The 72,089-nt window shown below is 46.1% G+C and overlaps 1 pseudogene; it reads right to left on the bottom strand.

Annotated features, from left to right (window-relative positions):
* Positions 1–21,411: 21,411 nt before the first annotated feature.
* Positions 21,412–47,576, bottom strand: LOC142745316 (uncharacterized; annotated as a pseudogene).
* Between the last annotated feature and the right edge of the window lie 24,513 nt (positions 47,577–72,089).

Here is a 72,089-nt window from a genome sequence, read left to right as displayed (position 1 = left end):
AGCTCTAAAAAAGATGTAATAAAAAGTGATCAGGAAGATGTATGTACCATAAAATGGTACCAATAAAAGCTACAGCTCGTCCCACCAAAAATAAGCCCTCACAGCGCTAAATCGGCCAAAAAAAGAATGTGATGTCTTTTCTTTGTAAAAGTAGTAAAATATAAAAAAACCTATATAAATGTGGTATCACCGTAATCGTATTGAGACGCAGAATAAAACTAACGTCGTTTTTACCGCACGGTGAAAGACTTAAAAACAAAATCCCAAAAACAATGGAGGAATCACAGTTATTTCCAATTTCAGCCCGCAAATTATTTTTTTCCGGTTTCCCAGTACATTTTATGGTACTTTAAATGGTGTTTATAGAAACTACAACTCTTCCCTCAAAAAATAAGCCCTCACACCGCTCTATTGACCGAAAAATAAAAAAATTATGGCACTTGGAAGGCGGGGAGTGAAAAACAAAAATCAAAAAGCAAAAAAGGATCAGTCCTGAAAGGGTTAATTAATTTCTAATAAAAAACCATTTATGACCACATATGGGATATTGCCGTACTCGGGAGAAATTGCTTTACAAATGCTGGGTTGCTTTTCATCTTTTATCCCTTGTGAAAATTAAAAAATTCAACATTTTAGTGGACAAAAATGTTGATATTCATTTTCACGGCCTAATTCCACTAAATTCTACAAAAAACCTGTGTCAAAATGCTCACTGTACTCCTAGAAAAATTCCTTGAGGGCTGCAGTTTCCAAAATAGGGTCAGTTTTGGGGGGTTTCCAATATTTTGGTCCCTCCAGGGCATTGCAAACCCGACATGGCACTGAAAACCAATCCAGCAAAATCTGCACTCCAATATCCAAAAGGCGTTTCTTCTCTTCTGAGCCCTGCAGTGGAACCAAACAGCAGTTTATTGCCACATATGGGGTATTGCCATAATCGGGAACAATTGCTTTACAAATGTTGGGGTGCTTTTTCTCCTTTATTCTTATTCTATGTTTCCACAGGAAAAAAAGGTGATTTTCATCTTCACAGACTAATTCCACTAAATTCTGCAAAAAAAACTGTGGGGTCAAAATGCTAAAATAGTTGGATCGTGGGAATAGAGACCAGGGATAGATCAGTGAGCCTAAAAGAGACATGAGTACAATTAGTACAGACGTTATAAAAAGCTATGGATATCATAATCCCTATTTAACTCACGGGGTGAGAGGCATTGTAGCTTGTGGATCCAATAGGCCTCCCTCTTTTTGAGCATCTTAACTCTATCGCCACCTCTCCTGGATTTGGGTACATGTTTCAGGACTTGAAATCGAAGTTGTGAAGTGTTTTGGTTAGCTTCATGAAAGTTATATGGGATTGGTACAAATACATTTTTGCAATGAATGGTTGACTTGTGTTTACAGATACGGTCGCTCACAGTCTGGGTAGTCTCCCCTACGTATGAGAGTCCACATGGACATTTGATTAGGTAGACTACGGTATTCTCTTACGGTAAATGTCCTCCCTGGGTGTGGGTGATGAATCTTCTCAGCCCGAAATACGTTCGAGCATCGTGCGCACTGCAAGCATGGGAATGTGCCTTTTTTAGGTGTGCCTAGGAAATGTTGCCATGGTGTCCTGATCTTGGATCCTTCATCGATCTTAACTAGCTTGTCCCTAAGGTTCCTGGGTCTACGGTTACACGGGAGAATGGGTGACTGGAATTCCTTTATGGTGGGGTAGGCTTTGATGAGAATGTTCCAATGTCTCCTTATAATATTGTGTACCTTATTGGCCACAGGGTGATATGCGTGTACAAATAGTATCCTTTTTACCCATAGGGTGTTTATCCCCTGATCGGGGTTGTCGAATACTCTGAACCTCCGATGGGGGGTATTTTCGCTCTAGAGAATCACTTGGCCTTCTCATCGAGTCTGATGATTTGTGTCTGTCACGTTGGGTACGTGGACCAACTGGACCGAACCACCTTGACAGTATGGCAGCTGGCCAACAGGACTCAGGTCACAGACTATAGTTCGTACAGTGTACCTGTGGTAGCTCAGACTGTAGCAAGACCGGCTTGGCTGGGACTAGGCAGCAGGCAGGCACCAGGCATGGTGTAGCAGGACAGGCGTGGTATACAGCACAGCACAACTTCTTCTCAACACGGTACTTGACCAGGATAGCACGGGATACAGGTTACAGGTAGCAGGAACGGGAAACACTGGGAACTGGAAAACACTTAGGACACCATTTGCTTAGACAGACTAGGGTAACGACAACAAGGCTCAGGCAAGGCAGGAAGGGGCTGGACCCCTCTTATAGTCCAGGGCTCATGGGCTAATTTTGTACTTAATTTCAGGTGTGCGTGCTGCGGGCATCAGGAGGTGAGTGAGCCTGATGGCCCGCGGGCATGGGCATGACAGTGTTGTTGCCTTTTAACCTGTCTGAATTGTAAGTGACTTCTTAGTGGGGTGACAGCTGGTAAAATAGAGGAAACTATTATGATCTCTTCCTTTCCTATACAGATCTGTGGACAATGTGCCCCTAAGTGACTTACAGATTGTGATATCAAGAAAATTGATTGACTGGGATCATGATTCAATGTGAATTGTAATTCTGGGTAAACAGAGTTAAGATATTCATGAAATGTTAGGAGGGAATATCAGGGTCCCCCCATATGCAAAAGATATAATTGATATATATTTTCCAGATGATGGAATGTTTGGAAAAATGTGTATAAGGATAAATGTAGGTCTCCTCAAAGTCTGCCATGTAGCAATTAGCATAGGGGGGGGGGGGGCACATGCCATCCCATGGCGGTCCCTTGTTTTTGTAGGAAAAAGTCATCTTGAAACATAAAAAAGTTAGAGGTGAGTGCCAGATTAATTATGTCCATGTAAAAGGCGGTCCGTTCGGGCTGTAGGTAGGTCCTGGAGTATACAGAGAGTGCCACAGATATATTTGCACTAGATATTCCTTTCAGCTTTGCACCTGTGTGAACAATCTTCAGCCTTAATTTCTCTATAACCAAGAGGAGGCTAATTCTATCATATCCCAACCTATCAAACAAATTCCTACAGACCTGACTGTCAGAGGTGAAATTGGTCACCAAAGCTAGCAAATTAATGATGCAACCTATGTTGCCAAACCATTTTCCCAGACTGGATCAGATTCAGAACGATTGAAAAACCATTTAGGAGTGTTTCCTTGTTGACAATTTTCTAAACGGCCTTTTCAGGAAAATTGAGCTGAAAGAAGGGGATCACAAGTCAGTTGTGGCTCTAAATGCTCCTGGACGCTTCCAGCATTGAAATCCTTGTCAGCTGCTGGGGATCTGCAGTAAGTGTTCAATTTCCCTGCAGCGCCACCACAGGGGAAATTAAGAATTATACAGTGCCAATTCATATAAATGGGTTCTCTGTGTAATGCAGGATGGGACAGGTCCCTCAGAGAGAGCTTGTACAAGCTCTCCACCCTGGCCAAGAGATGTGGATCCTAAACAGAGGGCCTCCCTCTATTAACTTAGAATTCCCTAATAGGGTGTATGGAAATAGATTTTCTAAACTGGACAACACGTTAAAAGATTGATTTTATATTTGTAGTCTACATTCTTTATTGTTTGTTTTTGAATAAGGATAATTTCAGTGATCCCAGTTCATTTCCTGCCTGTTCTAAATCTGGATTTAAACAGTAAGACAAACAGAGAGTTATATAGTTAATTTGCTGGCTTGTTTCTAGTGTTTTATTTTAAAGAAATTATTTTTGGAAATGTTTCTAGAACTATTTCTATTGAATAGTGCATGTGTAAGAATCACATACAGTGGAGGAAATAAGTATTTGATCCCTTGCTGATTTTGTAAGTTTGCCCACTGTCAAAGTCATGAACAGTCTAGAATTTTTAGGCTAGGTTAATTTTACCAGTGAGAGATAGATTATATACAAAAAAAATAAGAAAATCACATAGTCAAAATTATATATATTTATTTGCATTGTGCACAGAGAAATAAGTATTTGATCCCCTACCAACCATTAAGAGTTCAGCCTCCTCCAGACCAGTTACACGCTCCAAATCAACTTGGTGCCTGCATTAAAGACAGCTGTCCTAAATGGTCACCTGTATAAAAGACTCCTGTCCACAGACTCAATTAATCAGTCTGACTCTAACCTCTACAACATGGGCAAGACCAAAGAGCTTTCTAAGGATGTCAGGGACAAGATCATAGACCTGCACAAGCCTGGAATGGGCTACAAAACCATAAGTAAGACGCTGGGTGAGAAGGAGACAACTGTTGGTGCAATAGTAAGAAAATGGAAGACATACAAAATGACTGTCAATCGACATCGATCTGGGGCTCCATGCAAAATCTCACCTCGTGGGGTATCCTTGATCCTGAGGAAGGTGAGAGCTCAGCCGAAAACTACACGGGGGGAACTTGTTAATGATCTCAAGGCAGCTGGGACCACAGTCACCAAGAAAACCATTGGTAACACATTACGCCGTAATGGATTAAAATCCTGCAGTGCCCGCAAGGTCCCCCTGCTCAAGAAGGCACATGTACAGGCCCGTCTGAAGTTTGCAAATGAACATCTGGATGATTCTGAGAGTGATTGGGAGAAGGTGCTGTGGTCAGATGAGACTAAAATTGAGCTCTTTGGCATAAACTCAACTCGCCGTTTTTGGAGGAAGAGAAATGCTGCCTATGACCCAAAGAACACCGTACCCACTGTCAAGCATGGAGGTGGAAACATTATGTTTTGGGGGTGTTTCTCTGCTAAGGGCACAGGACTACTTCACCGCATCAATGGGAGAATGGATGGAGCCATGTACAGTAAAATCCTGAGTGACAACCTCCTTCCCTCCACCAGGACATTAAAAATGGCTCGTGGCTGAGTCTTCCAGCACGACAATTACCCGAAACATACAGCCAAGCGAAAACTTATGGAGGGAGGTGAAGATCCGAGTTGCCAAGCGACAGCCTCGAAATCTTAATGATTTACAGATGATCTGCAAAGAGGAGTGGGCCAAAATTCCATCTAACATGTGTGCAAACCTCATCATCAACTACTAAAAATGTCTGACTGCTGTGCGTGCCAACAAGGGTTTTGCCACCAAGTATTAAGTCTTGTTTGCCAAAGGGATCAAATACTTATTTCTCTGTGCACAATGCAAATAAATATATATCATTTTGACTATGTGATTTTCTGTTTTTTTTTTTTTATATAATCTATCTCTCACTGGTAAAATTAACCTAGCCTAAAAATTCTAGACTGTTCATGTCTTTGACAGTGGGCAAACTTACAAAATCAGCAAGGGATCAAATACTTATTTCCTTCACTGTATGGCTTTTCCCATTTATCAGAGGGTAAAGTAATGCCACAGAGCACACAACCTACAGCATGCTTCCATTTAAAAGATAAAGAAGAAATGGAGACAGCACTACCAAATTTTCAAAGTGAAGATCCTTTTATTCCACGGTGCAACGTTTCAGCTCAATACGAGCCTTTCTCAAGCATAATAATGTGACATACAAAACGTATATATATGCAATACAGGGTCATCAAACCAATTACATACATATAATAAACTTGTGCAAGAATGCTACAACAGGTATACAAAATTTCAAAATTTCCTTACTACATGGAAACTAAGCACTGCGTAAGTGTACAACGCTATCAGCCGATCCAATGAGGGTAAGATGTTTTTAACTTTATTTTATACACCTGTTTTCTTACACTATCACATGTCATTATACACATGTAGCCCATCTGATTGATTGGCCTTATTACAGTGAATGCACGATTTATACTATGTATATGTAATGTTTTTATTTATTTTTCTATTTATTGTACTAGCACATTCACAGGGGATCCTATTGATATGAAAATTTTGTATACCTGTTGTAGCATTCTTGCACAAGTTTATTATATGTATGTAATTGGTTTGATGACCCTGTATTGCATATATATGCGTTTTGTATGTCACATTATTATGCTTGAGAAAGGCTCGTATTGAGCTGAAACGTTGCACCGTGGAATAAAAGGATCTTCACTTTGAAAATTTGGTAGTGCTGTCTCCATTTCTTCTTTATCTTGACTGAGGGGTTACTCGGACTGTGACCCAGGAGACGTGCACCCTCTTGAAATATTTATCCTGTGCTGCTGATCTATACACTTCCATTTAAAAGAATGCAGCGTACCCACAGGCACTTATACAATGCGTGAATTGGTATTCAGAAATTCTCTTTCGATAACATTGCACTTATGGCCAAGAAACCTTGAAAACAGGAAAAGAGTCGTAACTTTAATTAATGAACAAAATTTCATGCTGGAGGGAAATAGGATTTAACCCCTTAGTGACCAGCCTATATTAGGCCTTAATTGACCAAGCTATTTATATATTTTTTTTTTCATCATCGCATTCAAAGAACCATAAAACTTTTTTATTTTTCTGTCGACATAGCTGTATAAGGACTTGTTTTTTGCGGGACACGGTGTATTTTTTAACCCCTTCCCGTTGTAAACAACTTTCAGATTTTCATTTTAGTTTTTTCCTCCCCACCTTCCAAAAGCGATAACTTTTTCATTTTCCCATCGATATAGTCCTATGAGGGTTTTATTTTTGCGGGACGAGTTGTCGTTTTTCGTAACGCCATTTATTGTGCCATAAAATGTACTAGGAAACGGGGTATTTGTGGGGAAAAGAAATGAAAAAAACAGCGATTCCTCCATTGTTTTTTGCGCTTCGTTTTTACAGTATTCACTTTGCAATTAAAACAACATGTTAACTTTATTCTGCGTTGCCAAATTCCGAGAGCCATAACTTTTTTATTTTTCCGTCTATTAAGTGGTATGGGGGCTTATTTTTTGCGGGATAAGCTGTAGTTTTTAAAGATACCATTTTGGGGTACATGCAAGGTTTTGATCACTTTTATTCCTTGTTTTGTGGGAGATGAGGTGACCAAAAAATAGCGATTCTGGCGGTTTACATTTTTTTTTTTTACAGCGTACACCGTGCAGGTTAAATAATGATATATTGTAATAGTTCAGACTTTTACGGATGCGGCAATACCAATTTCTGATTATTATTAAATTTTTTTTTTTTTTTTACAATGCTCTAGGGGGAAAATAGGAAAAGGTTTTTTTTTTTGAACTTTTAATTTTTTATTAATTTTTTACATAAAAAAAAACACGTTATTTTACTAATTTTTACTTTTTTTCTTTAGTCCCCTAGGATACTTCAACCAGCGATCGTTGGATCGCTTGCACTATATACTGCAATACTAATGTATTGCAGTATATCGTCTTTATGACAGGCTTCTATTAAGCACTGCCAGAGGCAGCGCTTAATAGCAGCACAAAGATGGCAGACCTGGGGGCCTTCATTAGGCCCCCAGGCTGCCATAGCAACAATCGCCACCCCTCGATTTCATATCGGGGGGCGCGATGAGCTGCTAGAGGGGGTCGCCCCCACATTCTAATGATTTAAATGCCGCGGTCGCTATTGACCACGGCATTTAACGGGTTAAACGAGCGGGATTGCACCCCTCAAAGTATTCAAAACCACATTCAGAAAGTATTTGAACCCTTTAGGCGTTTCACAGGAATTAAGGCAAAGTAGAGGTCCTGGAGTATACAGAGAGTGCCACAGATATATTTGCACTATATAGTCCTTTGAGTTGTGCACCTGTGTCAACAATCTCCAGTGGGTGAAATTTACAAATGTCATTTTTTTTACCGAAATTCATTTGTAATAAAAAAATTCTGTAACACAGGTTTTACCAGAGAAACACAACTCAATATTTATTGCCAAGATTCTGCTGTTTTTAGAAATATCCAACATGTGGCCCTAGTGTCCTAATGGACTGAAGCACCGGCCTCAGAAGCAAAGGAGCACCTAGTGGATTTTGGGGCCTCCTTTTTTTAGGAATATATTTTAGGCACCATGTCAGGTTTAAAGAGGTCTTGTGGTAAAAAAAAAAGGAGAAAAAGCACCCCAACATTTGTAAAGCAATTGTTCCCGATTATGGCAATACCCCATATGTGGTAATAAACTGCTGTTTGGTCCCACTGCAAGGCTCAGAAGGGAAGGAGCGCCTTGGATTTTGGAGCGCAGATTTTGCTGGATTGGTTTTTAGTGCAATGTCGGGTTTGCAATGCCCCGGAGGGACCAAAACAGTGGAAACCCCCCAAAAGTAACCCTATTTTGGAAACTGCACCCCTTAAGGAATTTTTCTAGGTGTATAGTGAGCATTTTGACCCCAGAGGTTTTTTGGTAGAATTTAGTGGAATTAAGCCGTGAAAATGAATATCAACATATGTTGAATTTTTAAATTTTTACAAGGGATAAAAGAGGAAAAGCACCTCAACATTTGTAAAGCAATTTCTCCCGATTACGTCAATATGTGGTCATAAATGTTTTTTTATTAGAAATTAATTAACCCTTTCAGGACTGATCCTTTTTTTGCTTTTTCATTTTTGTTTTTCACTCCCCGCCTTCCAAGAGCCATCATTTTTTTTATTTTTCCATCAATCGAGCGGTGTGCGGGCTTAGTTTTTGCGGGAAGAGTTGTAGTTTCTATTAGCACCATTTAAAGTACCGTAAAATGTACTGGGAAACCGAAAAAAAAATATTTGCGGGCTGAAATTGGAAAAAACTGATTCCTCCATTGTTTTTGGCGTTTTGTTTTTAAGTCTTTCACCGTGCGGTAAAAACAACAACTTTAGTTTTATTCTGCTTCTCAATACGATTACGGTGATACCAAATTTATATCGTTTTTCTTATATTTTACTACTTTTACAAAGACTATATGTTAAAAAAAAATTATTGTTTTGTGTCATCACATTCTGACATTAATAACTTTTTTATTTTTTGGTCGATCTAGGGGTGTGAGGGCTTATTTTTGGCGGGACGAGCTGTAGCTTTTATTGGTACAATTTTATGGTACAAACCTCTTCCTGATCACTTTTTATTACATCTTTTTTAGAGCTAAGGTGATCAAAAAACTGCGATTTTGGAGTTTTAAATTCTTTATTTCTTACAGCGTTCACCTTGTGCAATAAGTTATATTTTACTTTATTTTGCGGGTTGGTACGATACCATATGTATATAGTTTTTTTAAGTTTTGCAGAGTTTGCACAATAAAATTCTGTTTCCTCCTAGCTTTCACGACCTCTGCCAAAAGTGACAGTCTGGTCTCCTGCAAAAACAAAATGTCAGCTTCAACCCGGCCGAGAAAATCAAAGGCTGCAAATCTAGCCATATCCGACTTAATGCTGGCAGCGTTAATCGATGTCAACGGAGTGGGTGCCGCCATCATAAATTATTGCGTTAGACGGTTTTCTTCTTCCCACCCCTTGCTTTTTCCTCTGAGGAGGACCCCTCTCCCTCTTTACCTTTGTTTTTTTTTTTGACTGGCTAATTCAATTTATTCAACATGTACACCAACCTAACATGAAGATTGCTGGAAAACATTTTACCATGTTAAAAAAAAATTAGGCAATGGTCATGAAGCATTCATTCCCTTTCTTCCAGTCACAGTCACCTGCATAAAATATAAAGCTTAAACTTTTTTTTTTTTCTGCCCCCAAAAATTTTTGGGAATATAAAAAATGTACAATTCCATTGAATACAATTAAGAAGCAGTGCTAGGGAATTAAAAACATCTAGAAATCTGTTAAACCACCTAAGAACTTTTTTAAGTGATGTCTGAAAACTTCATAATTTAATTTACAAGTTTCTAAAAGTGGAGCAAGGTGACGGGGCTGCTTTGCTATTTCCTGCTCCGTGTGCTTGTTCTGGTCTTTGACGCTGCAGGAGGCTTATCATTCTCAAATTTCTCAAGTTTAGATGTCTGTTGTCTTGAGATCTTTCTCTGAACTGCAGCAGTAGCCGCCTCCATTTTCCTTCTCTTTGCTGGAGATTCAAAGGTCACCGTTGGCTTTTCTGGTACTCTTTTAAGGCCTCATGCACACGACCGTAGCCATGTGCACGGCCGTGATTTTCGGGTCAGCCGGCTGCGGACTGTCAGCCGCGGGCCGCCCGCAAATCGTCCGACATGCACATTGTTTTCAATGAGCCCGGACCGCAGAAGATGTCCGTAATAGGACATGCCCGTTCTTTCTGCGGTGCGGGTTCCCGGGCCGTGCAAAGACCGCAAAAACTACGGTCGTGTGAATGGCCCCATAGAAATGAATGGGGCCGCAATTCTCCCGTGGATTTTTGGGGGAATTGCGGCCGCAAAAACACGTTCGTGTGCATGGGGCCTTAATAGAAAAATATAAAACATTACAAAATAAACGGTATTTACAAAACAAACACAACCAAACAAAACTTATGTACATCTCTGTACATCACAATTTACCCAACCTGGTCCTTCTTACATACATCCCCATGCATACATAACTATAATCCCATACTCATTCATACACACACCTATACCCCCCAGCCCCAAGAAAACATAACTATAACACTATATAAAACATACTTATTATAATATACTCTTCTAACCTTGTGCCAACCAATGGCCCCCTAAAAAAAAATCACCACATATATAAAACAAAATGAATAATAATCACAATAATAATAGCGACAACAAAATAATAATAAACTAAAAAAAAAAGAAAGTTACCATACCATGGTGCACTTACTTCGGTGCACCATGTAAATGAAAAGAAAGAACAAAACACAAAAAAACCTAATACTTTGTTTTAAAAAAATGTTTTATTTATTTATTTATTTTTTTATTATTTTTACTTTTTAAAGAGGCTCTGTCACCACATTATAAGTGGCCTATATTGTATATGATGTGATCGGCGCTGTAATGTAAATTACAGCAGTGTTTTTTTATTTAGAAAAACGATCATTTTTGACTGAGTTATGACCTATATTAGCTTTATGCTAATGAGTTTCTCAATGGACAACTGGGCGTGTTTTTACTTTATGACCAAGTGGGGGTTGTGGAGAGAAGTGTATGACGCTCCATTCATTTACTCTGCAGATAGCGATATAGCTATATCGCTATCTGCAGCCTCATACACACACACTAACATTACTGCAGTGTCCTGATAATGAATATACATTACCTCCAGCCGGGACGTGATATGTATTCAGAATCCTGACCACTTCTGTAGCGTCTTTGTGATTTACAGCATAGCAGGCGTAGTCTCGCGAGATTACGCTGTAAACTGTAATTCACAGCGAGATCTCGCTTTGCTGTGCTGTAAATCACAGAGATGCTACAGAAGTGGTCAGGATTCTGAATACATATCACGTCCTGGCTGGAGGTAATGTATATTCATTATCAGGACACTGCATTAATGTTAGTGTGTGTGTATAAGGCTGCAGATAGTGATATAGCTATATCGCTATCTGCAGAGTAAATGAATGGAGAGAAGTGTATGACGCTGATTGGTCATACACTTCTCTCCACTTCTCTCCACAACGCCCACTTGGTCACATTATGTACAATACAGGGCCACTTATAATGTGGTGACAGAGCCTCTTTAAAATTATTATATTTTTTATTTATTTAACTTATCCACAATTATACCTGTTATTGCAGGAAGAAGGGGAAGGGGATAAGTGAGCCCTAATCTACCCACCGCCCTGTCCCTGCCTACTTGCAACGACCCGCCCTAGGCGACGGGGTACAACTGGGCGGCGGTCCCTACGCTGACTAAGTGCAAGGGAATACAAACAGGGAACAAGCAAGGGAAGGGGCAGTAGCCCACGGAACACCGTGAGGAAACCAGAGTAGTCCACGAGCCAGTCAGAATCGGGATGTCACGAAGTATGCGAACGCCGAGCAAGGAGCAGGACGCAAGCCGGGGTCAGAGCGAAGCAGGATAAGCGGAAGCTGTAGCAAGGCTGAAGCAGGCAGTAGCAGGCTGGAGCAAGGCTGTAGCAAGGCCAGGAAACCAGGAAGAATCACAAGCAATGAGGAAGAGAAAACGGCAGGTATAAATGGACAGGGGGCGGAGCTAACTCCGACTGACCAGGCCGCGATAGGCTCTCCCACTCCTGAGCCTGCCACCCTGATTGGTGGGAGCCGGAGTCAGTCTAAGAGGTCCGGCCTCAGGTGTCGATTGATTAATCCTGGGAGTATCCACAGACGTAGTGCCTCGCAGATCCTTTACAGTACCCCCCCCTTTTATGAGGGGCCACCGGACCCTTACTAAGAGGACCTGGTTTAGTGGGGAAGAGAAGGTGGAACCTCCTGACCAATACCCCAGCGTGAACATCTCGAGCAGGTACCCAAGTCCTCTCCTCCGGCCCGTATCCTCTCCAATGGACCAGTTACTGGAGGGAGCCCTGGATCATCCTACTGTCCACAATCTTGGCCACCTCGAATTCCACCCCCTCAGGGGTGAGAATGGGAACAGGAGGTTTCCTCGAGGGGGACCAGGACGAGGAGCAGCGTTTAAGGAGGGAGGCATGAAAGACGTCGTGTATGCGAAAGGATGGGGGCAGCTCCAGACGGAAGGATACAGGGTTGAGGACTTCAATGACCTTATAAGGCCCAATATATCGGGGAGCAAACTTCCTGGATGGGACCTTAAGGCGCAAGTTCCTAGACGACAACCACACCAGATCCCCGACGACAAACCGGGGGTTAGCAGAACGTCTTCTATCAGCCTGAATTTTTTGTACGCTCTGGGACGCCTCTAGGTTCTTCTGAACCTGGGCCCAGACTGTGCACAGTTCCAGATGAACAACCTCTACCTCGGGATTATTGGAACTACCAGGAGAAACGGAGGAGAACCGTGGATTAAACCCGAAATTACAGAAAAACGGGGAGACCCCTGATGAGTTACTGACCCGGTTATTCAGGGAAAATTCGGCGAGGGGAATGAATGAGACCCAATCAAATTGACAGTCAGGGATGAAACACCTTAAATATTGTTCCAGGGATTGATTAGTCCTCTCCGTTTGGCCATTAGTTTCGGGATGGAAGGCGGAGGAGAAGGACAGATCAATCTCCAACTTTTTACAAAAGGCTCTCCAAAATAAAGAAACAAATTGTACCCCTCTGTCAGAAACGATATTGACTGGGACCCCATGGAGACGCAGAATGTGTTTAACAAACAAAGAAGCTAACGTCTTGGCGTTAGGTAGTTTCTTAAGGGGCACAAAGTGGCACATCTTGCTGAAGCGGTCTACTACCACCCACACCACCGACTTGCCTTGAGATGGAGGCAAATCGGTGATAAAATCCATGGAGATATGGGTCCAAGGTCTCTGGGGAATGGGCAAAGAATGTAGTAAGCCCGCAGGTCGGGACCTAGGGGTCTTGGACCTAGCACAAACCTCACAAGCGGTGACGTAAGCCCTAACGTCTTTAGGCAACCCAGGCCACCAATAGTTTCTGGTAATGAGGTGTTTGGTACCCAAGATGCCAGGATGACCAGATAGTGCGGAGTCATGGTTTTCCCTAAGTACCCTTAGCCGGTATTGCAGGGGGACAAACAGCTTGTCCACAGGGAGGTTCCCGGGAGCTGAACCTTGATCAGCCGCAATATCAGAGACTAAATCAGAATCAGTGGCAGAAACAATTATACCAGGGGGTAAAATACAAGCAGGATCCTTCTCCGAAGGAGGATTGGCCATGAAACTACGTGACAGTGCATCAGCCTTAACATTTTTGGACCCAGCCCTATAGGTAACCAAAAAGTTAAATCTGGTAAAAAATAGCGCCCATCGAGCTTGTCTCGGATTAAGCCTCCGGGCAGATTCTAGGAAAACCAGATTCTTGTGGTAAGTAAGGACCGTTACCTGGTGTCTGGCCCCCTCCAGGAAGTGACGCCACTCTTCAAAAGCCCATTTAATGGCTAAAAGTTCGCGGTTGCCAATATCATAGTTACCCTCCGTGGGCGAAAACTTCCTGGAGAAGTAAGCACAGGGGCGGTGATGGGTGAGGGACCTGGTACCCTGGGACAAGACAGCCCCCACTCCCACCTCGGACGCGTCAACCTCCACGATAAATGGCTCCCTTTGGTTGGGCTGAACCAGCACAGGGGCCGAGATAAAGCACTTCTTGAGGGTCTCAAAAGCCTGGACGGCCTCAGGAGGCCAGTGGAGGACATCAGCACCCTTGCGAGTGAGGTCCGTAAGAGGCTTAGCGACGACCGAGAAGTTGGCAATAAATCTCCTGTAATAGTTAGCGAACCCCAAAAAACACTAGCGCCTTCAGGGAGGCAGGTTGGACCCATTCCGCCACAGCCTGAACCTTGGCAGGGTCCATGCGGAATTCATGAGGAGTGAGGATTTGACCCAAAAATGGTATCTCCTGTACCCCAAACACACATTTTTCGGTTTTCGCAAACAGATTATTCTCCCGGAGGACCTGGAGCACCTTCCTGACATGCTCCACGTGGGAGGACCAGTCCTTGGAAAACACCAGTATGTCATCAAGGTACACTACAAGAAAATTTCCCAGGTAATCTCTCAGAATTTCATTAATAAAATTCTGGAAGACAGCAGGGGCATTACACAACCCAAAGGGCATGACCAGGTATTCGAAATGACCTTCGGGTGTGTTGAACGCAGTCTTCCACTCATCCCCCTCTTTGATGCGGATAAGGTTATACGCCCCCCGTAGATCAAACTTAGAGAACCATTGGGCCCCCTGAACCTGATTAAAAAGATCCGGAAAAAAAGGAAGGGGATACTGGTTCCTTACAGTGACCTTATTCAAGTTACGATAGTCAATGCACGGCCTAAAACCACCATCCTTCTTCCCCACGAAGAAGAAGCCAGCACCTACAGGAGAAGTAGAGGGGCGAATGAAACCCTTGGCCAGGCATTCTTGGATATATTCCCTCATGGCTTCACGTTCAGGACATGAAAGATTAAATATCCTACCCTTAGGAAGCTTAGCACCTGGTACCAAATCGATAGCGCAATCGTAATCTCTATGAGGGGGCAACACCTCGGAGGCCTTCTTAGAGAAAACATCAGCGAAGTCCTGAACAAACTCAGGTAGCGTGTTTACCTCCTCACGGGGAGAAATAGAGTTAACCGAAAGACATGACGTCAGGCATTCACTACCCCATTTGGTGAGATCCCCAGTATTCCAATCAAACGTGGGATTATGCAACTGCAACCAGGGAAGACCTAATACCAGATTGGACGATAATCCCTGCATCAACAGTACAGAGCACTGCTCCAAATGCATGGAGCCAACAAGGAGTTCAAAAACAGGAGTATGCTGAGTAAAATAACCATTAGCAAGAGGAGTGGAGTCGATACCCACTACCGGGACAGGATTAGGCAATTAAATAAAAGGCATTTTTAGAGACATAGCAAATTCCACAGACATGATATTAGCAGATGAGCCTGAATCCACGAAGGCACTGCCGGTGGCAGACCGACCACCAAACGAGACCTGAAAGGGAAGCAAAATTTTATTGCGTTTCATATTAACGGGAAATACCTGTGCGCCCAAGTGACCTCCCCGATGATCACTTAGGCGCGGAAGTTTTCCGGCTGCTTATTCTTGCGCCTGGGACAGGTGTTCAGTTGATGCTTGTCATTCCCACAATAGAAGCAGAGACCATTCTTCCTGCGGAACTCTCTACGTTGTCGGGGGGACACGGAGGCCCCGAGTTGCATAGGTACCTCCGAGTCTTCCGTGGAAGAGCGAGGAGACGGGACCTCGGGGGGAATCGCCGGGAAGTCAGAGGGGAAAACACTGAAACGTTCAAGCTGTCGTTCCCTGAGACGTCGGTCAAGTCGTACTGCTAAGGCCATAACCTGGTCTAGGGAGTCAGAAGAGGGGTAGCTAACAAGCAGATCCTTCAGGGCGTTAGATAAGCCTAACCTAAACTGGCACCTTAGGGCAGGGTCATTCCACCGAGAAGCTAAGCACCACTTTCTAAAGTCAGAACAGTATTCCTCAACAGGTCTCCTACCCTGACGTAAGGCCACCAGCTGACTCTCGGCCAAGGCAGTCCTGTCAGTCTCATCGTAAATGAGTCCGAGGGCAGAGAAAAAACGATCAACGGAGGAAAGTTCAGGGGCGTCAGGAGCCAAGGAGAAGGCCCACTCTTGGGGCCCTTCCTGGAGTCGGGATATAATGATTCCCACCCGCTGGTTCTCGGAACCTGAGGAGTGAGGTTTTAGACGGAAGTAAAGTCTGCAACTCTCCCGAAAGGAGAGAAAAGTCTTACGGTCCCCTGAGAACCGGTCAGGTAACTTGAGGTCAGGTTCTAGAGGTGAGGCGAGGGGTACTACTATGGCAGCGTCAGGCTGGTTCACCCTCTGAGCCAGGGCCTGGACCTGTAGGGAGAGGCCCTGCATCTGCTGGGTCAGGGTCTCAAGGGGGTCCATGATAGAGTAGAAGAAAGGGTAGACTAGGTATGGGCTTGTGATTATGTTATGGCAGGAAGAAGGGGAAGGGGATAAGTGAGCCCTAATCTACCCACCGCCCTGTCCCTGCCTACTTGCAACGACCCGCCCTAGGCGACGGGGTACAACTGGGCGGCGGTCCCTACGCTGACTAAGTGCAAGGGAATACAAACAGGGAACAAGCAAGGGAAGGGGCAGTAGCCCACGGAACACCGTGAGGAAACCAGAGTAGTCCACGAGCCAGTCAGAATCGGGATGTCACGAAGTATGCGAACGCCGAGCAAGGAGCAGGACGCAAGCCGGGGTCAGAGCGAAGCAGGATAAGCGGAAGCTGTAGCAAGGCTGAAGCAGGCAGTAGCAGGCTGGAGCAAGGCTGTAGCAAGGCCAGGAAACCAGGAAGAATCACAAGCAATGAGGAAGAGAAAACGGCAGGTATAAATGGACAGGGGGCGGAGCTAACTCCGACTGACCAGGCCGCGATAGGCTCTCCCACTCCTGAGCCTGCCACCCTGATTGGTGGGAGCCGGAGTCAGTCTAAGAGGTCCGGCCTCAGGTGTCGATTGATTAATCCTGGGAGTATCCACAGACGTAGTGCCTGGCAGATCCTTTACAATACCTAACCTTGTACATACTAACTTATCCATCACCACCCATCACCTCCCCCCACCAGCATCACGCCTCATGTCCTTCCATGTCCGCATAGTCCAGATGCTGGCCCCCACCATCCAACACATCACCCACCCAGCCCGATCCCACGTCTCATGTACTCCTCATGTCCACGTAGTCCAGAATCGGGCTGGGTACACCCCCAGGCCCCCCACCCCACCTATCTACTGCCCATCTTACCTAAACATTCACACAAACCCATGCATACACCTATACACCATATAATCATAACAGACACATAACTATAACCAAATACCATACTATGTACATAAACCCGAAAACCTAAGTTTGGCCACTTGTAAACCATTTTTCTGTCTCCAAAAGCTCAAAACAAAAACCTACTTGTGCTTACTCAGCCCATCACCAGAGGGGAGAGAGAGAGAAGCCCCTCTAGAGCACCAGCCCAGAGGCCAAAGCCACCCCCAACCACCCCCCCGGTCCCTATCGCAAAACCTATTCAGCTTGCCCTATCTCTATCCCTTATTACTTTATAAACAAATCTGTCCCTCCTGCTGTCCCTCATTCTGTCTCTATCGCTATTTCCCGGTGTCATGGCCAGGTGTAGACCCCTACCCCAGTCTAATAACCAGGGGCACCCGCTCCCCACCCCCTGAAGGTTGGTTCGACATAGGGCACCCTAAAATTAAAGCCCCTCCAAAGCCGAGAGGCCTTGGATGCACCGAGTCTATCAAATTCCAGAGACCGGAACTTCACCAGGTCACCCATGATATTCCTACACACCTCGTCGTCCAGGAGGATTTTAAACTGAGACGACACTAAGCACCGTGCGTTCCATGTGAAATACCTGATCACTAAACTAACTAAAAAAGAAGTGCAATGATCCCTTCCACCCAGGTCTCCGAATGCCCCATAGGCCCAACCAGTGTAGGAGAGGTTGGTCAGACCGGGCCAACCGATGGAGGCACCCACCCGTTTGTAAACCTCTGCATTGAAGGGACACTGAAGCAAGAAATGGTCCATGCTTTCCAGCGTGTCACCGCACTCCTCCCGAGGACAACCTCTTTCATCTGAGTTTCTGCACTTCAGATTGCCCCTTACATACAGCCTCCCATGGAAGCAGCACCAAGCCAGATCCCAAAACTTCTGGGGAACCCTCACAGAGTTTAAAAGTTTTAATCCCACCCCGAGGTCTCTATTTGGGCAGTCCCTGAGTGCCAGGGGCTTCTGGAAGCAGGTCTACAAGACCTTTTTATCAAGAAATTTTCTCGACATGGTCTTGATCTTCCTCGCCTCCAGACCCCACCGACGAACAACCTTCAGAACCAGGGAGGCATAAGCCGGGAGGTGCCCATGGGGTGCACGCAGGTCTTTCGCTTGACCTCCTGTCTCCCATTCCTGGAAGAAAGGCCGAAACCATCCCCTGCAGGAGGATATCCACAGAGGAGCCCTTTCTCTTTCAAAGAGGTTCGCCAAATTTATTTTAATGAAGGTGTTTACTAGAAACACCACTGGGTTAACCATACCTAACCCACCTAGTTTCCTCGGTAGGTAAGTAACCTCCCTCTTGATTAGGTTAAGCCTGTTTCCCCATGACAGTTGGAAGAACAGGCTATAGACCCGAGTCCAGAGAGGTTCTGGCAACATGCACACGCTGCCAAGGTAGAGCAACATGGGCATCAGCTAAGCCTTGGCCAGGTGAACCTTTTCCCTAAGGGACAGAGACCATCCCTTCCATTGGCCAACCTTCTGAGCAGCTATTGATAGCCTACCTCCCAGTTTTTCTTGGGGTAATCACCCAGGCCAAATTCAATGCCTAAGATTTTAGCAGACCCTTTGGGCTCTGGGAGGGCGTCCGGGAGATCAAAGCTGGGATCCCCCTTAGCCAGAGACTTTCACACTTGTCCCGGTTGATCCTGGACCCAGATGCCCGTGAGTAGTGCTCAACTTCTGACATCACCCACTCTGCCTCCCCTCTCGAGGAGACAAAGATAGTGACGTCATCCACGTACACAACCACCATCTGAGTGGCTTCTGGCCCCTCCAAGTCCATCCCCACCCCCGCCAATGGCCCACGATCGAGCCGCCTAATAAAGGGGTCGATCGTGAAAAAATACAGAAAGGTGCTTAAGGGACAACCCTGGCGGACACCAGACCCAACCTCAAAGGGGGTTCCAGTCCAACCATTCACCAGTGCAAAAGACTCTGCCCCAGCGTATAGGGTCTGGAGCCAATTAACAAACTCACCCGGTAGGCCATACCTCAGAAGGACTGACCAAAGGTACTTGTGATTCACCCAGTCAAAAGCTTTGGCCTGATCCAAGGACAGCATGTACCCCTCCCATTGGCCAGAATGTCCCTGCTACACTGCCTCTCTGACACTGAGGACAGCACTAAAGGTACTGCGGCCTGTAACATAGCAATGCTGGGTCAACGAAAGGAGCCGGGGTGCAAACTTCACCAGCCGATTAAACAGTACTTTTGCGAGAACCTTTCTGTCCGTATTGAGGAGCGCTATGGGACGCCAGTTATCAATACGTGTCGAATCCTTACCCTTTGACAGAATGATTAAGGCCGACTTGCCCATTGACTTTGGCAGAGTACCCAAGGAGAGACATTCCTTAAAAACCGCAGTCAAGAGGGGAACTAAGGTTCCCTTAAAAGCCTTATAAAAACTCAGATGTTAAGCCATCTGAGCCTGGCGACTTTTTGATGGCCAACCCATCAATCACCAGCATCACTTCCTCTTCCTTGATCGACTCTGTCAAAACACCAAGCGAGGGGTCTGCTCCTGGCTCAGGGATGGTTTCAGCCAGGAAAGCCGACATTTCGTCTTGGTTTAGATCCTGCTCACCCAAAAGCTGCGAATAAAAGGATCTAATGGATCTCATCAGGGAGCCTGTACTATCTAACAGTCCTGTCACCACCTTACAACTCACTGACATCTTGCAGTTCCTGTAAAGGTCGGGCGAGCGGTACCTCCCGAAATCCCGTTCAAGAACCAAAGACGTGTCCCTATCATATTGGCATCTCTTGAGCAGAGCTTTCACCCCGGAGATTTCCGCACGGCTACCTCCGGTTGAGACTAGATGTTCGAGTTTCCTCCTCATGTCTTGATACCTGCTCATGGACCTGAGGCACGAGATCTGGCAGAAAAACTCAGCCACCCGTTCTTTGAACACCTCCCACCACTCAGACTTAGTACCACCTAGATCCAATAAAGGTACCTGGCTCTGAAGAAAATCCTCGAAGGCCTGTCTTATCTCTGCTTCTTCCAGAAGAGTAGAATTCAGCCTCCATATACATCTTCCCATCTGGAGGGATTCTGTAACATTCAAAGAAAACATAATCATACAGTAATCGGAGAACTCCACCTCAACAACAGACACTGCCGAAGAGATGGCGTCCTCCTTTAAAAAAAACCTGTCTATTCTGGACCTACGACTACGACTGTGATAGATGAACCCCGAGTGGCCTCGGGTATACCGAATGTGGATGTCCTCCAGGCGAGCATCACTAACTATTCTATTCAACTCGACACTATCATAGCCCAGTACATTTCTGGAACCTCCTCTGTCTTGGGGCCTAACGACAGTGTTAAAGTCCCCTCCAAAAATGACTTGTCGGCCTGTAAAAAGGAAGGGCTTAATCCTCATGAAGAGACTTTTCCGGTCCCACTTTGTCTGGGGACCGTGGATGTTGATAAGTCTTAAGTCTAAGATCAAGCACCGCCCCATTTCTAACTCGATCATCCGCCGCCATGTGACCGGTGCGGTAAAAAGTACCGCCACCCCGCTATATGGCTCAGCCGCAAGAGACCAGTAGGAGGGCCCACGTCGCCACTCCCTCCTAGCTTTCACGACCTCTGCCAAAAGTGACAGTCTGGTCTCCTGCAAAAACAAAATGTCAGCTTCAACCCGGCCGAGAAAATCAAAGGCTGCAAATCTAGCCATATCCGACTTAATGCTGGCAGCGTTAATCGATGTCAACGGAGTGGGTGCCGCCATCATAAATTATTGCGTTAGACGGTTTTCTTCTTCCCACCCCTTGCTTTTTCCTCTGAGGAGGACCCCTCTCCCTCTTTACCTTTGTTTTTTTTTTTGACTGGCTAATTCAATTTATTCAACATGTACACCAACCTAACATGAACATTGCAAAAACACTTTACCATCTTAAAAAAATTTAGGCACTGGTCATGAACCATTCATTCCCTTTCTTCCAGTCACAGTCACCTGCATAAAATGTAAAGCTTAAACTTTTTTTTTTTATGACAAAAAAAAATGTTTTGAATATAAAAAATTTACAATTCCATTGAATACAATTAAGAAGCAGTGCTAAGGAATTAAAAACATCTAGAAATCTGTTAAACCACCTAAGAACTTTTTTAAGTGATGTTTGAAAACGTCATAATTTAATTTACACGTTTCTAAAAGTGGAGCAAGGTGACGGGGCTGCTTTGCTATTTTCTGCTCCGTGTGCTTGTTCTGGTCTTTGACGCTGCAGGAGGCTTATAATTCTCAAGTTTAGATGTCTGTTGTCTTGAGATCTTTCTCTGAACTGCAGCAGTAGCCGTCTCCATTTTCCTTCTCTTTGCTGGAGATTCAGACGTCACCGTTGGCTTTTCTGGTAATACTTCTTGTGCTTCACCTTCCTGTGTTTTGGCATTTCTTTGATTTTTCCTACCACGACCAACAGCAATATTTTTAGTTTCCACTAGGATGGACTCACTTGCTTGGAAAGTCGTTTCAGGCTCCTCAAGACGTGCACCTTTTGCTTCGGTGTTTGGCAGTTTCCTTTTTACTCCTCTTGTAGACTTAGCTGATTTTTCCTCAGCTTCATCTTTACCAGAGCCTCCTCTCTGGCTTTTAGATTTAACAGGGGACTGGGTACTTTCATTTTCTGAAGGTGTCTTACTAATAGCTGCTCCCCTCTGTCTTCTTGAAGTGGACGGTTCGGCAACATTACTAACCTCATTATTTTTTCCCTATCTACTCCCTTAGAAGACGCTCCTCGTCGGCCTTGTTGTCGACTTGTGTGAACAACTTCTGTGGTGTCAAACGTGCTTGTTGATTTCACATCTGCATCCTCCACTTTCTCTTGCACATTTGCCTTTCTTCCTTTTTTATGAGGTGGAGTTTCTGTAACATCTGACAATGTTCCCGATTTGGTTGAAGCTGGAGATTCTGCCTGATTGTTTTCTCTACGAGATCTCTTAGCAGGGACTTGTAACTCTGATGTATCAGGTCGGATCTTTCCTCTGGACCTACCACCTCGGGTGGATACCTCTTCAGGATCCCGAACAGTTACTGCTTCTGTTGTGCTTTGAACCACAGTGGCTAGCAGAGGGTGCCATTTTACAGATTTTATCTTTGACTGTTTAGCTAAATGTTTTTCAGTTTTACCTCTTGCATTCTTGGTACCCTTTACTTCAGGCGATGAATGGGGTTCATCCGTGTCAGATGTTTTCTTAACCAGTGTCTCCCTTGTGGAAGAGTCCGTATCATCTGAAGTGGAAGGTTTAGTCTGCTCCTCGTGACTTGCATCGGAGACTTCGTATAAACTTTGATTCCTACTTGAACTTCTTTGTTGTCTGGCCACTGGGGCACTAGATCCCTTTGCCTGTTCATGGGCATCAGAAATTTTAACACCTTTTGCAGTCTTCGATCTCCCCCTTGCAGATACTGCCTTCTGGGAGACCTCCGTTTCAGTTACCACTATTTCAGAGCTAGCCAAATTATTTGCCTCAGGAGAGAAATCTTTACTTTTTTTGGCCGTCCACGTGAAGCCTAAGGCAGGGTTTCAACAGGAGTTTCAGACAGCTTCAGGCTCTGGGCTCTTAACAGGCTCCTCTGGAACTGCTGAATCTGTTTTTGTTTTTTTTGTTTTTTTAAAACATAGTTACATAGTTAGTACGGCTGAAAAAAGACACATGTCCATCAAGTTCAACCAAGGGACGGGAAAAGGGAAGGAAAAAAATTCTACACATAGGAGCTAGTACTTTTTTGTTCTAGGAAATTGTCTAACCCTTTTTTAAAGCTATCTACTGTCCCTGCTGTGACCAGCTCCTGCGGTAGGCTATTCCATAGATTCACAGTTCTTACAGTAAAGAAGGCTTGTCGCCTCTGCAGTTTTTACCTTTTTTTCTCCAGACGGAGGGAGTGCCCCCTTGTTTTTTGAGAATGGATGTTTCTTGTTTTTTGAGAATGTTTTTTTACATGGAACAGGATTTCACCATATTTTTTGTATGTGCCATTAATATATTTATATAAATTAATCATGTCCCCCCTTAGTCGTCTTTTTTCAAGGCTAAATAGGTTTAATTCTTTTAATCTTTCCTCATAACTTAGATTCTCCATTCCCCTAATTAGCTTCGTTGCTCTTCTTTGTATTTTTTCCAACTCCAGGGCATCCTTTCTATGAACTGGAGCCCAGAACTGAACGACATATTCTAGATGAGGCCTCACTAATGCTTTGTAAAGTGGCAATATTACATTCTCTGTTAAATTCTTGGACTTTGATTGGACTCTACTTCTGGATGTCTTTGGTTTGGTAACATCAGGCTCAATATTAGAATTTTCTTCTGCATTGCGACGTCTTCCACCTCTTCTGGCTACAGGTGATGTTTTAATGGTTAACCCTTCTGGTTGTCCATTCTTCAAACTTAAATTAGGAACTCCTTCAGATAGCACTGGTTCCTTCTGTGTTGCTTTTCTTCTCCCTCTTACAGGAGGTAGCTGGGTTTTTGTTTCAGCAAGGAGAGCTATGGACTCTTCCGGTTGGGATGTCTGTAGTTCCTCTGCAATCTGCGTTGATGACTTAACATTCTGACGAGCAGTTTTCTTAGTCGATTTTACGGTCTTTTCATTTGCATCTTCAGACTGTCTGTTACGAAGCGGGTTAGTGGACCCACTAGGCCGTACAACCGCAGCGGGGAGGCAGCTGGCCAAACAACAGGACACCCCAGAAATACAATGTCCCGCACAAGGGTACATGAATAGTCCAGATGGTGGCCGCAGCTCTAGCACAGATGAGATGGGTGCAGCAGATGGCGCCAAACGTGGCGGATGACACAGGAGCCTTAAGTTTCGCCAGACGTGCCGGATTCCTCCGGACGTGGCAGATAACACAGGACGTGGCGGATTCCTCCGGACGTGGCTGATTCCTCTGGACGTGGCAGATGACACAGGACGTGGCGGATTCCTCCAGACGTGGCAGATGACACAGGACGTGGCGGATTCCTCCGGACGTGGCAGATGACACTGGACGTGGCAGATGACACAGGACGTGGCACGACTTGATACTAGGGCAAAGCACGGGAAACAGGAATGGGGAACAAGGTACGGGTAACAACAGGAACGTGAAACACTAAGGGACCATTTGCAAGACAGACTGGGAAAACTAACAACGCTCAGGCATCGAACTAGGTGGCTGGACCCCTCTTATAGCCCAGGGTACTCACGGGTCAAAGGTCGTTCAAGATGTCCGGTGCGCGCGCTGCCCCTTTAAGAGCGGGGACGAGCGTGCACGCGCACCCTGCGGGCTCCAGCGGAGGGGAGTGGATGCAAGCGCTGGCGTCTCCTGAGGAGGAGGCTTTGGCCAGCGCTTGCCGACTTGTGGCTGCGGCTGTCAGCGGGAGGCTGGAGCTGACAGCCCGCAGCCACGGACATTACACTGTCTTTGAGAGAAGTCCAACTCTCCTTCAGTAGTCTCCGGTTCCTGTGTTCGTTTAGGAGACGTAACGTTATCAGAAACAGGTGTCTCCTTGGGCACCTCTGTGTTTCTAGATCTACCCTTGCGTGTGGGTGAGGCAACCTCAGAAACAACATTTTCTGTGCTTTTAGAATTCCCTTCCTCCATAGATGAAGTTACTTCAAAAACGGCAATAGATTCTTTGGGTGCATCTGCCTTTCTAAGCCTTCCTCTGTGCTTCTGTGACGTTACCTCTTCTATAGTGGGAGGAGATTCCCCTGCTACATCTGCAATATCTTTAGTTCTTCTTCCACGAGTTAGTGCAGACTCCTTAGCAACTAGTAACGAGGCTTTTGGTCTTCCTCTGTGTGTCTGGGTAGTTTGCAACTCATCTGCCACTGCAATAGTTAGTTCCGTTTTAGCAGAGATTTTAGACTTTATTCCACGAGTTACCTCCACCTCAGGCAACTCTACTTTGGCCTTTTGTCTTCCCCTGCGTGTCTGTGACATGGCTTTGCCTTCAGCCACTGGAATAGAAACCTTGGCGATTCCAGCACGAGTTGGGGAGGTTACTTCATTGACAGAATCAGACTCCTTAGAGATTTGCTGTGGGGTGTTGAGTTTGCTTTACGTGCTGGGGATGTCAACTTGCTCTCGGCAACAGGAACAGACTCCTCCGGTACTTGTGCTGGGATTTTTGTTAGGTCTTCCACGGAGAGTTGGGACAGTTACTTCGGAAACTGGAAGAGATTCTTTGAGTACTTCTGTAGTGGTGCTATGTCTTCCCCTACGTGATGGGGAAATCAAGGGATCAGATTAATTTGCAATTTGTGCAGAGGTCCTTGATCTTTCGCTACGTGTTGGGGATGTCACCTCAATGACATCACCAGACATGGACTCCTTGCCCTTGGAAGCTTCTGCTGTGGAGCCAAGTCTTTTATTTGTTGGGGAAGTCACATGGTCATCAACAATAGGAACAGAATGGTTGGATTTTTCTACCGCAGCTTTAGATCCTTCACGTTGAGTTGGGGATGTCACTTCAGCATCAGAAGCGGAGAGAGATTCTTTAGGAATACCAGAAGTGGAGCTTGATCTTCCTCTACGCCTGGGTGAAGTCACTTCATCACCACCACCATTGATGTCAGCAATAGGAACATATTCCTCTGGTACTACTGCTTTGCTTGCAAATCTTCTATGGCTTGTTGGTGAAGTTGCTGCATCACATATGGCAGGACACTCCTTAGGAGCTTCAGCTGTAGTGCTAGGTCCTCCTCTATGTCTAGGCGATGTCACATCACTGACCACAGACACCTTGGGAGTATCAGCAGTAGAGCTTGGTCTTCCTCTACGACTTGGGGAGGTCACCTCACTGACCACAGACTCCTTGGGAGCTTCAGCTGTAGTGGTAGGTCTTCCTCTACGACTTGTGGAGGTCACCTCACTGACCACAGACTCCTTGGGAGATTCAGCAGTAGAGCTTGGTCTTCCTCTACGACTTGGGGAGGTCACCTCACTGACCACAGACTCCTTGGGAGCTTCAGCTCTAGTGCTAGGTCTTCCTCTACGACATGGGAATGTCACCTCAATGACCAGAGACTCTTTGGGAGCTTCAGTAGTAGAGCTTGGTCTTCCTCTACGACTTGGGGAGGTCACCTCACTGACCACAGACTCCTTGGGAGCTTCAGCTCTAGTGCTAGGTCTTCCTCTACGACATGGGAATGTCACCTCAATGACCAGAGACTCCTTGGGAGCTTCAGTAGTAGAGCTTGGTCTTCCTCTATGACTCAGGGAGGTCACCTCACTGACCACAGACTCCTTGGGAGCTTCAGCTCTAGTGCCAGGTCTTCCTCTACTACTTGGGGATGTCACCTCAGTGACCATGGACTCCTTAGGTGTTTCAGCAGTAGAGCTTGGTCTTCCTCTACGACTTGGGGAGGTCACCTCAGTGACCACAGACTTCTTGGGAGCTCCAGCAGTAGAGCTTGATCTTCCTCGATGACTTGGAGAGGTCACCTCACTGAACACAGACTCCTTGGGAGCTTCAGCAGTAGAGCTTCATCTTCCTCGATGACTTGGAGAGGTCACCTCACTGAACACAGACTCATTGGGAGCTTCAGCAGTAGAGCTTGGTCTTTCGCTACGACTTGGGGATGTCACCTCACTTTGAGTTTCAGCTGCCATGCTGGGTCTTCCTTTACGTGCTGTCGATGTCACCTTTCCATCTTCCTTGAGTTTTTCTATCATAACTTTAGCTCTTCCACCTTGAGTTGGGGAAGTCACTACAGTATCAGAAGCTGAAAGCGATTCTTTAGGAGCTTTAGCAGCAGAGCTTGGTCTTCCTCTACGTCTTGGGGAAGTCACTTCATCATCATATACAATATCTTCCTTACGCACTTCTGAGAAAGACATGCTTTTGCTCATGGAAGGTCGGCCTCTCTCTTGGGTAGGTTTAACTTCTTGGTTGCTTTGCATAACAGAAACTTGAACAACCTTTGAGTGCAAAGCTACAGGGGAATTGTTACCTGATGTAGCGTCAACTAGAAGACTCAAATGTTTGGCAGATCTTCCTCTTCCTCGGGGAGAAGAAGTGTTTCCTAATGCTTTTGCAGACCGACTGCTGGGATCTTTTGATAGAACCTTTTTTATAACAGAAGACTTTGGTGTTGTTTTTATTACGTTTCTTGTTCCAGATATTTCTTCTATTGGACGGGTACTTTCAGTTGATTGGACATTTTCCATGGGTGTGTTCATTAAATGATGTAAAGAATTATCCTCAACTGGTTCCCCCCTTTCTTTTGGTGTTTTCATTATGCGCTTTATTCCAATCATGTCTTCTACTGTCTCACCACGCTCTTTGGGAGTTCTCATTAAACGTTTTATTCCAACCAGATCTTGCACTGGTTGTACTTTTTCTTTAGGAGTTTTCATGATCCTCTTGACACCAGCAAGATCTTCCGAGGGCTCCACCTTCTGTTTAGGGGTCTTCATGATTCTTCTAACACCAATCAAATCTTCCACAGGCGTACTCATCTGGGTGTTTTCACAATTTTGTCAATGCCAAGCACATCATGGTTGGAGGATCTACGAGAATAAGCCTTTCGGTGTTCTCAACAGTTTTCTTATTGCATGAGGGTCAGTAATAGGTCCCCCTATTGATTTTGACGTTTCCTCTGCCAACTCAAGTGCAACCTTACGCAATTCTGGGGAGGGAGGATTTTGCAAGAGCCTAGACACGGCATCCCGATTGTACTGCTTGCGCCGTGTAGTATTAGGACTGTCTAGTGGTGAAACAACCATTTCACCTGATTCCTCTGGAGTCTGCATCGCCAACATCTCAACGACCACTGGGCTTGGAGTCTTTGTTTTAGACCTCTCCAGCCGATTACTTTTCCTCTGCTTGTCATTTTCTGGGGTGCTAAATAATTCAGCTACATCATTAAAACTTTCAGGCCCCATGCACACGACCGTGCCCGCAATCACGGCCCGCGATTGCGGGCACGGCCGGCCGCTGACTGACAGCCACATTTTCGGGCCGTGCTCCCATACAAAGTATGGGAGCACGGCCCGCAAAATGCGAAAGAACGGACATGTTCCTTAATTCCCGGAACATTTCCACGGCACTGACACCCTTCCGTAGTGCTACGGAAAGGTGTCAGTGTTCAATGAAAGTGAATGGCTCCGTTTTTGCGGACCGCAATTGCGGTCCGCAAGAACGGAGGTTTTTTGCTGTCGTGTGCATGGGGCCTCATTGTGGGCAGCGTCAAGTTTCACAGCCTGGTTCCTCATGACTTTAGGGCCATATCCAGTTAGGTTGATTATTCTCGTATGAGCTCTTCTTACAAGGATTGTGTCAGGAGAGTCTGCATGACCTGTGCTTGGTTTTCTTTTTTGTAGCCACTACTTTCTGCACAGGTTTATCAGTCTTGTTTTGGGACTTTGCATCTCCAATTTTCACCACATCAGCCCATGTTCTGGACCCAAGCAAGTTGGCATCTGTGGCACCACTTCTCCTCCTGGAACGACTAAGTTCAAAAGCTTCAAGTTTCCTGCTTCTTCGAGGCGTTTTCTTTACGGATAGAGATTTACGTGATTTCTTCGGTGTCCGTAAAGTTGGCAGCTTGCTTGAAACTTCCTGTGGTGGTGTATCTATATGTGAAACAGAGAATCAACCCTTCATATATGGACTGGCAGGAGAAGACAGGGTAGGCGTCCTGGCCACCGGGGACCTCTTGGCCTGGGTAGGCGTGCTGGCCACAGGGGACCTCCTGGCCGGAGAAGGCGTCTTGGCCATTGGGGACTTTAAGGCCGGAGATTTTTTAACTGGGGTAATCCTGGTAGAAGTTGTGGGTGGTGATTTAACTGGAGCCTTTTTAGCAGGTGTTCTTACAGCTGGTGACTTCTAAGAAGATGTCCTAGCTGGAGATGAACTTTTAGCCGGTGTCTTTACTATGGCCGATGTCTTGGCCGGTGACTTAGAGGCTTGTGATTTCTTAATTTCTGCCACAGCTGGAGAACTTTTTACTGAAGAGCTTCTTGCCGCACTAGATGAATGAGATGCTCTGGCTGGTGTGGAAGGTTTAACAGGTGAGCATTTCGATTGTTCCAAAACCTCCCTTATTACAGATTGCTTAAGGTCAAAGCTTTTGCGTATAATGGTGCGAAGAGAGTTGAGGCACAGACTCCGTCGAGTAGGCATTGCTCCTTTTTTAAGGGGAGAATTGGGAGGCAGTCTTTTATCAAAGAGCTCTGGACTTAGATGTCCTCCAAATGAGACCCTCTTTCTTTTGGATGGCGGTTCAGGAAGGGAAAGTTCCTCACTTCTTCGTTTCCTCTGAGGTTTCCTAGGTTCAGCTTCACTCATTTTTTCCTCGGTCACAGATGGTTTATTTGGCGTTCCTCTGGGCGATTTATCTTGATATGCATTTAGTCTTCCTCGAGTCGGGGATTTACCTCGAGGAGAATTCTCTTGGTTCTTTAATATTGGCTGTTCAGGGACGGTCGGACTGCTTCGGCGTTGAGGTGTTGAAGAGTCAGGCGTTTTGGCGTTATTAGAGGTAGAATATACCTGAGCTATTACTTTTCTTTGTTCAGCGCTTGCAGACCTTCTGGATGATCGTTTCTCTACGTTACCATTTACACTGGGAGCAACTTGCTAGTGAGACACTGAATGCCATTTACTAGAGCTTCTCTTTGACGTCTGTTCAGGTTCCTGCACAGCTTCTTCTTGGGAGGATACTTTCGCCAACTCTTTAGTGGAAGTTCTTGGACTCCTTAAACGACTCTTTGAGGCCTCTCGGACTCTTCCAGCAGAAGCGGATCTAGGCTCTACGACGACTTTCTTGAGACCTGTTGTTGGGCTGTTGCTTGACTGACTTCTCCTAGAATTATGCTTGGTGTCACGGACACTGGGTTTGTGGACCCACTAGGCCGCTCCACCGTAGCGGGGAGGCAGCTGACCAGGTCACAGTCTATGTGAAAGCAAGATAGCAAACAGTAATGCTTAGATACCTGAAATAGTCCGGACGGTGACTGTGGCTTCAGCACGGATTGAGGCAGGTGCGGAAAGTGGCGCCAGACGTGGTGGGCAGTATCCGATGAGCAGATGGCACTTGACGTGGCAGATGGCACTTGACGTGGCAGATGACACTTGACGTGGCAGATGGCACTTGACGTGGCAGATGGCACTTGACGTGGCAGATGGCACTTGACGTGGCAGATGACACTTGACGTGGCAGATGGCACTTGACGTGGCAGATGACACTTGACGTGGCAGATGGCACTTGAAGTGGCAGATGACACTTGAACACGGGTAGGCACAGGAACAATGCGGAATACAGGAACGGTAACAGGGCACGGGTAACAGCTGGAACGGGAGACACTAAGGGACCATTTGCGAGACAGACAGGGAAAGACTAACAACGCTCAGGCAAGGATCAGAAGGGCTGGGGCATTCTTATAGGGCAGGAAATCATGTGGGTTAGTGAACATTGTTTTCATGTGCGCGAGCTGGCCCTTTAAGAGCGGGCGCGAGCGTGCGCGCGCACCCTACGGGACCCGGCCGGACGGAGCGGAAGTGAGCGCTGGCATCTCCTAGGAGAGAGACGGAGGCCAGCGCTCACAGATCCATGGCTGCGGGCGTCGGGAGGTGAGTGAACCCGACGTCCCGTGGCCATGGGCGCTACAGTATCCCCCCTCTTACGCCCCCTCTTCTTGGGACCAGAGTGAGAGAGGAACTTTTTAATAAGAGTAGGGGCGCTGAGGTTCTCTTCTGGCTCCCAGGACCTCTCCTCAGGACTAAACCCTCTCCAGTCCAACAGATAGAAAGTCCTTCCTCCAACCCTCTTGCGGTCCAGGATCTCCTTTACCTCGAATACATCAGAAGGACCGCTGGAAGCAACTGTGGAACTAGAGGTCTTGCTGTAGCGGTTCAGGACCACTGGTTTCAGGAGGGACACATGGAAGGAGTTAGGGATTCTGAGGGTAGGGGGCAGCCGCAGCTTATAGGAAATAGGGTTAATTTGTTGCAGGATCTCGAAGGGACCAAGGAACCTGGGAGCAAACTTGTATGAAGGCACCCTCAAGCAAATGTGTCGAGAGGACAGCCAGACTTTAGTCCCAGGAAGATACTGAGGCGGCTCTCTTCTTTTGGTATCTGCCTTACGCTTCATGCGATCTACCGCCTGCAAAATAGAGGACCGGGTCTGTTGCCAGATTTGCAGGAAGTCCCCATATGCAGAGTCAGCAGAGGGTACCTGAGATGAAGTCGACACTGGAAGAGGAACTCTGGGATGTTGACTGTACACGATGTGAAACGGAGTGGAGGTGGTGGACTCACTTGTGTGGTTATTATAAGAAAACTCCGCCCATGGTAGAAGCTGTACCCAGTTATCGTGCTGTGAAGAGATGAAGTGGCGGAGATAATTTTCCATGATCTGGTTGATCCTCTCAACTTGCCCATTGAACTGGGGGTGATAGGCAGAGGAAAAGTCCAAACTCACATCCAGGAGTTTACAGAGGGCTCTCCAGAACTTGGAGGTAAACTGAACCCCCCGGTCGGACACAATGTGAAGAGGCAAGCCATGGAAGCGGAAGATGTGCTGAATGAAGAAGCTTGCCAGTCAAGGAGCAGAGGGTAGGCCGGTCAGCGGGATAAAATGTGCCATCTTAGAGAACCGGTCCACCACCACCCAGATGGTGTTGCATCCTGCCGAGAGAGGAAGGTCCGTGACGAAGTCCATAGCGATGTGCTGCCAGGGGGCACTGGGTACAGGCAGGGGTTGAAGCAGGCCGGCAGGCTTGCTGTGAGTCACTTTGTTAAAAGCACACATCGTGCAAGAAGAGACAAAGTCCAGAACATCTTTAGGTAGTGTGGGCCACCAGAAGTGACGAGCAATCAGGTGTCAAGTTTTTCGGACATCAGCGTGCCAAGCTAGTTTAGAACTGTGTCCCCAGCGGAGAATTCTTCTCCTGTCTGCCAACCGAACAAAAGTGCTCCCCGGAGGGATGTCTCTAACCTGCAGAGGATTAGCAGTGACAATGCAGGACGGGTCTATGATAGTCTGAAGGGACTCCACCAAGTCTTCCGTCTCAAATGATCTGGACAGGGCATCGGCCCTCACATTCTTGTCCGCGGGACGGTAGTGGAGCACAAACTGGAAACGGGTGAAGAACAGCGACCACCTGGCTTGACGGGGATTCAGTCGTTGAGCAGACTTGAAGGTAGGTAAGGTTCTTGTGGTCGGTGAAAATCAGGATGGAGTGAGCTGCGCCCTCTAGAAGATGTCTCCACTCCTCCAGAGCCAATTTGATGGCCAGTAGCTCCCGATCTCCAATAGAGTAATTGCGCTCAGCAGAGGAAAAAAGTCTAGAATAGTAGCCACATACTACTGCCTTTCCTTTGGAACTCCTCTGGAACAGAAGTGCGCCAGCACCAACAGAGGAAGCGTCCACTTCCAGTGAGAACTGCCAAGATACGTCAGGATGATGGAGGATCGAAGATGAAGTGAAAGCTCTCTTGAGGCTAATAAATGCGGACTCTGCCTCTGGAGTAGACAACTTGGCGTTCGCACCCTTCTTGGTAAGGGTAGAGATGGGAGCCGTCAGAGATGAGAAGTTAGGAATAAATTGCCGGTAGAAATTGGCGAATCCCAGGAACCGCTGTATGGCCCGTAGGCCTTGAGGACTTGGCCACTCCAGGACATCTCTCACTTTCCCAGGATCCATCTTGAGACCTTGATCCGAGATGATGTAGCCCAGGAAGGGCAGAGAACTCCTCTCAAAGACGCACTTCTCCAGCTTGGCGAATAAACGATTCTCCCTTAATCGTAGTAGAACTTGACAGACATGCCTCTGATGAGTCGTCGAATCTGGGGAGAAAATCAAAATATCATCGAGATAAACAACAGCACAGACATAGAGGAGATCTCGGAAGATATCATTAACAAACTCCTGAAACAATGCGGGAGCGTTACACAGTCTGAAGGGCATCACTAGGTATTCATAGTGCCCGTCCCGGGTGTTGAATGCTGTCTTCCACTCGTCAAGCCGGCGAATCCGTACTAGGTCATAAGCCCCCCGCAGGTCTAGCTTACAAAATTTTTTAGCTCCTTGTATGCGATCAAACAGCTCGGATATAAGAGGGAACGGGTATTTGTTCTTGACCGTGATCTGGTTGAGACCACGGTAGTCAATGCAGGATCGAAGGGATCCGTCCTTCTTTTTTAATTCACATCGTTTTTATTGAAGTTTTACAGACATATAAAACATAACAACTTAGTATCAATACAACTCTGTTTGATTAAATTGAGACGATAGGAGGAGTTCAGAATATGCGCATGTATAAAATACAATAAAATACAAATAAAATACAATGAGGAAATAACCATTACTTTAAATTCACTACAACGCAAGCACCAACTGGTTTCATAAACTTCTTCAGACATTTGTGACGACAGTGTACCTTGAGAAAAACGCCAAAGCAGAGTATACAAACAACAACAATAACAGTAACAGAAAAGGACAAAAAGAAAACTTGTCGGTTTACTGTAAGCAAATCTAATCAGACTGAATACATTAGGTATTGGAGCAGAGGGATGATCCTGTCCATGGTGTCCAATATTTGTTAAACGAAATAATCGAGAAATTACCGAAAGCTATTGCTTTTTCATATGCAAAAGTAGTATTAATTAGCGCGATGAGTTCTGGGAGTGGAGGAGCCTCAGGGTTTTTCCAATATCTCGTTACCACCAGTTTAGCCATTACTAGGATTTTACAAAAAAAAGTCTCCTGTTACCCCAGGGGATACTTTCCAAATCTAGGAATAACAAAGACATATGTGGCGTACGAGGTGTGCTCATAGAGAATATGTCATCCAAAATATTATACACTCCCGCGTAGTCCCATAATAAGTAAGAACACCCTTGTTGCCGCAATTTCGCCAGCACAATGCAGTAGTATTAGGGTAGATTTTATGTAAGCGGTCTGGTGTGTAGTACCATCTGTAATGTCCGTGGCTGTGGGCTGTCAGCTCCAACCTCCCGCTGACAGCCGCAGCCACGAGTCGGCAAGCGCTGGCCCCAGCCTCCTCAGGAGACGCCAGCGCTTACATCCACTCACCTCTGCCGGATCCCGTAGGGTACGCGCGCACGCTCGTCCCCGCTCTTAAAGGAGCAGCGCGCGCACCGGACATCACATCATGGACTACCTTTGAACCGTGAGTACCTTGGACTATAAGAGGGGTCCAGCCCCCTAGTTCGATGCCTGAGCGTTGTGTATCCCTTAGTCTGTCTATGCAAATTGGTCCCTTAGTGTTTCCTGCTCCCAGTGTTTCCCGTTCCTGCTCCTGTTCCTATATCCCGATCTAGTGCCGTGCTTGCTATTATCGTGCTGTGCTGGATACCACGCTTTTCTGCCTACTCACGCCTATCGTTCACCTGCTGCCTAGTTCCTGCCAAGCTACTGTCCGTGCTGCCACAGGTATCCTATAGACATTATCCTGCACCCTGTTGGCCAACTGCCTTACCTCCAAGGCGGTACGGCCCAGTGGGTCCACAGACCCTTCGTGACACCATCTGAAAAAGGTTTTGTTCGCGGCTTCTAAATGTGAAACACACTTCAGCAAGATATATGTCCATTTCAAGGCCCGAGACCATTGTTTATGTGTGAAAGAAGTCTCCAACTCCCTTTCCCAGCTAGCAATCGGGGTTGTTTTCTCAAAGGCAGAGTGAGAGGATATAGAGCAATATAGGTGTTTCAGACCCCTTGTACCCTTGAGAAAACTGTTCACCAATATTAAGTTCCCCTGGAACCTAAGATCCACATTACTCTGAGTAAAATGCTTAACTCTAATATACCTGAACAATTCATTTTGTGGGAGAGAAAAAGACCCAGTCAAATCTGCAAAACTCAATATGGCTAATTCTAGAAAATCTATAGGAATATGCGATCTAGGTATGTCTAATGTGTCTGAGGCCTTCACGTGCATTTGTGCCCAACATTTCACAGTGGCTTCGAGTGGAGACAATTCCCCTGGAAGTGGTAAACCTGCTAGTGGTAGGCATAATAAGGCCTTCAGATGCCTCGAGCCTAGGTATGACGCCTCAATATTTACCCAGTGTTTCGAGATATCTTCCTTCCACCAATACACTGCTTGCGCAGCTAAAGTCGCCACGTAGTAACTATACAAGTGAGGAACACCCAATCCCCCTGAGGACTGAGTCTTATACATGACCTGGGTGGCAATTCTCTGTCTTCTTTTCTCCCAGATGAAGGACATTAATAAACGTTGAGGACATTTAAAATATGATGCAGGAATCAAAATGGGGAGTGTCCTAAACAGGTATAGCCGTTTTGGTAGAACCATCATATTGAACGCCGCTATTCTACCCAACCAGGAGACCTCCACCTTCAGCATTCTGTCAATATCTGCTTGAATCACCTTGTTGGTTGGTATATAATTTGCTTCGAATAGGTCTTTATGGTTTTTGGTCAGTCTGAGACACAAATATGTTATCTCCTTTATGCTCCATACAAACCATAAAGACCACCACCAAGGTTCTGTGAGATCAGTAATTATAGCTACTCGTTGCTTTCTTTTGCTCTGGCCTATCCGGATCAAGGCTCTTCTAATATATGCTTTGTGTGTGTTCCACAACGTGCTAGCCTGTACATCTCCAGTGTCATTAGTCGTAAAGTATTCATTAAGATCCCTCAAAATGTCTTGTTTATATTTAGAGTGGGCAAGGAGGTATGGGTTGCATCTCAAGACGAAAGCGCAGTTGGCATTATCATGTTCCTGTAGTGTTAGAGTTATGGCTGCATGATCAGACCATGTAATAACTTCAATTGTGGAATTTACCATACGGAGCAATGAGTTTTTATCAATAAGAAACACATCTATTCTAGAATAACAGTTATGTGGACTAGAGTAAAATGAAAAATCCTGTTCAGTACCGCGTGGGAAGGCTGGGCACTTAACACAATGTGCGTCCTTGGAAAGAAAGTGGATTTCTTGTATGCACAAGATATCACAAGCTAGGGATTTAGCTGGTCCTCATAGGCTTCCATACATGGCATACCCGGAGTCCGTTGCCTGGCCTCCGGATGCCAGCAGAAGCATCAGCAGCCCCCACAATTGCATGGGGCTGCTGATGTGCTACAAACCCCCTAAATGTGGTGATCGCAATCGACCACCTCATTTAACGGGTTAATTGCCTAAATCAGCGGCGGTGAGCCGCTGATCGGCAACACTGGAGTGTCAGCTGTCGGAGACAGCTGACCTGCCAGTTCCCGATGCACACCTTGTCGCCAACAGTGTGCATCGGGAACAACACAGTGACTTCCTGTCACTCTGACAGGAAGCCTATCAGGACCAGCCGGAGGTTGATCGTGATGGGCTTCCGTCCATGGCCGACACGGAGGCCTTTGTTTGGCTTCCGTTTGCCATGCTAACTATCGCCAAGCCACAATTTCGGACCGGGGTCTACCGATATGCTAGAACCCCCTAAATTTTGGCGATTGCAACTGATCGCCGAATTTAAGGGGTTAATTCGCCGAAATCAGCGGCAAAGGACCGCTGGCCGGCAAGAGTGGAGTGTCAGCTGTCGGCGACAGCTGACTTTCCGGTGCACACTGTCGCCGACAGTGTGCACCGAAAATAACTCAGTAACTATACGTCCTCGTATAGTTACTTACTCGTTACTAAACTACGTATAGTTACTTACTCGTGCGGGTAGGTGTTAAGAGCCATAACTTTTTCCCGCCGATGTAGCTGTCTGAGGGCTTCTTTTTTGTGGGACAACTTATTTTTTACGGTGTTCACTGTGCGGGTTACATAACGCAATAGTTTTATAGTTAGGGTTGTTACAGACACGGTAATACCAAATATGTGTAGCTTTTTTCATATTTTTTTTTATAATGAAGCATTTTGTAAGGGAAAAACTTCAGTAAACTTTCTGTGAATGACAGCACACGTGATCTCGCGAGATCATGCTGTGCTGTGTGAGTAAGTCCCCAAGAAACTTTACCGCAGTGTCGGGAGTGTGAATAGACATCGCGTCCTTGCTGGAGGCGATGTCTGGAGATCACGCTGTGTTGCGAGTACTGTTAAAAATGAATGGAGAGAAGTGTATGACGCTGATTGGTCAGCGTCACACACTTCTCTTTACAACGCCCAGTTGGTAAAAAAGTAAAACATGCCCAGTTGTCTATTAAGAAACTAATTAGTATAAATCTAAAATTGCTCATAACTTGCTCAAAAATTGTTTCTCAAAATAAAAAACACTGTTATTATCTACATTACAGCGCCGATCACATTATGTAGGAGATAGGGCACTTATAATCTGGTGACTGAGCCTCTTTAACCAGCCTAGGGATGTTAGATATTTGGCGAACACTACACCCTGAAACCCAGGATTACACTTATTTCTCCTCAATACATAGATCGTATCAACGACTTGACTACTTGTTTATGTTGGACAGATATCTCCCCCAGATTCAAAGGTCAGATATAGGCAACATAACTATTTCTGACCATGCTCCCATTTATCTTTCATTGACATTGAAAGAATTTGCGGATGGAATGTGCAGGGCCGTATTTGGAGTTGGTGCTGCCCTAGGCACTTTTAGTTCTGACGCCCCCAATAACGCAGCTTTTCTGCCACAAAAATTGCAACATGTGCCAATTGTTGCCGGTTTTTCCCTCACCTATGAATTAAATGGGGAAAACCAGCAACAGAAAATTAGCGATCCCGCAGCATATATTGACATGCTTGCGGATTAAAAAACCGCAGGTCAATTTATGAACGTTTTTTCGGTGGGTTTTTTATGCAGTGTGTGGATGAGATTTGTTCAAATCTCCTCCACTCTGCTGCTACTGTACTATGCTGTAGATTTTTCGCAATGAAATTTGTTGTGGAAAATCCGCAGTGTTTATGCAACGTGTGAACTGACCCTAAAATAAATGCTCAGTGCTACCCTGTTAACATTCCCTCCCCTGCCCCCCACATGAACACTGGGGCCCATTTCCCCTATTATTGATTAGGTCACAGTTTTTTTGTTGTTTTTTTTTAAAAACACTCCTGTAGCGGCCCCCATTGTGCCCCGCCGGTTACATCAGTACATTGTCCTATTTTTAAAAATAGGCCAATAAACTAAGGTAACCTCGGCTCACATGATGTAAACTAGCCAATGGACAACTTAGAGCTGTCACTGTTTATTTTACTTGTAAAAAAGTTTTCACTTGATCTGAATATTTCCACTTCAAATTAAAAGAGATGCAAATTCCCTGCCTAGAAATCCCATCTGGACAGACTACTAATACACAAACTTGAGGACAGCATCCATGAGGCAAAAATATAATTGTGTTTATTAACACATCCCAAATATAAAAGAGCTACGTTTCGACTCAGCAGACCCAGGAAGGTAAGTATAATTTAGGTTTTGCTTTTTTAGTTATTAGTGTTACTAATGGTTTTAAACGCTGTAATCGAAGAATTCCTCGAATCAGACCTAGTCCAACGAACGAACCTGTAAAAAAACGCACACAAAAAGAAAAAATTAGTAACACTAATAACTAAAAAAATCAAAACCAGGAATTTTGAGACAGATTTTGAGCTGCCTGCACTCTCTTTGCTGCTTTTTTCGGCCGCGACCATTGAGCGCCACGGGCAAAAAACACCACTTTCTCTGGCAAAAGTCGTCAGAGACGGAAACGCCTGAAGAAAGGGCATGACGCTTCTTTTTCCTGCTAGCGTTTTCTCTGCTTGTGGGAAAAAAGCCTCCGCTTCCCATTGATTTCTGGAATTTTGAGACAGATTTTGAATTGACAGAGTTACTTGACATTTTTCTTTGTGTTTTTTTGCCTGCACTGCAACCGAGCGCCGCAGGTATTTTCTGCCTCCTACTAATTTCAATTGGCGGTTAGAGGTGGAAACCACTTGAAGAACATCAGCCCCTCACTCACAGTAAAATGACCATCAGCCTGCCGCTTACAGATGCCCCTGTAGATAGTGCCACACAGCCCCCTGTAAATAGTGATACACAGCCCCCTTGTAGGTAGTGCCACACAGCCCCCTTGTAGGTAGTGCCACATAGCCCCCTTGTAGGTAGTGCCACACAGCCCCCTTGTAGGTTGTGCTACACAGCACCCTTGTAGGTAGTGCCACACAGTCTACATGTAGGTAGTGCCACACCCCCCCTTGTAGATAGCACCCCCCTCCCATCCTGTGCATAGCGTCCCCCCCTTCCTATACATAGCGCCACTGTAGCTCCCTGAAGGAGTGCAATCCCCCTGTGGCTGGGACGCCGACGCTGTTACCGGGGATTCCACTCCAGGAGAGGCCCCTGACGTCTTGGTCCATTTAGTGACGCCAGGGGCTTCTCCTGGAGCCGAATTACCGGCCACCATGCCGGCAGCGCTGTGGACGGGGATTCCGCTTCAGGAGTTGCCCCTGATGTCACTGTACATATATGGACAGAGACATTAAGCACTCCATCCAGGAGCGGAATCCCCAGCCACAGGGCGATTCCGCTCCTTCAGGGAGCTACAGTGGCGCTATGTACAGGAAGGGGGGGGGGGGCGCTATCTACAAGGGGGTTGCAAAAAATCTCCTCACATGCACTACGCGCTGTGAGGAGGTGATGACAAGGCATGGGCTGGCAGTGGTTCAGAGGAATGTTGCGGCACTCCTGGATGGTTCTCATGACACCTCAGGGTGCCACGGCACCCCGGTTGGGAACCACAGCATTAGGCAGTACATAAATTATACATACCTGCCCTGGACCTGGTGCTGCGCCCTCCTGCTCTTCCATCCGTTCCCCACAGTGCTTCTTAGACTATGATTCTAAGACACGCCCACTGTTCTTGGATTGGCCACAGCTGCTCACGTGAGCAGCTCTGGCCAATCCAATAACAGAGAACGTGTATTATAGTCTGAGGAACACTGGTGAAGCGCACTCCCTCCCCCTGCCCTATAAGTTACCTGACCACTGGTCGGTCAGGTCACAAGTTCAACTTGAAAAAAAACAAAACGATTCTGTAGCCGCCCCCCCCCCTTGCTGGACGCCCTAGGCACTGCACCCCCAGTACCTAGTGCCAAATACGGCCCTGGGCATGCCGTCACAGACTCAGAACGAGTCTTTAATTGATAATAATGCAACCAAAAATAAAATCGCTGGTAACATACAAATATTTTTTTAATTAAATTGTCCATCAGACATCTCCCAAGCGTCAAGGTGGGAAGCACATAAGGCAGTTTTTAGGAGAGAAATTGCTAATGTTTTTTCCTGCATTTTATAGTAAACTATATAATTTACATCCCGCCCCCCCGACCAAACTATCAACTTCAATAGACTCACCCATAAAAGCATTCCTAGATCCTTTGAACCTTCACTCTTTGTCTACTGAGGATACTGCCAGCCTTACATCTCCAATCACTGTAGAGGAGATTAAAATGGTGTTGGGTACTATCCCCAATGGGAAAAGCCCAGGCCCAGACGGGGTTCCAATCTCCTACTACAAAAAATTTCTAGACACTCTAGCGATTCCTCTTACAGATTATCTCAATTATTTAAACACGGGATCTGCTCCGTCCCCACAATCACTGCTTGCACATATTGCTGTTCTTCATAAGGAGGAAAAGGATCCCACACAATGCCAGAACTATAGACCCAGCTCACTGCTGAATGCAGACATTAAAGTCTGGGCGAAGATCCTTGCATCACGCATAGCTCCTCTGTAACGTCTATGGCCGCGGACCGTCATTCTGACTTACCCTCTGACAGCCGCGGCCATGGACGTGTGAGTTCTCGGCGGCATCTCCCTCCTGAGAGACGCTGGCACTCGCTTCCTGTGCACGCACAGTTGCAGAATATCTGCAATCAGCCCAGAATGCTGCTGGACTATAAAAGGGGCTCTGCCCTCTTGATCATTGCCTGAGCGTTGTTGTGTTACCTAAAGTTTGTCTTTGCAAATGGTGTTTTCCAGTTCCCAGTGTTACCCGTTCCTACTGCCTGTACCCTGTATACCGTGCGTCTGTGCCGTCAAGAGTTGGAGTCGTGTTGTATCCTCCGCTGCATCTAGTGTGTTGCACCTCGACGGGTGTCTGTCTACTATCGGAGCCTCATCTCAGCGTGAATCCATCGCTACTGTCTACATTGCCTCAAGTACCCCTTCTGAACTATAGACATTGCATTGTACCTGTTTGGCCAGCTGCTATCCTGCTACGCGGTACGGCCCAGTGGGTCCACACCCCGCGCCGTGACATCCTCTTCTCCCCAAACTTGACAATCCTGAGAAAACTGACTTTGTCAAGGGAAGGGAGGGACGGGATAATACCCACAGGGTCATTCAGGCAATATGTTACGCTACAAAGTCTAGGTCACCTCTTGTGCTCTTAAGCACTGACGCTGAAAAAGCGTTTGATAGAGTCGCTTGGGACTTTATGGCTCTAACGTTATGGAAATTTGGCTTTCCACAACAGTTCATTGAAGCAATTCTCACTTTATACTCCAACCCAACGGCTAACGTACGCATTAATGGAATGATCTTCTCTCCTTTCCGTATAAGAAATGGTACCCGTCAGGGATGTCCTTTATCTCCCTCCCTCTTCATACTAACATTGGAGATAGTAATTCAAGAAATCCGTCAGCACCCTGAGATTCGTGGTTTATAAGTTGGTAAAGATGAACACCAGGTGGTGGCTTTTGCAGACAATATGCTGCTATTTTTTATCAGAGCCTCATAAAGCGTTCCCGACACTTCTTCAGCTGTTTCAGCAATTTGGAGAAGTTTTAAATTTTAAGATTAATTACACTAAATGTGAAGCATCGAGTATAAATGTACCCTCTGAGATGGTCCCGGAGCTATCCAGAGAGTTTCCGTTTAAATGGTCCGCATCACATGCTACATATATGGGCGTGAGGCTCTCTGGCAACATCTCTGAGATCTTCTCATTGAATTATTTACCCCTTCTGAAGTCTGTAACAATTTTTCAATATGGTACGTTCATCTAGAAATTGAGGAAATAGCTAAAAAAGCCAAATTCCATTGATTATCGGAAAAGGTGATAGCAAGGTCTCGCTCCCATTTTTGTTTATAGATATGCAGGTCGTTTGGATAAGAGTCTAATATTAGCCTATAGCAATAGGCTATATTGCCTTTGGATGAGGAAGTAGACGATAGCCACTTACTAAGGAGTGATTCTGAGGAGGAAAGGGGTAGGGATAAGGATGAGATTGCGTGCCGAATTTGCAAGTATTTGTAAAATTCATGCGTGTGTAATGTGTACAATTGAGCTAACTTTTCAAAAGATAAAAGCAATTCGTCATTCCATAAATCAGACACAGTTTGGAGACCATTGGACATCCAGGAGGAAATATCAAGGTCCGGAATGAGAACCATAAATAATGCAATACTGGATTTTCTATAGTCGGTAGAAAATAAACTATTCTTATAGACTAAATTGTGCCATAAGTCCATGACCGCTCGTATGGTGGGATGAGTGGACCTCACAGGACTACCAAACTAAGAGGAAGCAGTAAGAGAGATCAATAGTGACATCTTTCCCAAAAAGTAAGATTCAATAGATACCCATAATTTAGAGTCATCCAGTGACCATAAAGATTTAAGTTGGTCCAGGATAAAAGCTCAATAGTATTGTAGGAGTGAGGGGCATCCAAAACCACCCTCTCGCAGGGGCCTATAAAGAATGTCTGCTTTGACTCTTGGTTTGGTTTTCCCACATATGAATTTCATCACCATAGATTGTAGTTTTATAATAAATGCATTGGGTACAAATATAAGACCAAAAGAGAAAATGAATGCTGAGAGACAAAGGAGTAATGAAAATACAAAAATACTTTATTGACATATAATAAGACTTATAAAAATAATCCATAAACCAACAGTAAAAACACGGATCCTTGACTGGAAAATTACCCCAAGAAATATATATGTGGGCGGTAAATGAGACACATGTAAATCCCTTAATTGAGAATGAGGAAAATAAGGGAGAAAAAATTGGATCTTTGCGGGGGCGCTGCTGCGTGGTGGAATTGATAGGAATGAAGTCCAGGGTGTAATAAAAAGAAAAGTTTATTTCATTAAGTGGCTACACATTTCAACGCCGAACAAGCGTCTTCCTCAGGCCATGTGCACACTATGTTAACCTAGTGTGCACATGGCCTGAGGAAGACGCTTGTTCGGCGTTGAAACGCGTAGCCACTTAATGAAATAAACTTTTCTTTTTTATTACACCCTGGACTTCATTCCTATCAATTCCACCACGCAGCAGCGCCCCCGCAAAGATCCAATTTTTTCTCCCTTATTTTCCTCAAACAAAGCGGTCCCCTCGGGGTACCGATTCGGATCTGGCAGCAGCACTGTGGTTCCATCTATATGCCTCATAAACATCCTACCTAGGTGAGCATGATACATGCCCTCTTGTCTCACCCTTTACCCACTGATCTGCACAAGGTGGCGCCGTGTGTTTTTTCTCTCTCTCTCCTTAATTGAGAATGGTATAACATATGTATGTGAACATTTTTATAAATATAGCCTGTTTAAATAGATAAATCAACTATATGCATATGCAAAATTATGCAGACTACATGAAATCACTCACAGAGGTCAACGTCCAGAAACGATTAACAATGCTAAAGTTGTAGTCATGGTACAGTGACCTTAGCTACACATATATCATTATACATGCAGTGGGATTAAATGTGCACAAGCACAATGATGAAATAAATAGATTAGCACAGAAAGGATAAGGTCTCACATACCCATAATGAACACACAGGATAAGTGCAGCCAGGATCCACCCCAACGCGCGTTTCGGCGCTAATGCCTTCGTCTGGGGGTACAAATATAGGAACATTCCTAAAAATGTAGAGTATTTTGGGGAGGGTTAACATTTGAATTGCTGCAATTCTGCCCAGCCCCGAAACACCATGATGTTTGTAATTATGTAAATCCTCAGCAATTCTTTTATGTAAAAGCAGATAGTTTTGGGCATACAAATTTGATACTGGGAACGATAGATTAATACCTAGGTATGGGAGGGCAACCGTCACCCATTTGAATGGGAACCTTACTTGAAGACATTGGATAGTCCTCAGTGGAAGGCCCATATTGAGAATTTGCGATTTTGTGGTATTAATTTTGTAATAAGAGACTTTACTGAAATCTGAAAGGACGTTGTTTATTTCAGGCAGAGATATTAACAGGGAAGAGCAAATTATTATTACATCGTCCGCAAATAGACCTATACGGTGTTCATGGTTCCCTATGGTAATACCAAAAATCAAGTGAGAAGTTCTAATTTTCTCAGCTAAGGGTTCCATTAGAAGGGCGAAAATTAAAAGGGAAAGGGGGCATCCTTGCCTGGTGCCATTTGTGATGTGAAAGCGTGAAGATAAGAAGCTGTGTACACTGAGGCAGAGGGACTAGAATAGAGAGCTAAGATAGCTCTATCAATTGGGCCCACTATACCTATTTTATGCAAAACTGATTTTAGATAACCCCAGTGGATCCTATCGAAGGCCTTCTCCACATCAAGCGATAAAAGCAGAGAAGGAATGTTATGTGCTTCAGCAAAGTGGAGAAGATTGATTAGTCTCCTAGTACCATCAACCGTTTGCCTATTTTTAATAAATCCAACTTGGTCATTTTTAATCAAAGAAGGTAGAATATCAACAAACCTATTTGCTAAGACTTGAGCGTAAATTTTTAAATCACTGTTCAACAATGAGATTGGTCTAAAGTTTTCGGGCCTATCTGGGGATTTGCCAGGTTTCGGGAGACTTGTAACATTTCTTTAGGAAAGCAGCCAGATGCTGTTGCTTGGTTAAACACCAATAATAGATGAGGAGAAATGACATGAGAAAAATGTTGAAAATATTCTTTTGTAAGACCATCCGGTCCAGGTGACTTATTTGATTTTTGGTTAATAACTGTTTGGATTTCCAATAACGTAAAGGGCGAGTTAAGTGATGACAGCGTATCGCTCGAAATTGAGGGCAATTTGACAGTGTCCAAAAATCCTTCAATAAGCTGTTGGGAGGGTTGACTAGTGTTAGGATCTTTATTTAGGTTATATAGCTTGCGATAATAGTCAGCAAAGGAGTTAGCTATTTCTTCGAGGTTCAAACATTTTTTTGCAGAAGAATTAATAATATAGGGGATTTTAGCTTACAGGGTTTTGTTTTTAAATTTGTTAGCCAGCATTTTCCCAGCTTTGTTTCCCAGTAGCAAAGCATTTTATTTCTCCTCAATGCATATTCACATTTGTAATATAACAATTGATGAAGCTGAGTTTTCAATTCTAGTATTAGGCTTCTGGATATTTTGGCCTTATTAAGGACCTCTAGTTTCTTAATTTTGGACAACTCGTCTGAAGACAACATCTTTCGTCTCCCTCCAGGCCGATGAGAAGTCCCAGTCGTCGGATCGGTAGTGGCAGCAGCCTGGAGGGAGACGAAAGATGTTGTCTTCAGACGCAGGGATGAAGGACCTGTGGGCAGAAGTGACGTCACAGCGCGGTCTGGCGAGACCGCGCTGCTCAGTGAATCTAGCTTGGGTGTACAGAGAGGTGCATGATGCGTATTGGCCAGCGTCATACACTTCTTTGTCATACGCCCACTTGGTTGAAAATTAAAAAACGCCCAGTTGGGCATTAAGGACCTCATTTGCATAAATGTTCTAAACGCCATAACTTTGTTAAAAAACATCGTTTTTAAAATAAAAACACATTGCTAGTATCTACATTCCAGCGCCGATAAACTGATGTAGGAGATAGAGCATTTTTATTCTGGTGACAGAGCCTCTTTAAGTAAGCGTTTGAGAAACCTTCCCTGATGTTTATTTGGTGCATACAATGAGACTAGGGAGTATTTGTCATTATTAATAATGCATTGTAAAATTATAAATCTATTCCATTTATCATAAGTAACTTGAATAAGTTGGAAGGCCAGAGATCGTTTGATAGCGATTAATGTACCTTTCTTTTTATGTGGGTTTGGAGTGCAGAAAATATGTGGAAATTGTGAATTTTTAAGCCTGTAGGTGTCTTTTTCCAAAAGGTGTGTCTCCTGTGCACATAAAATATCACATTTAAGCATTTTACATTCTTTCCACATAAGAGAACGTTTAAAAGGGCTGTTGAGGCCCTTTACATTCAAGGATGAGATTTTAAAGACCATGAGAAAGCAAAAACATGGTTTTACAGTGGAAGTCTTTAGGATGACAAAAGCAGTCCCCCTCCCCACAGCACCATGCGTAAATGACCTGGCGATTTTGGAGATCCCTGACAACACAAAGCAATATACAATAATCCTCTTGCAGTACATTAGTGATACCGTATAACAAGTAAACCTGAGAACAAGTACAAAAATATGTTCAAAGTGAACCAGCCATGACCTTGTAAGGGTATTAGGCCATATGGAGGGGTGTCAAAACATTATAAGGCAAAATCTTCACAGTAGTGCCTACCTAGCCTACTGAGTAATGTAAAGGCTTAGTAAATACACATAAACCAATATGTCAGTATTTTCAAATCCTGAAGTGAGTATCAGGAACATCATATTGAGGTAGAGATCAGAGTAAGTGCAAGGGTGAACTCCACACCGTTCAACCAGGTTAAGAAGAAGATTTCCTCGGTGAACCATCCTGTGTCCATTCTTCGGCCAACAGAGGGGATTTCCTTTTTTTCAGTGATTGTTGGTCCTGTGGTTGAAAGTCAGGAAACAATTTTTCTAATAGAGTCGCAGCTTCTTTAGGCATGTTGAGAATATGAGTAGTGCCATTCCTTGAAAATATAAGCTTGACTGGATAACCCTATTTATAGGGTATTTCTTGGTCACGTAGTTGCTTGGTAAAAGGCGCAAATTCTCTTCTGCGGTTGAGAGTAGTTGACGATAAATCAGCATACAACGAGATACCTGCGAACCGTTCAGGAATACCAGTAGATTTTGTCACTGAGCTTAAGATGGCCTACTTTGTTTGGTTAAAGTGAATTCTTGCCAGCACATCTCTCTGTGTAGTTTGCGGAAGGTGCTTGGGTTTAGGCAGTCTATGCACCCTATCAATAATCAAATCTCTTTGATCTGTGTCTGGAAGCAGTACAAAAAAATAATCAATCAGGAATTCTCTGAGTTGAGCAGGCAAGATGGATTCAGGAATGCAGCAAAAACGTATATTGTTCGTGCAGGAGCGGTCTTCTAAATCAGCTAGCTTTAATTTTACCGCCATCGTATCTTCATCTGTTTTATTTTGTGCATCCACTAGATTGATAGGTAAGCAGAGGTAAACTCATCCATTTTATCCTCAAGATGCGCTGAACGCTCACCAATATCTTTAATGTCCTCAGGGATGAAGGTAAAAGCTACCTGAAAATCCTGTTGCATAGAGGATCTCAATTCAGACAACAAGCTCCTCATGTTAGACATAGTAATGGCTGACCCCTCTAGGGGGCTGCACTCCCTGGAGCCTCCCATCTTAGACAGTGTGGGTGGTGAAGAGACTGACCTGTACTCCATTGCACACAGCATATCAGGGGTGCCTGAGAATCCGTCTGAGCCAGAAGAACTGCCAGCCGAGTGATGGGATGAAGGGGGAAGATTAGGAGCCGCCATCTCTGTCGTCTCTGCCTGCTGAGGATGGCCGGCGCCATTTTGTGAACTTCCCGCCGGAGGATAGTATGAGGTAAGTTTGACTGGTCCGGCCGCCTTGGGTCTTCCCTTACCCATTGGTGCTGCTCTATTACCTCGGCTGTGGATTCCAGGTAAGTATGTGCTGAATTTCAGCAGTTGAGGTTCTGTGTGAGCTGCTTTAGCTAAGGCTAGGAGCGGAGCTCGGGATTATGCGACCGCTCTCCTTGGCATTAGGCCACGCCTAGCAATTCTTTAAATTACCTTTCCTGTGTCCAGCACTGGAGCTGCAATGTCAGCGAGCTGGGCCCTATATCTAATCCTATCATGTGTGATACTGTCTGTTGAGCCAATGTATCTAATCCCATCCATAGCTATAGGGTTGTAGTGCTATTAATATGCTATTAATATGCTGTCATATATATGCACTCCTCCCATTCTGCCCTGGCTGATTTTAATTAGTTTAGTGCTGGTTCCTACCATCCCCAGATATATATGTAGGCTTAGTCCCAGTTCTGGGTGTATGTGCAGAGTAGGTCCCCACCTTACAGAGGTTGCCTTGTCGTGGCAGGTGGGCAAACACTTTTTGATCAAAATGTGCACTAAGAACCTCCCTATTTGTAAGTAGATTTAGCAGTAATGCATACTTATTTATATTTAGTGGCTTAGGTGGCATTAGTGTTCGCAGTGTGCTGTCGCCATTTCATTTTCTGCTGTATATATGTATATATATATATATATATATATATATATGTATATATGTATATATATATATATATATATATATATATGTATACTAGTCCTTCTCAATGAATAGCATCAAAAACTTAATTTATTTATTTCAGTAATTCAATTAAAAAACTGAAACTCCTATATTATATACACTACCGTTCAAAAGTTTAGGGTCACTTAGAAATTTCCTTATTTTTTAAAGAAAAGCACAGTTTTTTTCAATGAAGATAACATTAAATTAATCAGAAATACACTCTATACATTGTTAATGTGCTAAATGACTATTCTAGCTGCAAACGTCTGGTTTTTAATGCAATATCTACATAGGTGTATAGAGGCCCATTTCCAGCAACCATCACTCCAGTGTTCTAATGGTACATTGTGTTTGCTAACTGTGTTAGAAGGCTAATGGATGATTAGAAAACACTTGAAAACCCTTGTGCAATTATGTTAGCACCGCTGTAAACAGTTTTGCTGTTTAGAGGAGCTATAAAACTGACCTTCCTTTGAGCTAGTTGAGAATGTGGAGCATTACGTGGGTTCGATTAAACTCTCAAAATGGCTAGAAAAAGAGAGCTTTCATGTGAAACTCGACAGTCTATTCTTGTTCTTAGAAATGAAGGCTATTCCATGCGAGAAATTGCCAAGAAACTGAAGATTTCCTACAACGGTGTGTACTACTCCCTTCAGAGGACAGCACAAACAGGCTCTAACCAGAGTAGAAAGAGAAGTGGGAGGCCCCGCTGCACAACTGAGCAACAAGACAAGTACATTAGAGTCTCTAGTTTGAGAAATAGACGCCTCACAGGTCCTCAACTGGCAGCTTCATTAAATAGTACCCGCAAAACGCCAGTGTCAACGTCTACAGTGAAGAAGCGACTCCGGGATGCTGGTTTTCAGGGCAGAGTGGCAAAGAAAAAGCCATATCTGAGACTGGCTAATAAAAGGAAAATATTAATATGGGCAAAAGCACACAGACATTGGACAGAAGAAGATTGGAAAAAAGTGTTATGGACAGACGAATCGAAGTTTGAGGGATTTGGATCACACAGAAGAACATTTGTGAGACGCAGAACAACTGAAAAGATGCTGGAAGAGTGCCTGACGCCATCTGTCAAGCATGGTGGAGGTAATGTGATGGTCTGGGGTTGCTTTGGTGCTGGTAAAGTGGGAGATTTGTACAAGGTAAAAGGGATTTTGAATAAGGAAGGCTATCACTCCATTTTGCAACGCCATGCCATACCCTGTGGACAGCGCTTGATTGGAGCCAATTTCATCCTACAACAGGACAATGAACCAAAGCACACCTCCAAATTATGCAAGAACTATTTAGGGAAGAAGCAGGCAGCTGGTATTCTATCTGTAATGGAGTGGCCAGCGCAGTCACCAGATCTCAACCCCATAGAGCTGTTGTGGGAGCAGCTTGACCGTATGGTATTCAATAAGTGCCCATCAAGCCAATCCAACTTGTGGGAGGGGCTTCTGGAAGCATGGGGTGAAATTTCTCCCGATTACCTCAGCAAATTAACAGCTAGAATGCCAAAGGTCTGCAATGCTGTAATTGCTGCAAATGGAGCATTCTTTGACGAAAGCAAAGTTTGAAGGAGAAAATTATTATTTCAAATAAAAATCATTATTTCTAACCTTGTCAATGTCTTGACTATATTTTCTAGTCATTTTGCAACTCATTTGATAAATATAAGTGTGAGTTTTCATGGAAAACACAAAATTGTCTGGTTGACCCCAAACTTTTGAACGGTAGTGTAGATTCATTACACACAGAGTGATCTATTTCCAGCATTTATTTATTTTTTTTGAATGTTGAAGATTATGGCTAACAGTTAATGAAAACCCAAAATTTAGTGTCTCAGAAAATTAGAATATTAAATAAGCCCAATTTCAAAAATGATTTTTAATACGGAATGTTGGCCTACTGGAAAGTATGTACAGTATATGCCCTCAATACTTGGTTGGGGCTCCTTTTACATGAATTACTGCATCAATGCAGCGTGGCATGGAGGCGGTCAGCCTGTGGCACTGCTGAGGTGTTATGGAAGCCCAGGTTGCTTTGATGGCAGCCTTCAGCTCGTCTGCATTGTTGGGTCTGGCGTCTCATCTTCCTCTTGACAATACCCTATGGATTCTCTATGGGGTTTAGGTCAGGTGAGTTTGCTGGCCAATCAAGCACAGTGATACTGTGGGTATTAATCCAGGTATTGCTAGATTAGGCAGTGTGGGCAGGTGCCAAGTCCTACTGGAAAATTAAATCAGCATCTCCATAAAGCTTGTCAGCAGAGGGAAGCATGAAGTGCTCGAAAATTTCCTGGCAGACGGCTGCGTTGACTCTGGACTTGATATAACACTGTGGACCAACACTGTTGCTTAGTGTCCAAAGTCCTGTTTTCAGATGAAAGTAAATTTTGCATTTCTTTTGAAAATCAAGGTCCCAGAGTCTGGAGGAAGAGTGGAGAGGCACTAATTCCAAGATGCTTGCGGTCCAGTGTGAAGTTTCCACAGTCACTGATGGTTTGGGGAGCCATGTCATCTGCTGGTGTTGGTCCACTGTGTTATATTAAGTCCAGAGTCAGCGCATCAGTGTGCTTTGCGACTTGCATGTGTTTTTCACGCACTTGCAAGCACTTTTTTTTTTCAGTGTAATTGATGCGTGAAACACGGACAGCACACGGATCTCGTCCGTGGTTTTCACACACCCATTAACTTCAATGGGCGACTAAGTGTGTGAAATACACCAATATAGAACATGCAGTGAGTTTCACGCAATGGAAACTGGCTGTGTGAAAACTCACGCATGTGTGAATAGCCCCATTGAAATCAATGGATCCATGTGCTGTGCGTTGTTTCAACACACAGCACATGGATGAGATTCACGCTCGTCTGAATGAGCCCTAAGTCTATCATGTGTGATACTGTCTGCTGGGGCCATGTAGCTAAGCCTATCATGTATGATACTGTCTGCTGGGGCCATGTATCTAAGCCTATCATGTATGATACTGTCTGCGAGACAAGGCATCCAATTCTATCCAGCGGTGCAGTTATAGGAGCCTTAGGCTGGGTTCACACGAGCATGTCACATCCGTAAAGGACGGAACGTATTTCGACCGCAAGTCCCGGAACCGAACACACTGCAGGGAGCCGGGCTCCTAGCATCATAGTTATGTACGATGCTAGGAGTCCCTGCCTCTCTGTGGAACATCTGTCCCATACTGAAAACATGATTATAGTGCGGGACAGTTGTCCTGCAGCGAGGCAGGGACTCCTAGCGTCGTACATAACTATGATGCTAGGAGCCCGGCCCCCTGCAGTGTGTTCGATCCGGGACTTGCGGCCGAAATCAGTTCCATCCTTTATGGGCGTAACATGCTTGTGTGAACCCAGCCTCATATAAAAATATATTTTTCTGGGGGGGGGGGGGGGGGGGTTGGTAAATATATATCTCAGGGCTTGTGCCCCTGATCTTTTGAGACCGTAGCAATGCCCCTGGTATGGATATTGTATTGCAGATCTGTACAACACAGGTCCGTAATACAGCCCTTATAAAACATGGACCCAAAATTCTACCTAAACAGGTTACATAGTTAGTATTATTATAAGTATTGGGACACCCTCACATTACACCAACAGGAGCTTTTATGACATACAATTCTAAATCCTTAGGCATTAATCTGGAGTTGCCCCCACCCCTTTGCAGCTTAAACAACTTCTAGGGTATGTTCACACACAAACTCAAAAACGTCTGAAAATAAGGAAAAACAGCTCCTGATTTTCAGACCTTTTTAAGGCACTCGCGATTTTTCAAAACGGGCGCGTAAAAAAACGGCCGTCGGAACAGAACGCCATTTTTCCCATTGAAATCAGTGGGCAGATGTTTGGAGGCGTTCTGCTTCCGATTTTTCGGCCGTTTTTCGGGCCTGAAAAACTGCCGAAAATAGGCCGTGTTAACATACCCTTACTTTTCTGGGAAGGCTTTCTACAAGATTTTGAAGTGTCTGTGGGAGTATTTGTGAGGTCAGACACTTATGTTGGACGAGAGGGCCTGGCTCGCAATCTCCATCGTAGTCCATCCCGGAGGTGTTCGGTAGGGTTGAGGTCAGGGCTCTATGCAGGCCAGTCAAGTTCTTCCTCACCAAACTCACCCAACTATGCCTTTATGGTTCTTGCTTTGTGCATCGGGGCACTTTCATGCTTGAACAGAAAAGGGCCTTCCCCAATCTGTTCCCACAAAGTTGGAAGCATACAACTCTCCAAAATGTCTTGGTATGCTGAAGCATTAAGATTTCCCTTCACCGGAAATAAGGGTGCTAGAACAAACCCTGAAAACAACCCCATAGCAATATCCCTCTTCCACCAAACTTTCCAGTTGACACAATGCAGTCTGTCAGGTAACGTTCTCCTGGCATTCGCTAAACCCAGACTCGTCCATTAGACTGTCAGATAGAGAAGCGTGATTCATCACTTCACAGAACATGTTTCCACTGCTCCAAAGTTGAGTGGCGGCGTGCTTTACATCACTCCAGCCAACACTTGGCACTGTGCTTGGTGATGTCAGGGTATGTTCACACGCAAACTCAAAACCATCGGAAAATACTGAGCTGTTTTCAAGGGAAAACAGCCCCTGATTTTCAGACGTTTTTTAAGCCACTCGCGATTTTCGCAGCGTTTTTTACGGCTGTTTTTGGAGCTATTTTAAATAGAGTCTATGAAAAACAGCTCCAAGAAGTGACCTGCACTTCCTTTTCGCGGCCGCTTTTTTATGCGCCCGTTTTTCAAAACGGCCCGTCGGAACAGAACCCCGTTTTTCCCATTGAAATCAATGGGCAGATGTTTGGAGGCGTCCTGCTTCCGATTTTTCGGGCATTTTTCGGGCATTTACGGCGACTTTTATGCACTATGTGCCTCAGCACTCGGCGACCCTGTTCTGTAACTTTCCGTGAGTTGCTGTGGTTGCTAAACGCTTCCACTTTGCAATAATACCACTCACAGTTGATCGTGAAATATCTAGGAGGAAAGAAATTTCACAAACTGACTTGTTAGGCTATGTTCACACGGGCAGATACGCTGTGGAAAACTGAACATAAGAGAAAAGTGTTTCATACTTACGTAGCTATGGCTATGTCCAGGGCCGCCATCAGGAATTTCAGGGCCCCCTACAGCTACATTTTCTGGGCCCCCCTACCGTGGCACCGCCTGTTAACGGTACTCCGTCCAGTACTATATCATGGTACCCAGGGCCGCCATCAGGGGGGGTATTAGGGGTACTGATGTGAGAGGCCCGGCCAAACCTAATTGAAAGGGGGGCCCGGCAAACTGCCGCGACTTGCCTTTGGTAGAAAAAAAACAGGCCCCTGCAATGGGGCCCGTTTTTTTCACCAAAAGAATGTCATGAGCTGCGGGCCCCCCTTTCAATTAGGTTTGGCCGGGCCTCTCACATCAGTACCCCTAATACCCCCCTGATGGCGGCCCTGGGTAGCATGGGGGCCGTCAAACACCGCCGCCCGTGCGACCGATCACGCGCACCCGCAAACTCCCGCGCATCGGCGACCGCCTGGAACCGCGCACCGAATTTTGAGGCAGATTTTGACCTGCCCACACTATCTTGCCGCGTTTTTTGCCTGCGGCGATTGAGGACAGCAGACAGAAAACGCAGCGAAAAATGCATTTTCTGCCTCCCATTGATTTCGATGGGAGGTCAGAGGCAGAACCGCGGCAAGAAAGGACGTGCTGCTTTTTCTTTTTTCCGCGACTGGCTCCCATTGATTTCAGATTAAATCAATGGGAGGCGGTTTTGGAAGTTGTTTGGTGCTGATTCTGATGCAGTGTCCGAGTCAATATCAAGGCCCAAAAACTCTGTGAACTGGGCCTTATTGTTAGGGCTTATTCAGACGAACGTGTAATACGTCCGTGAAACGTGTGTGATTTTCACGCGCCTCGCACGGACCTATGTTACTCTATGGGGCCGTTCAGACTGTCAGTGATTTTCACGCAGCGCGAGTCCGCTGCGTAAAACTCACGACATGTCCGATATTTGTGCATTGTTCGCGCATCACGCACCCATTGAAGTCAATGGGTGCGTGAAAATCACGCCCAGCACTTCCGCAGCCGTATAAACTATGAATGAAAACAGAAAAGCACCGCGTGCTACAAACATACAAACAGAGTGTCATAATGATGGCGGCTGCGGGAAAATCACGCAGCCACGCATCATACGCTGCTGACACACGGAGCTGTTATGGACCTTTTGCAAGCGCAAAACGCCACGTTTTTGCGCGCGCAAAAATCACACGCTTGTGTAAATCCGGCCTTAGGGTAGGAACACACTAGGCATGAACACTGCGGATTTTATGCAACACATTTTATTGTGGAAAATCCGCAGCGTATTACAGTCGCAGCAGAGTGGGTGAGATTTGAACAAATCTCATCCACACGCTGCAAAAATAATGGACCTGCAGTGTGACTTTTTGGCTTTTTAAGTCGCATGTCAATGTATTCTGTGGGATCGCCGCTCCTCTGTTGCAGAAATGCTGCGGTTCTGCCGCAAAAATCACAAATGAGAAAAAAAAAAAAAGGCACTTTTTTAAATTGATAAAAAAGTTTAGACTTACCCCGGCCGTAGTCCTGGTGACGCGATCCTCTATTCTTAGCGCAGCCCCGCCTCCTGTCATGACGTTTCATCCCATGTGACTGCTGCAGCAGTCACATGGTCTACAGCGTCATCCCAGGAGGCGGGGCTACGTTCAGAAGAGAGAGATGCGTCACCTAAACTACGGCCGGGGTAAGTCTAAACTTTTTTTTCCCTGCAGGATTCCCGCAGCGGACACGCCTCACGAAACCTGCGCCACTATTTGGTGCGGTTTTGCTGGCGGAATTCCCTGCGGCTCCCGGGATAAGCTGTGGAGTTTTACTCAGCATATCCGCCTAGTGTGTCCCTTATGATGTCGCTCCTGGAGCTGCTGCCGCTCTCTAAATAGGCAGTTGGTTCAGTAGAATTTGGAATTATTTTTTTTTGTGAACCAGCTTAAAAAAATACAAAACTTTTGTGTTAGGGCCTGTTCACATCACTGTTCGCTTCCGCTCCGGGGTTCCTTCTGAGGTTTCTGTCGGGTGAACCCCGCAACGGAAAGTGAAAGTGACAGCACAGCTTCCGTTTCCATCACCATTAGCGCAGTCGACTGCGCTATTAATTCTGTCCGAAAACCTGCCGGAATGGTGACGAACGGAAACCATTAGCGATGTTTCCGTCACCATTGAGATCAATGGTGACTGAAACGGAAGCTGTGCTGTCACTTTCACTTTCCGTTGCGGGGTTCACCCGACAGAAACCTCAGACGGAACCCCGGAGCGGAAGCGAACGGTGATGTGAACAGGCCCTAACACAAAAGTTTTGTATTTTTTTAAGCTGGTTCACACAAAAAAATAATTCCAAATTCTACTGAACCAACTGCCTATTTAGAGAGCGGCAGCAGCTCCAGGAGCGACATCATAAGGGACACACTAGGCGGATATGCTGAGTAAAACTACACAGCTTATCCGCCCCGGTAGCCGCAGGGAATTCTGCCAGCAAAACCGCACCAAATAGTGGCGCAGGTTTCGTGAGGCATGTCCGCTGCGGGAATCCTGCAGGGAAAATAAAGTTTAGACTTGCCAGGGCCGTAGTCCTGGTGACGCATCTCTCTCTTCTGAACGTAGCCCCGCCTCCTGGGATGACGCTGTAGACCATGTGACCGCTGCAGCAGTCACATGGGATGAAACGTCATGACAGGAGGCCGAGCTGCGCTAAGAATAGAGGATCGCGTCACCAGGACTACGGCCGGGGTAAGTCTAAACTTTATCAATTTAAAAAAGTACCTTTTTTTTCTTCTCTTGTGTGATTTTTGCGGCAGAACCGCAGCATTTCCGCAACAGAGGAGCAGCGATTCCACAGAATACATTGACATGCTGCGGCTTAAAAAGCCACACTGCAGGTCCATTATTTTTGCAGCGTGTGAATGAGATTTGTTCATATCTCATCCACTCTGCTGCGACTGTGATACGCTGCGGATTTTCCACAATAAAATGTGTTGCATAAAATCCGCAATGTTCATGCCTAGTGTGTTCCTACCCTAAGGCCGGATTCACACGAGCGTGTGCTTTTTGCACGCGCAAAAAACGTGGCGTTTTGCGCATGCAAAAGGTCCATAACAGCTCCGTGTGTCAGCAGCGTATGATGCGCGGTTGCGTGATTTTTGCGCAGCCGCCATCATTATGACACTGTTTGTATGTTTGTAGCACGTGGTGCTTTTCTAATTTCATTCATAGTTTATACGGCTGCGGAAGCGCTGGGCGTGATTTTCACGCACCCATTGACTTCAATGGGTGCGTGATGCGCGAACAGCGCACAAATATAGGACATGTCGTGAGTTTTACGCAGCGGACACACGGACACACGCTGCGTGAAAATCACTGACAGTCTGCACGGCCCCATAGAGTAACATAGGTCCGTGCGAGGCGCGTGAAAATCACACACGTTGCACGGACGTATTACACGTTCGTCTGAATAAGCCCTAACAATAAGGCCCAGTTCACACAGTTTTTGGGCCTTGATATTGACTCGGACACTGCGTCAGAATCAGCACCAAACCACTTCCAAAACCGCCTCCCATTGATTTAATCTGAAATCAATGGGAGCCAGTTGCAGAAAAAAGAAAAAGCAGCACGTCCTTTCTTGCCGCGGTTCCGCCTCTGACCTCCCATCTAAATCAATGGGAGGCAGAAAATGCATTTTTCGCTGCGTTTTTTGTCTGCTGTCCTCAATCGCCGCGAGCAAAAAACGCAGCAAAAAAACGCGGCAAGATAGTGTGGGCAGGGCAAAATCTGCCTCAAAATTCTTTAAGGAATTTTGAGGCAGATTTTTTTTTGCCTGCAAAATACTGTGTGAACAGGGCCATACATAAACAGCACTTTGAGATACTTTACTCACTGTGTCAGAAGAGCTGCTCCCACTCCAGTCCTCTTCCGGCGATGTCTTCCAGGGGAGGTCTTCGGTCCAGACGTCCAGTCCTTCACCTCCAGCCAGGTTCCAGGTAAGTTTTGTCCATGTGTGTCCGCGGCTGCGCGCGCTTCGTTCGCGGGTGCGCGCGCGGCCGGTCGCGGGTGCGCGCGCGTCGTTCGCGGGTGCGCGCGCGGCCGTTCGCGGGTGCGCGCGCGGTCGATCGCGGGCGGTCTCCAGTGCGGGCGTTCGTGGATGCGCGCTCGCGAGTGCGCACGCGCGGGAGTTTCCTTGTGCGTGCTATCGGGTGCGCGCGCGCGCGCGGGCGGACGGTTTGACGGCCCCCCATGACGAGGGGAGGGGGCCCGCAGCAGCAGCAGTAGCAGCTCACGACATTCTTTTGGTGAAAAAAACGGGCCCCATTGCAGGGGCCCGTTTTTTCCTACCAAAAAAATGTCGAGGCAGTTGCCGGGCCCCCCTTTCAATTAGGTTTGGCCGGGCCCCTCACACCACTACCCCTAATACCCCCCTGATGGCGGCCCTGGCTATGTCCCTTCACCGTCCTGCAGCTAGGCAACCTGGAATGACGTTTCATCCAATGTGACTGCTGCAGCCTGTGATTGGCTACAATGGTCACATGGGATGAAACGTCATCTCAGGAGGCCGGCCTGAATGAAGCAGCACAGAATTCTTGGTAAGTATAAGATTTATTTTTTCTGAGTTGCAATTTTTGCTGCGAAATCACATCTTTCAACATCGGCTATTTGCTGCGGGTTTTACCTCCCATTGAATTAAATGGGGAAAATCCGCAACAAGAAAGCAGCGATTACGCAAATACAATTGACATGCTGGTTTGTTCAAATCTCATCCACTTTGCTGCTACTGTATTATGCTGCGGATTTTCCGCGACTAAATCCGTTGTGGAAAATCTGCAGTATTTACGCTGTGTGCAGAGGCATAGCTAGCGGGGGGCAGAGGCGGTGTTGGCCCTGGGCCCACTGAGATGGCGGGGCCCAGGGCCGGTCCCCTAGCGGTGGCATGTTCCGGTGTCAACTGTATCTGCGTCCTCAGGACGCAGATACACTTAAATCCAATGCTGGAGCAGGGAGTTGACTGCTCCTTGCTCCAGCATTCACTATGTAATGCCAGCTGTGAGCGGCTCGACGCAGACAGGCACGATGTAGTGACATCATCGCACCTGTCTGCGCGGAGCCACACACTGCACAGAGCAAAGTAGCAGAGGGATCTCCTTCACTCGTCGTGAGAATGGGGATAGGTAAATATTTATTTTATAATTTTTTTATTAGGCACTATGGGTCATTATATTGTGTGGTGGCAGCTAAGAGGAGGTTATACTGAGTTGGGGGGCCGCAATGGGGAAATATACTGTTTGGGGCAGCTTTGGGGGCATTATACTGTGTACGGGCAGATATGGGGGCATTATACTGTATGCGGCAGCTTTGGGGGGCATTATGCTTTATGGGCAGCTATGGGGGCATTATTCTATATCGGGCATTATACTATATGAGGGCAGCTATGGGGCGTTACACTGTATGGGGCAGCTATGGGGGATTATACTGTGTGGCGGCAGCTGTGGGGCATTATACTGCATGGTGCATTATATTGTTTGGGGGCAGCTATGGGGCACTATACTGTGTGGACACAGCTTTAGGGGAATTATACTGTGTGGGGACACAAATCTGTGTGGGGGCACTAATTCTATGTGGGGGCAGTTTTAGGGGCAATATACTGTGTGCGGAGGCACTATAGGGGCATTATACTGTGTGGAGTAGCTATAAGGGCATTATACAGTGTGGGGATCACTAATGGGTCATTATACTGTGTGTGGGGCAGTAAGGGGTCATCATACTATGTGGGGGGCACTATTGGGTTATTATACTGTGTGGGAGAAGCTATGGGAGCATTAGTCTGTGTGGGGGCAACCATAGGGGCAATATACTGTGTGGGGGCAGCTATAAGGGCATTATACTGTGTGGGTGCCACTAAGGGGTCATTATACTGTGTGGGGGGACCACTGGGTTGGGACCCACTCAGATGTGTTTTGCCCCCATGTGCTAAACCCCTAGCTACGCCTCTGGGCCGGCGTATGAACTTACCCTTATAACGGTGGCATCCTTGTAGAGTACCTCAAATTCAGTGAGCTCTTTAGAACGTCCTATTCTTTCACAAATGTATGGAAAGGCAGACCGCAATTACGGTCCGCAATTACGGACCCATTCACTTCTATTGTCCACGGACACCTTCACGTTTATTTACGGGAAGGTGTCCGGGCCATAGAAGTGTACCGCAAAAGATAGGACATGTCCTATCTTTTGCTTTTTGTGGTACATGCTCCCATACTTTGGGAGCACGGGTCGAAAATGCGGGCTGTGATTGCAGGCACGGCCGTGTGCATGAAGCCTAAGAGGTGTGTCCCAATACTTTTGTCCATCTAGTGTATGTCCATCAAGTTTAACAGGGAAACCAGATTAACCAGTTAGAACTAGAATGCCACACCCATTTAGCTTTTTAGTGACACCTTTTTGAAAGAACAATTCAACTACCTTAGACTAGGTTTACACGGCATATGTTCCTGCGTTTTAATGTATAATCTTTATTTTATAAAAGAAAAAGTATACAGCAAAAAAGAGATGCCACTGTATGGGGTTTTTTTTAAAGAGGAAGTAAACTTTTTTTCTCTGGAAGTATATTGTGCAAACACTTAAAGTGTAGCTAAACGTTTGACAAACTTCTGACATGTCATAGTGACATGTCATAGTGACATGTCAGAAGTTAGGATTGGTGATGGTCCAAGCACTGAGACCCCCACCAATCGCTAGAACGAAGCAGCTGAAGTGCTCAGTCGCTTCGTGTCTGTTCGGCTTTTTCCAGAAAGCCGATGTATCGGAGTACGAGCTCATAGACTTTCTATTGAGTCCGTACTCCGATACATTTATTTCCAGAAAAAGCAGAACAGACAAGAAGCGGCTGAGCGCTCACACGAGCGCTTCAGCTGCTTCGCTCTAGCGATTGGAGGGGGTCTCAGTGCTCAGACCCCCACCAATCCAAACTTCTGATATGTTACTATGACATGTCAGAATTTTGTCAAATGTTTAGCTACACTTTAAGTTTCAATACATCTGCCATATACTGTACTTCCATTATAAAAAAAAGAAGTATGGAGAACAATGGAGCGGGGCAAAGCCATAGTGTAATGCAGCTTGACTGGGGGTAGAAGCAGGGAGGCTGAAAAGGACAGAAGGGGTTAAGTAAGTCAGGAATGCAAGGGGTTAAACAGTAGGCAGAGTAGGGGTGGGTTTTGCAGGGTATAGGTTATTTAAGGGGGGCAGTAAAGGGGAAGTGATAAAGTTTGGCGCGCAGAGGGAGAAGTTGGAGCTTACATGTGTGCAGAGATGGCGTCTTCCATGGATTAATTTTTGGCGGCGATTCGGGAACATGTGCAGCAGCGAGGACAAGACTGAGTACAGTCCACTTTGATGGCGGCTGTTTCCACTAGCGGGGATGCGGCGGCAGAACAGGGTGCCGGGGTCCGGGCCCGATGTTCTAGGCCGCCAGAACGCCTCAGCCCTGAGGTTACCCCACGAGTCCGGCGCTGGCTAGGGAGCCCCCAGAGGGACCCTCCTGCTGCAGACGTCCGGAGACGCTCTGCTCCAGCGACGCTGCGAGTGGGGAGGAATCCGGTACAGCGGCAGGGCTCGGCGTGAGGCGGGCGGGGGGCTCCTGCCCCTCCTTCATGCGGCGACATGCGGCTGAGAGCGGTACGGCTGATCCGGCTGGTGAGGTGCGTGCTGGGGAAGCATCCAGGCAGGGGAACATCCCTCAGATGGGAGCGGTACGGTCCGAGCGACGTGCAGACTCTCAGGAACTAGGTCGATCAGCAGCTTCAGCTGCTGGAGCAGTGGGGAGTGAGTCAGCAGGAGCCGTGGAGTTCCGGCACTGTGGCCTACACACGTGTGTAGGCCGGCAGCCTGTTCGTCGTAACCAGGGGACGGAGCTTAGCTCCCCTGGTCTGGCGCACGGGAGTGCTGCCAGGGAGGAAATGGAGGAAGGAGAGTGTCTGGAGGATGCCGAGGATGACGCCAATGACTTCTCTGATGTCCCTCCACACAGAAATGGGATTCCCTGGGGGCACTGCCAGCAAGCCAGAGAGGTCTACAGGAGAGGGTTCAGCGGCTGTAGGGAGGGTGGGGGGGTCTGTATTGCCTTGGGGTGCTGGGGGCGGATGGATGCGGAGAGGTATTGTCTGGGGTGCTTGCTTTGTTGTCCAGACTGGTGGGTGGGGTAATGAGTACGAGTGGTTCCCCGGCTGTGGTGTGGTCTGCGATGCGTCAGAAGGGTGGAGGGCCTGGTGTGTCTGGGGGCGGCGTGACTGTGGAAAGTCGGGAAGGATTGGTGGTAGTTGCGGAGGCAGTGGCACCTGCTGTGAATGTGCAGGGGGAGATAAGTGGGGGGGAAGGTAGTTGAGGTACCAGCAGCAGACACGGGTAGTGGGGGGACGCCTGCGGTTGAGGGGGGCGTGTCCAGTAAGGCAAAAGTGGCGGATGATGTGCGTTTGGCGGACGCGCCCAGAGGAGAGGTATACGCTTGCTTTGAAGAGCCTCTCGGAGCTCCTCTGAAGCCAGTGGTCAAGGAGAAGATCTGGAAGGACAAATACGTTGAGATCTTCTCCTTGTTGCCTTTGGAGAAGATTAACTTAGATCGTGTTAAACTAGACAAGAGTAAAAAGGATGAGGAGGAAAATCGTCTGTATTGCTTGATTCCTCGTACTTTTGCTAACTGGCTGCAAGCGTTCACGATTTTGGCTAGTGTTGTGGGGGAAAAAGCGCCGGAGAATTGTTCGGCGTTGTTTTGTTATATGGATGGGATCAGTGAGGCTTATCGGGTGTATGGAGGGGAGTTTGACTGTGCTACGATGAGCAGTTCCGACAGCGAAAATCGGTTCGGCCCATGCTGCATTGGGACCACTAGGATATTAGCTTGTGGATGCGACTTATGGCGGCGCCAAGGAGTAGCGGGCAGTCCTTTCCTGGGGCAGCCGGGGGTGCCTCGGGTCCGGGATTCTCGGCTGGGACACGAAAGGGCTGCTGCTGGCAGTTTACTGAAGGCAACTGCAAATTCCTGTCAGACTGCCGTTACAAACATGAGTACTTGTGGTGGTTGTGGTTGTGGGGGTGCACATAGCTTGTCTAGATGCTTCAAGCGGGGTAAGGGTAAGGGACAGGAAGTTGGACAGAAGAGTAGTGCAGTGTATCGTAGCGGGGATCAGTAGACCAGATCTTCAAGTCCCCAGGTCAGTGTAAAAGAAAAAGTAAAAAATTAAAAAAAAAATGTGAAAGAAAAATAAATAAATAAAAGTTAATAAATAATAAATAAATAATAAAAACAACACTTGCCCTGTTTCCCTGATCAACTCCTTTATTATAAGAACAAAAATGAAAATATGAAAAAAAACTATACATAATAGGTATCGCCGCGTTCGGAACGGCCTGATCTATAAAAATATCACATTATTTTTACCGCACGGTGAACACCGTAAAAAATTTTAATAAAAAACCATGACAGCATTTTCTTTTTTGGTCATCTTGTCTCAAAAAAAATTTAATAAAAAGTGATCAAAAAGTTGTACCAAAATGGTACCAATAGAAACTACAGTTCGTCACGCATAAAACAAGCCCTCCCGCAGCGATATCAACTAAAAAATAAAAAAGTTATGGCTGTCAGAAAATGGTGACACTAAAACATGATTATTTTAGAAAAGAGTATTTTTATTGTGGGAACGTAGTGAAACGTAAAAAAACAATATAAATTTGGTGTCGCTGTAATCGTATCGCCCCACAGAATAAAGTTAACATGTTGTTTATACTGCACTGTGAACACTGTAAAAAAAACCAAAAAAGAAACGTGCTAGAATGGCTGTACTTTAGTTTCCTCATCTCCCAAAAAATGGAATAAATAGTGATAAAAAAATCGCATGTACCCCAAAATGGAACCAATAAAAATTACAGCTCGTTCCACAAAAAACGCGCCCTCACACAGCTGCGTCATCGGAAAAATAACACGTTATGACTCTCAAAACGCAATGATGCAAATTGATGCTAAATGACGGCCCAGACTAATTTTTTAGGTCCAGTAGAATTTCACTAAATACCCCACATCATCATTTGCTGGACCCCACAGGTGGACCCTGTAGATGCAGCGGTGATGAGGAAACTTTAGGGCCTTGTGAGGCTTATAGGGCTAGTGAAGAAGTCAAATATAAGGCAACACTGGAGCGCAGATATTTTGTATAATACCCAATAAACCCGGCCTGTGTATAAAGGATTGGTTCAAAGCGTACCACACCAATCCATGGAATATTCATTCTCCCCATTATTACATCATCCTATTATGATGACCTGTTGCACTCCGCCCAGCTTACATGTGCCCTGATGTACTCCGCCCAGCTTACATATACCCTGATGTACTCCGCCCAGCTTACATATACCCTGATGTACTCCGCCCAGCTTACATATACCCTGATGTACTCCGCCCAGCTTACATATACCCTGATGTACTCCGCCCAGTTTACATATAGCCTGATGTACCCGCACATATTACATATACCCTGATGTACTCCACGGTTTACATATATCCTGATGTACTACGCACAGCTTACATATATCCTGATGTACTCCGCGCATATTACATATACCCTGATGTACTCCGCACAGTTTACATATATCCTGATTTACTCCTCACAGCTTACATATGCCCTCATGTACTCCGCCCAGCTTACATATACCCTGATGTACTCCGTCCAGCTTACATATACCCTGATGTACTCCGCCCAGCTTACATATACCCTGATGTACTCCGCCCAGATTACATATACCCTGATGTACTCCGCCCAGCTCACATATGCTCCCACATTATAAGCTGAAATACCACTAATACACCAAGCAAAATCTGCGCTTCAAAAGCCAAATGGTGGTCCAACTGAGCCTGGCAGTGTACCCAAACGGCAATTTATGACCACATATGGAGTATTCTGGAGAACCCGCTTAACAATTTATGGGATGTGTGTCTACGGCGGTACAAGCTGGGCACAACACATTGGTCTCTGAAATGGCATATCTGTGGAAAACAGCAATTTTCAATCTGCAACATCTATTGTTTACTCATTTTTGCAAAACACTTGTGCAAAACACTTGTGCAGTCAAAATGCTCACTACACCCCTAGATCAATTCTTTGAGGGATCTAGTTTCCAAAATGGGGTAATTTTTCGGGGGGTACCACTGTACTGGTACTATAGCTCAATGCAACATGGTGTCAAAAAACGAATCTTCTAAAATCTCCACTCCAAATACTAAATGGAGCTCCTTCCCTTAAGAGCCTTGCTGTGTGTACAAATAGCAGTTTATGACCACGTGTGGGGTATTTACCTACTCTGAAGAAGTTGCTTTACAAATGTTACGGTGCTTTTTCTCCTTTATTTGTTGAGAAAATGAAATTTTTTTAACTAATGCTGCGTATTATTAGAAAATAATGTCATTTTTAATTTTGACTGCCCATTTCTAATAAAATATATGAGAATCCTGTGGGGTCAAAATGCTCACTACACCCCTAGATGAATTCCTCAATGGGTGTAGTTTGCCAAATGGAGTCACTTTTGGGGAGTTTCCACTGTACTGGTACCTAAGGGGCTTTGCAAAAGCGACATAGCGCATTAAAAACCAATCCAGCAAAATCTGCTCTCCAAAAGCCAAATGGCGCCCCTTCCCTTCTGAGCCCTGATGTGTATTCATACAGTACTTTATTACCACATATGGGGTATTTCCGTACTCTGGAGAAGTTGCTTTACAAATGTTATGGTGATTTTTCTCCTTTATTTGATGAGAAAATGAAACATTTTTACCTAAAGCTACGCCTTAGTGAAAAAAATTCAATTTTTCATGTTTACTGGCCAATTCTAATGAAATCTATGAAACACCTGGGGGGTCAAAATGCTCACTACACCCCTAGTTGAATTCCTCTAGGGGTGTAGTTTCCTAAGTGGAGTCACTTTTGGGGGGTTTCCACTGTACTGGTACCTTAGGAGCTTCACAAATGCGACATGGTGCCGAGAAATCAAACCAGCAAAATCTGTACTTCAAAAGCTAAAGCCTTCCCTTCTGAGTCCTGCCGCTTCCCCAAACAGCCGTTTATGACCACATGTTGGGTATTTCCGTACTCTGGAGAAGTTGCTTTACAAATGTTGGGGTGATTTTCATCATTTATTTGTTGAAAAAAATAACAATTTTGAGGTAAACATACATCCTATTGGAAAATAATGTAATTTTTCATTTTCACTGCCCAATTGTAATGAAATCTATGAAACACCTGTGGGGTCAAAATGCTCACTACACCCCTACATGAATTCCTCAAGGGGTGTAGTTTCCTAAATGGAGTCAATTTTTGGGGGTTTCCACTGTACTGGTACCTTAGGAGCTTTTCAAATCCGACATGGTGCAGAGAAATGAATCCAGCAAAATCAGCGCTCCAAAAGCTAAATGGCGTGCCTTCCCTTCCGAGTCCTGCCGCTTGCCCAAACAGCAGTTTATGACCACATGTTTGGTATTTCCGTACTCTGGAGAAGTTGCTTTACAAATGTTGGGGTGCTTTTCCTCATTTATTTGTTGAAAAAAATAAAAATTTTGAGGTAAAGCTACATCTTATTGGAAAATAATGTAATTTTTCATTTTCACTGCCCAATTCTAATGAAATCTATGAAACACCTGTGGGGTCAAAATGCTCACTACACCCCTAGATGAATTCCTCAAAGGGTATAGTTTCCCAAATGGAGTCACTTTTGTGGGGTTTCCTTTGTTTCGGCACCACAAGACCTCTTCTAACCTGACATGGTGCCTGAAATATAATTTAAGAAAAGGAAGTGTAAAGGATCTGCCAGGCACTACATCTGGGTATACTCCCAGGATTAATCAGTCGACACCTGAGGCCAGACCTCTGAGACTGACACCTGCTCCCACCAATCAGGGTGGCAGGCTCAGGAGTGGGAGAGCCTATCGTGGCCTGGTCAGTCAGAGTTAGCTCCGCCCCCTGTCCATTTATACCTGCCGTTTTCTCTTCCTCCTTGCTTGTTATTGTTTTTGGATTCCTGGCCCCACTGCTGCCTTGCTCCAGCCTGCTTCTGCCGTGCTTCTGCCTTGCTTCAGTTCCGTTTATCCTGCATTGCTCTGCCCCTGGCTTGCTTCTGCTCCGTGCTCCCGTTTGTATACTCCACTACTTCCTGATCCTGACTGGCTCATTCACCGCTCCGTTTCCTCACGGCGTTCCGTGGGCTACTGTATTCCCTTGCGTGTTCCCTGTTTGTCTCCCTTGCACTTAGACAGCGTAGGGACCGCCGCCAAGTTGTACCCCGTCGCCTAGGGCGGGTCGTTGCCAGTAGGCAGGGACAGGGCGGTGGGTAGATTAGGGCTCACTTGTTCCCTTCACCTCCTTCCTGCCATTACATAATAACAAGCCTAATAACAAGCCCTTACCTAGTCTACCATTTCTTCTACGCTGACGCTATCATGGACCCCCTTGAGACCCTGACCCAGCAGATGCAGGGCCTCTCCCTACAGGTCCAGGCCCTGGCTCAGAGGGTCAATCAGTGTGACGCTGCCTTTGTAGTACCCCTCACCTCACCTTTAGAACCCAACCTCAAGTTACCTGACCGGTTCTCAGGGGACCGTAAGACTTTTCTCTCCTTCCGGGAGAGTTGCAGACTTTATTTCCGCCTAAGACCTCACTCCTCAGGTTCCGAGAACCAGCGGGTGGGTATCATTATATCCCGACTCCAGGAAGGGCCCCAAGAGAGGGCTTTCTCCTTGGCTCCTGACGCCCCTGAACTTTCCTCCGTTGATCGGTTTTTCTCTGCCCTCGGTCTCATTTACGACGAGACTGACAGGACTGCCTTAGCCGAGAGTCAGCTGGTGACCTTACGTCAGGGTGGGAGACCTGTTGAGGAATACTGTTCTGATTTTAGAAAGTGGTGCGTAGCTTCTCGGTGGAACGACCCGGCCCTAAAGTGCCAGTTTAGGTTAGGATTATCTGACGCCCTGAAGGATCTGCTGGTTAGCTACCCCTCTTCTGACTCCCTAGACCAGGTTATGGCCCTAGCAGTACGACTTGACCGACGTCTCAGGGAACGTCAGCTTGAACGTTTCAATGTTTTCCCCTCTGACTGCCCTGCGATTCCCCCCGAGGTCCCGTCTCCTCGCTCTTCCACGGAGGACTCGGAGGTACCTATGCAACTCGGGGCCTCCATGTCCCCTCGACAACGTAGAGAGTTTCGCAGGAAGAATGGTCTCTGCTTCTATTGTGGGGACGACAAGCATCTACTGAACACCTGTCCCAGGCGCAAGAATAAGCAGTCGGAAAACTTCCGCGCCTAAGTGATCATCGGGGAGGTCACTTGGGCGCACAGGTATTTCCCGTTAATACTAAACGCAATAAGATTTTGCTTCCCTTTCAGGTCTCGTTTGCTGGCCGGTCTGCCACTGGCAGTGCCTTCGTGGATTCGGGCTCATCTGCTAATATCATGTCTGTGGAATTTGCTATGTCTCTAAAAATGCCATTTATTGATTTACCTTATCCTATCCCTGTAGTAGGTATCGACTCCACTCCTCTTGCTAATGGTTATTTTACTCAGCATACTCCTGTTTTTGAACTCCGTGTTGGCTCCATGCATTTGGAGCAGTGCTCTGTACTGGTGATGCAGGGATTATCGTCCGATCTGGTATTAGGTCTTCCCTGGTTGCAGCTGCATAATCCCACGTTTGATTGGAATACTGGGGATCTCACCAAATGGGGTAGTGATTGCCTGATGTCATGTCTTTCGTTTAACTCTATTTCTCCACGGGAGGAGGTAAACTCGCTTCCTGAGTTTGTTCAGGACTTCGCTGATGTGTTTTCTAAGGAGGCCTCCGAGGTGTTGCCCCCTCATAGAGATTACGATTGCACCATCGATTTGGTGCCTGGTGCCAAGCTTCCTAAGGGGAGGATATTTAATCTTTCATGTCCTGAACGTAAAGCTAGGAGGGAGTATATCCAAGAATGCCTGGCCAAGGGTTTCATTCGCCCCTCGACTTCTCCTGTAGGTGCTGGCTTCTTTTTCGTGGGGAAGAAGGATGGTGGTCTTAGGCCGTGCATTGATTATCGGAACTTGAATAAGGTCACAGTAAGGAACCAGTATCCCCTTCCTTTGATTCCGGATCTTTTTAATCAGGTTCAGGGGGCCCAATGGTTCTCTAAGTTCGATCTACGGGGGGCATATAACCTTATCCGCATCAAAGAGGGGGATGAGTGGAAAACTGCGTTCAACACGCCCGAAGGTCATTTCGAATACCTAGTCATGCCCTTTGGGTTGTGTAATGCCCCTGCCGTCTTCCAGAATTTTATTAATGAAATTCTGAGAGATTACCTGGGAAATTTTCTTGTAGTGTACCTTGATGACATACTGGTGTTTTCCAAGGACTGGTCCTCCCACGTGGAGCATGTCAGGAAGGTCCTCCAGGTCCTTCGGGAAAATAATCTGTTTGCGAAGACCGAAAAATGTGTGTTTGGGGTACAGGAGATACCATTTTTAGGTCAAATCCTCACTCCTCATGAATTCCGCATGGACCCTGCCAAGGTTCAGGCTGTGGCGGAATGGGTCCAACTTGCCTCCCTGAAGGCGCTACAGTGTTTTTTGGGGTTCGCTAACTATTACAGGAGATTTATTGCCAACTTCTCGGTCGTCGCTAAGCCTCTTACGGACCTCACTCGCAAGGGTGCTGATGTCCTCCATTGGCCCCCTGAGGCCGTCCAGGCTTTTGAGACCCTCAAGAAGTGCTTTATCTCGGCCCCCGTGCTGGTTCAGCCCAACCAAAGGGAGCCATTTATTGTGGAGGTTGACGCGTCCGAGGTGGGAGTGGGGGCCGTCTTGTCCCAGGGTACCAGCTCCCTCACCCATCTCCGCCCCTGTGCTTACTTCTCTAGGAAGTTTTCGCCCACGGAGTGTAACTATGATATTGGCAACCGCGAACTTTTAGCCATTAAATGGGCTTTTGAAGAGTGGCGTCACTTCTTGGAGGGGGCCAGACACCAGGTAACGGTCCTTACTGACCACAAGAATCTGGTTTTCCTAGAATCTGCCCGGAGGCTTAATCCTAGACAAGCTCGTTGAGCACTGTTCTTTACCAGATTTAATTTCTTGGTTACCTATAGGGCTGGGTCCAAAAATATTAAGGCTGATGCACTGTCACGTAGTTTCATGGCTAATCCTCCTTCTGAGAAGGATCCTGCTTGTATTTTACCCCCTGGTATAATTGTTTCTGCCACTGATTCTGACTTAGCCTCTGACATCGCGGCTGATCAAGGTTCAGCTCCCGGGAACCTCCCTGGGGACAAACTGTTTGTCCCCCTGCAATACCGGCTAAGGGTACTCAGGGAAAACCATGACTCCGCTCTATCTGGTCATCCTGGCATCTTGGGTACCAAACTCCTCATTACCAGAAACTATTGGTGGCCTGGGTTGCCTAAAGACGTTAGGGCTTACGTCGCCGCTTGTGAGGTCTGTGCTAGGTCCAAGACCCCTAGGTCCCGACCTGCGGGCTTACTACGTTCCTTGCCCTTTCCCCAGAGACCTTGGACCCATATCTCCATGGATTTTATCACCGATTTGCCTCCATCTCAGGGCAAGTCGGTGGTGTGGGTGGTAGTAGACCGCTTCAGCAAGATGTGCCACTTTGTGCCCCTTAAGAAACTACCTAACGCCAAGACGTTAGCTTCTTTGTTTGTTAAACACATTCTGCGTCTCCACGGGGCCCCGGTCAATATAGTTTCGGACAGAGGGGTACAATTTGTTTCCTTATTTTGGAGAGCTTTTTGTAAAAAGTTGGAGATTGATCTATCCTTCTCCTCCGCCTTCCATCCCGAAACTAATGGCCAAACAGAAAGGACTAACCAATCCCTGGAACAATATTTAAGGTGTTTCATTTCTGACTGTCAATTTGATTGGGTCTCATTCCTTCCCCTCGCCGAATTTTCCCTGAATAACCGGGTCAGTAACTCGTCAGGGGTCTCCCCGTTTTTCTGTAATTTCGAGTTTAATCCTAGGTTCTCCTCCGTTTCCCCTGGTTGTTCCAATAATCCCGAGGTAGAGGACGTTCATCGGGAACTGTGCACAGTCTGGGCCCAGGTTCAGAAGAACCTAAAGGCGTCCCAGAGCGTACAAAAGATTCAGGCTGATTGTAGACGTTCTGCTAACCCCCGGTTTGTCGTCGGGGATCTGGTGTGGTTGTCGTCGAGGAACTTGCGCCTTAAGGCCCCGTCCAGGAAGTTTGCTCCCCGATTTATTGGACCTTATAAGGTCATTGAAGTCCTCAACCCTGTATCCTTCCGTCTGGAGCTGCCCCCATCCTTTCGCATACACGACGTCTTCCATGCCTCCCTCCTGAAACGCTGCTCCCCGTCCTGGTCCCCCTCGAGGAAACCTCCTGTTCCCGTTCTCACCCCTGAGGGGGTGGAATTCGAGGTGGCCAAGATTGTGGACAGTAGGATGATCCAGGGCTCCCTCCAGTACCTGGTCCATTGGAGAGGATACGGGCCGGAGGAGAGGACTTGGGTACCTGCTCGAGATGTTCACGCTGGGGTATTGATAAGGAGGTTCCACCTTCTCTTCCCCACTAAACCGGGTCCTCTTAGTAAGGGTCCGGTGGCCCCTCATAAAAGGGGGAGTACTGTAAAGGATCTGCCAGGCACTACATCTGGGTATACTCCCAGGATTAATCAGTCGACACCTGAGGCCAGACCTCTGAGACTGACACCTGCTCCCACCAATCAGGGTGGCAGGCTCAGGAGTGGGAGAGCCTATCGCGGCCTTGTCAGTCAGAGTTAGTTCCGCCCCCTGTCCATTTATACCTGCCGTTTTCTCTTCCTCCTTGCTTGTTATTCTTTTTGGATTCCTGGCCCCACTGCTGCCTTGCTCCAGCCTGCTTCTGCCGTGCTTCTGCCTTGCTTCAGTTCCGTTTATCCTGCGTTGCTCTGCCCCTGGCTTGCTTCTGCTCCGTGCTCCCGTTTGTATACTCCACTACTTCCTGATCCTGACTGGCTCATTCACCGCTCCGTTTCCTCACGGCGTTCCGTGGGCTACTGTATTCCCTTGCGTGTTCCCTGTTTGTCTCCCTTGCACTTAGACAGCGTAGGGACCGCCGCCAAGTTGTACCCCGTCGCCTAGGGCGGGTCGTTGCAAGTAGGCAGGGACAGGGCGGTGGGTAGATTAGGGCTCACTTGTTCCCTTCACCTCCTTCCTGCCATTACAGGAAGGCCCCAAAATCCTCTAGGTACTCCTTTGCTTCTGAGGCCGGTGTTTCAGTCCAGTAGCGCACTAGGGCCATATGTGGGATATTTCTAAAAACTGCAGAATCAGGGCAATAAATATTCAGTTGTGTTTCTCTGGTTAAAACCTTCAGTATTACAGGAAAAATGGATTAAAATGGAATTTCTGCAAAAAAAAATGAAATTTGCAAATTTCCCTTTCACTTTGCTTTAGTTCCTGTGAAAC

The sequence above is a fragment of the Rhinoderma darwinii genome, chromosome 1 (genome assembly GCF_050947455.1).
Source record: "Rhinoderma darwinii isolate aRhiDar2 chromosome 1, aRhiDar2.hap1, whole genome shotgun sequence".
NCBI classification, from domain to species: domain Eukaryota; kingdom Metazoa; phylum Chordata; class Amphibia; order Anura; family Rhinodermatidae; genus Rhinoderma; species Rhinoderma darwinii.
Note: the sequence above shows the minus strand (reverse complement) of the source record. Positions and strands in the feature narration are given on the sequence as shown.